The following is a 72,089-nucleotide window of genomic DNA, read 5'->3' on the forward strand; positions in this document are numbered from 1 at the left end:
TAGCTCGTTTTTGCTGTCATAAAAAATCTGAACAAAGAATGATTGAGATTGAAAATTTGTCATTTATTACAATATCAAATGACGAAAGAAATCTTCAACATAAGATTTTGGGGGAAATCAGATAATACATTCTACATGAAAGTACCTGCAAAGCTAAATTACTCAAAGTCTGATTTCCCCCAAAGAAGACAAAATAACTTAAATAATGCTACGCTATAAGATGACAAATAAAAATTCATCAAAACAAACCCAGAGCAAAAAGATGGCGAACAAATAAGGCCAACCCAAATGATTAAAAGCCTATATAAAAAGATTGCATAGCACCGGAGTAAACCTCCATATTGAGGACGGAAAGTTGGGGTGGTGGAGGGTTGAATAAAATGAAAAAACTTTGATCCGCTTTACAATTTGTATTCACTGAATCCCATGTATATGAAAAGGCTAACGTGTGCAAAACACAAGCTATCGCGTGCCTATCCAAGCCATTGATTGGCTAACAAACTTGAGGCCCCCAACGGGGTAAAGTTATACGAGGTCCCCAATAGGGCAAATGACACATATATACGCTTTAAACATAAATGCTATTATGTTCCATAATATTGATTTTATGTTTATCAGCTTCTATTACCCAAACTCTGCTCACCGTAGCTCGTTTTTGCTGTCATAAAAAATCTGAACAAAGAATGATTGAGATTGAAAATTTGTCATTTATTACAATATCAAATGACGAAAGAAATCTTCAACATAAGATTTTGGGGGAAATCAGATAATACATTCTACATGAAAGTACCTGCAAAGCTAAATTACTCAAAGTCTGATTTCCCCCAAAGAAGACAAAATAACTTAAATAATGCTACGCTATAAGATGACAAATAAAAATTCATCAAAACAAACCCAGAGCAAAAAGATGGCGAACAAATAAGGCCAACCCAAATGATTAAAAGCCTATATAAAAAGATTGCATAGCACCGGAGTAAACCTCCATATTGAGGACGGAAAGTTGGGGTGGTGGAGGGTTGAATAAAATGAAAAAACTTTGATCCGCTTTACAATTTGTATTCACTGAATCCCATGTATATGAAAAGGCTAACGTGTGCAAAACACAAGCTATCGCGTGCCTATCCAAGCCATTGATTGGCTAACAAACTTGAGGCCCCCAACGGGGTAAAGTTATACGAGGTCCCCAATAGGGCAAATGACACATATATACGCTTTAAACATAAATGCTATTATGTTCCATAATATTGATTTTATGTTTATCAGCTTCTATTACCCAAACTCTGCTCACCGTAGCTCGTTTTTGCTGTCATAAAAAATCTGAACAAAGAATGATTGAGATTGAAAATTTGTCATTTATTACAATATCAAATGACGAAAGAAATCTTCAACATAAGATTTTGGGGGAAATCAGATAATACATTCTACATGAAAGTACCTGCAAAGCTAAATTACTCAAAGTCTGATTTCCCCCAAAGAAGACAAAATAACTTAAATAATGCTACGCTATAAGATGACAAATAAAAATTCATCAAAACAAACCCAGAGCAAAAAGATGGCGAACAAATAAGGCCAACCCAAATGATTAAAAGCCTATATAAAAAGATTGCATAGCACCGGAGTAAACCTCCATATTGAGGACGGAAAGTTGGGGTGGTGGAGGGTTGAATAAAATGAAAAAACTTTGATCCGCTTTACAATTTGTATTCACTGAATCCCATGTATATGAAAAGGCTAACGTGTGCAAAACACAAGCTATCGCGTGCCTATCCAAGCCATTGATTGGCTAACAAACTTGAGGCCCCCAACGGGGTAAAGTTATACGAGGTCCCCAATAGGGCAAATGACACATATATACGCTTTAAACATAAATGCTATTATGTTCCATAATATTGATTTTATGTTTATCAGCTTCTATTACCCAAACTCTGCTCACCGTAGCTCGTTTTTGCTGTCATAAAAAATCTGAACAAAGAATGATTGAGATTGAAAATTTGTCATTTATTACAATATCAAATGACGAAAGAAATCTTCAACATAAGATTTTGGGGGAAATCAGATAATACATTCTACATGAAAGTACCTGCAAAGCTAAATTACTCAAAGTCTGATTTCCCCCAAAGAAGACAAAATAACTTAAATAATGCTACGCTATAAGATGACAAATAAAAATTCATCAAAACAAACCCAGAGCAAAAAGATGGCGAACAAATAAGGCCACAAGATATGAAACACAGTATCATATCGGCGCCATCATGTGTCAAGTTTCAGCAAAATTATACTGAAAATTACCACAGAGGGAATAATATCCTTAACCATTGACCTGCCTTTTAAATGTGTAATAGTTCATGACAAGTAGTCTGGTATCCTAGAACATTAAAGCCTTAATGTTTCTAAACACTACGAAATATCCATCATGTAATGTATTCACCAGCATTAATGCACACTTTGTATGTTAGCTGTCTGCTACAGAATTTGTACAGGATTTTAAGGCAAGCATGCAGTATATATTTAGGGAAACATTATATTGAATGTTTACCAGCTAAAATGCAATGCTAGTAGAAGGATAGCAACAGAGCAAGGGAGATGAGAATAATTATAGATGTATACATTATACTCGATGTTTCAAATGACCTTCAAGTACACATGTACTGACTATTCACAAAGCAGTATATCTCAGTGATACACATGACATGTAAACATACTTAATGTTTAATAGGTGATGTAAGTACACATACTAAATGTCTAACACTTAAATGCACTGCTCGGTTGAGGATAGCACCAGGGTAACATATATCAACAGTATAATGCATTTACTAGTAAACATGACACTGAATGTTTACAAACTTAGTATGATTGCCAGGGGTAATGCAGCAACAGACGATAGACTAATAATCATATATGAATGCTTCAATGTGAGATTTAAGACAACATTATACCGAATGCCTCCAATGAGATTTAGGTGAACAACTGAAGATATACTGAATGTTTCAATAATATATGAGATTCAAGTGAACATTATACTGAATACTTCAATATAGGATTTAAGTGAGCATTATACTGAATGCTTCAAATTAGATTCCCCTGAACATTATACTGAATGTTTCAATAATCTATGAGATTCAAGTGAACATTGTACTGATACTTCAATATAGGATTTAAGTGAGCATTTATACTGAATGCTTCAAAATGAGATCCCGATGAACATTATACTGAAAGTTTCAATAATCTATGAGATTCAAGTGAACATTATACTGAATACTTCAATATAGGATTTAAGTGAGCATTATACTGAATGCTTCAAATTAGATTCCCCTGAACATTATACTGAATGTTTCAATAATCTATGAGATTCAAGTGAACATTATACTGAATACTTCAATATAGGATTTAAGTGAGCATTATACTGGATGCTTCAAAATGAGATCCCGATGTACATTATACTGAATGTTTAAATAATATAAAATTCTGAGATTCAAGTGAACATTATACTGAATGCTTCACCATGAGATTTAAGTGAACATTATACTGAATGTTTCAATACTCTATGAGATTTAAGTGAACATTATACTGAATGTTTCAATACTCTATGAGATTCCAGTGAACATTATACTGAATGGTTAAGTATGAGATTTAAGTCAAACATTACATGAATGTATCAGATATATATCATCAGCTGATATATTGAAATAGGTCTTTTTTTTTTTCTTTTTTTTTTTTTTAGCTGTTATTATAACAGCATTCCTGATGCTTCTCAAGGAACTTTCTCATAGGTTGGCAATTGGAGGGCGTTGATAATAAGTGAACTCCGTCAGGTCCGAGGAAAGACAGATACTGCCAAAATCTTCGATGGGGCCAAAATATCAACCCCTGTAAATTATCTGTCATTACCCGTAGATGGTTATTAATGGCGATGACTTGGGAATTGAAACGCTGACCCGCAACGTATGGTAAATGACGCAGCAGTTGACCAATTAACACATGTTTAACCCCAACTCCTTCGTGTAAAAATTTTGCAACAGCGACAATGTCCGTGGCAATCTTAAGAGGGTCTGAATTCACTTTAATGTCATTTTCCCCGATTTGAATAAGCAAATATCTGGGATGGCGGAGGGGAAACTAAATATTGTAGCATCCTGGGATAGATGCGATAAACGTAGACCTCCTTTACCCCTCATTGTTACGGAATATGCATCCGCATCCAAATTCAGATTAGAATTTTTATTTCTGATTGTGAATTCATCCAATCGCCTGATGAAGGAATGTCCCAAAATCACAACATCCATGATATGACCATTAGCCATTGTTTACAAAACGCACACCACTCCAACGCCAACACTGTAGGAAAGTTCACCGAAAATACCAGCTCAAACCGAGCGAATAGATACGTAACTGAAGTTAACGAATCCGCACAGTCATTCAACTTACTTGTTGTTATAGAAATTAAATTTGGATCGTTCGATTTGAATAAAATGAAAAAACTTTGATCCGCTTTACAATTTGTATTCACTGAATCCCATGTATATGAAAAGGCTAACGTGTGCAAAACACAAGCTATCGCGTGCCTATCCAAGCCATTGATTGGCTAACAAACTTGAGGCCCCCAACGGGGTAAAGTTATACGAGGTCCCCAATAGGGCAAATGACACATATATACGCTTTAAACATAAATGCTATTATGTTCCATAATATTGATTTGTTTTGTTGCATTTGTTTCTGTGCAAGTGGATAGAGCTGTAATATTTCATTAGTTATACAAGGATATCGAGAAAACTACATGCATTGTGATTATGATAAGTAAAAACTAAAATGAATTGATCCCCATATAGTTTAGCAATGGTAATGATTTTCATGCATATTTTGTGAATTTGGAAACATATTTCAGATCCACTTTAGAACATGCGTTTTGATTTAAATCATGCCTGATTAATAAATATAAAAATCAATTGACCATTTTGAGAAAATTTAAGTATAACTCCCACGACCTGGCCCCAAGACCATAAACTGAGAATAGACTTACCCGGTAAGTAAGTCTTAAAGCCAGCTAACTTTGAAAATAATTTTCATAAACAAATAAAATTTTCAGTATATGTTTGCAATTGATTTTATTTTATAAACCTGCAGTTTTTCAAGCATCTGTGCTAGATAAATCTTCAAATATAAGTAGATCAATATTTTTACTTAAGTCTATTCTCAGTTTATGGTCTTGGGGCTTGTTGCAGACACCGATCGTCATTTTACTGCGGTCCATCATTTTAATGTTGTCTTTTGCGATATGATAGTTCATGTATGCAAGTAACAAAAGAGTCCAGGGTTACATGCATGCATTGAAACTAGCAAATCAGCTAAAGTTTTATGGGGGGGGGGGGGGGGGGTATGTAGAGCACTATATATATGCAGAGTATTATAAATCAACAGAGTCAAATATTAAGATGATTTAGAAATTTGCATTAAAAGCGGTCATTGGAAAAAAACACTTGCATTGTACAAGAAGTTTTTAAAAGAGTCAGGGAAAGTAAATTTTTTTTAAAAAGTGGGTTTTTAACAGATTTTTTAAAAACGTTTTTGTCAACTTTATAGATATATAAATATCACCAGCTTTAGGGAATGGTAGATGAATTACATCCTGTCACCTTAGTCAAAGTCCGAATAAAATATATTCCAGGCACACCAATATTTTCCCCGACGAAGAAAAAGACTAAGGTTTCAAGCATGTCAAAGGAGTCGAGCCGCGTGACATCATTTAAAGAGGACTTGTATCAAATGTACATCGAAAGGGTGGATAATTACAAAAGGTGGTTGGCTTTAGAAGAAAGGAGAGTTGTTGCTCTTGAGAAACTGACTGCACCCTTACCAAAATGCAAAGTTTGCTGAAAATGTGCATCTAGTTTGCGGCAAACAAATCAGTGTGCTAGAGCTGTTTGCCAGAAGTGTGCAGCTAATGCCGCTAGCGACACACAGTGTGCGACTAGTGGCATGGTGTCCCAAAACTGCATCACAACTTTTTCTGTAAGATTTAGAATGAAACAGAACGTCAGAAGTTCATCACAACTTTTTTAGTATCTGGAATTGAAATACTTTGCTAGAAGTTTACCACATCATTTTCTTGAAATTTTAGAGATGAAACAGTGCACCGATAGTTTACAACCTTTCCTTGAATATTTAGAATCATAACAGCTATCCCACCAGGATGTTAAATCCATTACCATTTTTTATTTGACATGTTCTTGAATAATTTTGGGAAAAGAATTCAAATTGTTCTCGATGAATTATTTTTTTTAATAATATCTCAATTGAACTTAATAAAATAGATCTACAAAATTTTTAATTCTTGAAATGTTCACGAGATGCTCCTCAAATTGGGTTTTGAATCAAAGAAGAATTTTGCAGGACTTTGATTTTTATTTCTTTATGAATTCTGAATATTTCAAATTTAGAACTGATTAAGAACCAATCAAAATCTTCTATCTTACGTGTAAAGAGGATGTTTTATCTCTTGCTGTGGCCTTCAATTCGACATTTAGATATATCGACGACGTTTTGTCTATTAACAATAATAACTTTCATTCATAATGTCAATTCGATATTTCCCTGTGAGCTCGAAATAAAAGACACTACAGAGTCGTCCACTTCTGCTTCACTTAGATATTTTATTAAAAGTAGACATTAACGGCAAACTGACAACTCAGCTGTATGACAAACGGGATGATTTCAGCTTCTCCATCGTCAACTTCTCATATCTATATAGCAATATTCCAATTTCACCTGCATATGGTGTTTATATATCTCAACTGATTCGATACGCAAGAGCTTGTTGTGCGTATAGTGAGTTTTTAAATCGAGGCAAGCTACTGACAAACAAGTTAATGGTACAGGGGTTTCAACAGTCTCGATTGAAGTCAGCATTTCGCAAATTCTATGGTCGTTATAACGATCTAGTTTGTCTATACAATCTATCATTGGGTCAAATGCTGTCTGACGTGTTTCATACCGAATATGTCAGGCCGTTCTTGGCACACTGATTTTGACTACGAATAACTCCGTTTACCTGATCAGGATATAGGGCTCACGGCGGGTGTGACCGGTCGACAGGGGATACTTACTCCTCCTAGGCGCCTGATCCCACCTCTAGTGTGTCCAGGCGTTCGTGTTTGCCCAACTATCTATTTTGTATTGCTTATAGGAGTTATGAGATGATCACTGTTCATTATCTTTACCTTTCACACTACCAACCTTATGTTGGTGCGACTTTGGCCTTGGAATTTGAGATATTCAATATCTCCTAAACTATTTAAGGCAGAGATTTCATATTTTATAGATAGATTTCATATGGCAAGGTCTTTCATTTCATACCGTTATCTATGACCTTGGCCTCTTCCAGAATAACAAAGCCATGTTAGTCGTTGATGTGAGGGCATCTCCATGTGTGAATTCATGTTCGGTTATGTTGTGACCCTTTGGTTCTAGGTTGGGGGTACACTATGGGGTCAGGTAGTCTGTTTCATTCTTCTCTCCATCACAATTTGGATAATAATAAATCTGAAAGATAGATATTCATTCATTGCTTTATCAGCAATCCTCACGATGTATGGTAAGATGGGGTTAGGATCCTTTAACACAGAGAGAGAGATAGAGAGAGAATGTGCGTGTTAAACTAGAAATAGTGTGAAGATAGGGGACTGCCCTGTCTGACTGGAAACCTGTGCAATATCTTCAAAACTGCGGGTCATAATTTATGACTTTCATATTTTCAAGTCAACACAAAAAATTTTGATTTTTAAAACTACATTTTCTCTAAAACAACCTAGCGCAGTCATGGTAACTCCCGTGCAAATCAGCTGTTCAATAGTTAAATAAAATGAAAAGAAAACCAAGCTCAATCTAATTAAAAGTACATATTTTGATCCACTCACTTTTGTATAGCGATTGTATTGATAGCAATCTTTCAAAAATTCCCTGGGGTGCCATTTCATAGAATCCTTGATATAAACCACTGGTGTATAAAATAATGGGATAAATATTGACATCTCCCTTTTCTTTAGAATGTTCAGTACGGTGGGTTTTCATAGAATCCTTGATATAAACCACTGGTGTATAAAATAATGGGATAAATATTGACATCTCCCTTTTCTTTAGAATGTTCAGTACGGTGGGTTTTCATAGAATCCTTGATATAAACTACTGGTGTATAAAATAATGGGATAAATATTGACATCTCCCTTTTCTTTAGAATGTTCAGTACGGTGGGTTTTCATGATAAATATTGACATCTCCCTTTTCTTTAGAATGTTCAGTACGGTGGGTTTTCATGATTGTATCGTTCTTATGGCACTTCTACTAGTTTAATCACCAGTGGAACATGAAAAAGAAAATTCAAACGAAGTGTTCACAATACATGAAATACACGTAGAGATATTCATCATCATATTCAAGATTTATTTTTTACTTCCAGATTTACATGCTTTAAATACATGAAAATTTTCAGGGAAATCATTTTTCAATACTACATAATGTAAATAAAACAGCTAGTCTATTCGTTTTTATTTTGGTTTATAATTAACACCTTTTGTACATATGATCTTAGGTATACGGACAGAGTCACAGGACAAAAAGTCACAAAATCTGTAGGACGAAAAGTCACAGTACAAAAAGTCACAATGATGACTTTTGATTGGATAGGATATTAAGTCACAGGACAGAAAGTCACAGGATAAAACGGCACTGGACAAAAAGTCACAAAATCGGTAGGAAAAGTCACAAAAATGACTTAGCAAATGAGACCCCATATATACTTTTAAGTTAACAATAACAGGTCTTTGTCTGTGACTTTTTGTCCTGTGACTTTCTCTCCTACATTCATGATCTTATTAGTAATTGGAATCCGATCTGAGGCCGAACTAAAAGAAGCCATTCTTATTGATGAAAGCAGACCATAAAGAAATATGACAGACGAACCACTTATTTATAACTATATGGATTCTAAAAACGTTATACATAGGCAACAAATGGTATGGGAGACAAATCACTAACAACTTTACTGTTTTTAAAGTCCTTGACTTTTCCTGTCAACTGTAAGACGGAAATAAAGTTCAAAACTATTCAAATTGAGCATTCCGGAATATACAAAAGCTGTTAACGGACAGCTTTCGTAAAAATTAAGTTGAAAGATCTACTGATCAACACATTCGACGCCATGTTTGATTTGAAGGCGAACTACATAGGGCTACACAGTGTTAGGCGAGACTTCGTGAGATTTCGTTTCTGGAGATAAACAATCATGTCGAGTGTCACACGATACCTTGTAAAGTGTACGATGACGTTTTCGATCTTGCACTGTGTATATTACATATTTGGAACAAGAACTGTTCATGAAGACCTGTTGTTAAAGATTACTTACGTGCAAGTGGTGTACGATGTCTGTAGTAAGGCATGAAGCCCACGGTTCCATGCGAAACTGAAGCTACAAAGTCAGCTGTTACGGTATGTTGCATTTTAGTCCTTTGAGACGTAGAATATAGTTTTTAAATAATGAGAAACTTATTTTTGATTTCTCATTATTCAGAATACATGTATCTGTGATGAAGTTTTAAAGGGAATGAAAACCACGTATACTACATCTCCCCTCACACCCAATTTTAACATGAATTGAAATTATCCGCGGCTAGCAGGTTACAGTTATTGTCAAACCCTGAGTATGCCTATCAGTATTCAGTTTCTACAATAAAGGTGACTGACCCGCACTAACTTTCTAAATGTTTAGATCAAAATTGATTGCATTAATAATCATGGAAAACAGCACAACCCATTAAACTTTGTGAATGGGCATGAGAAAGAACAAACCACTGCCCAGCTTACATCATTCTCTATGGTTGTTGTATTCACACAAAAAATAGATAAATGATAACAAATATCAGAAAAAATATATTTTGTTGAAGATCATTTGATAATTAAGGGAAATGTATATATATTAGGTATTTGTATCATAAAACTGTCTTGATCCCAGTACGTTTGTTAGATCCTTGTTTGTTTATAAATGTTTATCAAATAAAAACAAACTAGTGATTTATGTTAGTGAAAGTGTGCATTTATTTCCTTCTGTAAATGTTATATTTAAATTATATCATCATTGAAAACCTCATAATAATTATAGAACTTTTTTAAGTTCTACTTTTCAAAATGTATTCTTTTCCAATGATTATTTAGATGTAGGAATGTCTTGAAAACAGATGTCAGACAATCATCAATGTAAGATCTTAAGTCTATCCCACTTCAGGCTCAACAAACCGAAAAAGAGAGAATAATTATTCCTTGTCCACAAAAGGCTAGTACATTTTGATAGGTTACTCCTATGCTTTGAGAATGTATCTTATTCGTTTTAATTTTGAAGTACAAGTAAATGAGATGCCGTCAACATAAGCAACATTCTTCCTCATAAAAGAGTTCATTCTTGTATTCCAACTTATTTCAAGTTCAAGTTTCCACCCTGTATTTCCTACAAATATACTTCTACTGTTGCATTCAAATTTTTTTTAATCCTAAACAAACTTTGCAGTGCCTAGATATAGACCATCTTATACTTAATCCACTTGCATGTTTTTGTTCTTCGTCTTCTTTCAACTATAGTCCAGCAGGACATATCATTACTGGTGATGTTGATATAGTTGAAAATGAGGACCTCAAATCACTTATTCTAAAAGGTCCTAAATACAGAGAACCTCTGTCTTTTAATTGGCGACAGAACTTCATCTTTATTATGAATTCTGTCGAAGATTATCCCAGACTATGGGCCAAATATGAAAAAGAACTTGATACCTTGTCAGAATGAATTAAAAGTGTAAGAGAAATATTAAAATCATCAAAACAAAAGTACGTACCATCTATTCTGTGGTTAGTAAACCAGAGGTGATAATAGAATTAGATAGGTTACGTGAGGAATATGTTTTGATTCCAGCTGACAAAGCTTGTGACAACATTGTCTTTGTTTGTAAGGCTCATTATTACAACTGTATTTTAAACGAACTTGGCATTAATTCCACTTTTGGTATTCGTACTTATACTCTAACTGCCCTTTCGAAAAATGAAATTCTTCAAAAGCATGCTTCAGATTTAGACACATTTAATATCCCAGTCAATCTGTCGGATGAATGAGTTACCGTACCTGAACTTGATTCTCAAATTTCATAAAAACCCTTACAAACAAATATACATTGCTCGATCCAGTAAGTGTTCTACCAAGCTTTGCTCCTTAGGAAAGTATTAAAAGCGGTGAAGGAGAAACTTCAAACGTACTTTATTACTACATTTGCCAGAAGCGGAGTAAATCAAATGTGGATTCTAAAAAATTCTAAAATAAAAAAAATTCTAAAGAACTTTTAGTAAACTTGAAATTGTAAAACTTTTCTCAAATCAATAACATCAAAACGTATGACTTTCCAACACTTCACACGACCATTCCTCATGATAAATTAAAGACTAAACTTTTGGACATCATAGACAGTTGCTTCTTCAACAAAAATGGAAAACGGAAATATTCCTATCTAGTGATCAGTCATCCAAAAAAATTACTTTGTTAAACGTCACTCTGATTCCGCGCACAGGTACTCTGAAGTTGAAATAAAAAATATACTGTAGTTCATCACTGACAATATCTTCGGGGTCTTTGGTGATCAGGTCTTCTAACAGTCTGTTGGAATCCCCATGGGCACGAATTGTGCTCCTTTGTTAGGTGACCTGTTTTTATATTCATATCAAGTAGAATTTATTTAAAAACTCGAAATAAAAGACACCACAGAGTCGGCCATTATTGTGGGGTTTTGTGAAGTTTTGGAATCCAGTATTGGTTCGATAATCCCATTGACTGGGATATTTCTAATGTCATTCTTTACAGTTAATGGGTGCAAAAATTTTAAGATAAATATATCTTTCCATGCAGAGGTATCACCAGAATTTCTTGCCAAATTTACTTTTTGAAATTGGTAGACATAAAGAGTTTTATTGTTGAAAGGCAAGAGCTGTTGCTATTAGTAAATGATGAATGTGTTACTTTTCAAAATTGATGAATACTGAAAATCTCAGACTTCTATTGTATGTTTCCACATCCATCTGTTTGTTTGACTTTTCTAACACGTATAAATATTTTTGAACCTCAACTTCTGGTACTAGGATAAACATACTTGTTCACTAGAAGTAAAAGAAATATGTGAGACGTGTTCAAATTTGAATTGTTCTTTATGCATCTCCCTTGGTGCATTTAGTAGCTGCTCAATTATGCTGTATAAATTCCAACTGTATAGTTGATTTGTCTGTTTCATAGTATATTATCAGAGCCTGTTATTTGCCAGTAAAACATTTTTATTGAATGAAAGGCTAAGATAACGAACAGTGATCAATCTCATAACCCCGACAAGGAATACAAAATAAAGAGCTGGGCAAACACGGACCCCTGGATAACCAGATGTGTGATCAGGTGCCTAGGAAGAGTAAGCATCCCCTCTTGACTGGTCACACCCGCCGTGACCCTATGTCTTGATCAGGTAAACGGAGTAATCGGTATTCGGTATTGTTTTTGAATAGTATATCTAATTTGTCAATAAGCAGATATGGTTTAAGTAGTTCTCGGTGTTCGTGGTAGTGCGTTTTATAGTTGTTGTGTTTCAATAAAAATGAATTTTCATCAAATTGCATTAACTGGTAGACAGCGTTGAATGTATATTAATTTAATTCAATCTCATGGCGGTAAGTTTTCCACAGAAATGGCTTAGTCCATGGCTCATGGCGGTAAGATCCATGGCGGTGGTAACGGTGTTGGCGTCAATGAGATCAATTATATTCTTCTACAAACAACAAAAGGAACAAACTGATGCTTTGATTTATACCAGTAATATGCTCCTTTTAACTAAATATGTGGAATTTAAAATCACGCATACTACACGATATTACCATGCTCATGACGAACAGAATCCAACGGCTGTGACTTTACATGCTTTATGTGTTTTGTATCACATTTGTACATTTCAGTAACATTTAATAATCACCAACTCCCATGTGTCTTACCTCGATAGCATGAAGTCCTGTTGATGAGTGTACACTGGTTTGTTCATCTGCAGACAACATGTAGAGACAGCATTGCTTGCTGGTCTTCACCGCCATTGTGTGCTGCAAAAGATCCATGTCATTTTAAAATATGGAGACATCCGCCAAAGTTTGAATGATATAATTTTGAAATATTCAAGAAAATGAAAGATCATCAAAATTAGAGCTAAGAGGTAGAAATGCAGTGTAGGAAAGTAACTGAATTAGCAACATTGGAAATGATGATTTGTATATCTTACCGAGTGAGCATCGTAGTGAAACATAAAATTCTCGTTGATGTTAGGTTCATGTGTAGGATGGGTGCCATGGTGGCCATGGTTGGCGGGATGTGTGTGATGGCCGTGGTGCCCATGCTGTGTTGTCATACCCACTGCCTAATTATAAAAATAGTTTCAAGTCAATGGTTAAAAAAGGATGTTAAACAACGGTATCCAACCATTTGAAATCTTACAGTAGTACCAGGTGTTGTAGTGCTTCAAGATACAGCAGTTGTGATTGGTTGGTTGTATAATGTTTAACGTCACGCTCAAGAGTTTTTCACTCATATGGAGACGTCACCATTGCCGGTGAAAGGATGCAAAATTTAGGCTTATGCTCGGCGCTAACGACCTTTGAGCAGTGAGGGATATTTATCGTGTCACACCTGCTGTGACACGGGGCCTCGGTTTTTGCGATCTCATACGAAGGACCGCCCCATTTAGTCACCTCTTACGACAAGCAAGGGTGTTGAGGACCTATTCTAACCAGGATCCCACAGGATACAGCAGTTGTATCTGTTGTTCTGATCTCATGATACAGTAAAAAACAAAACAAAAACGCTCCCCATTCATTCGTTTTGGAAAACTAGCTATAGAAATTATTTACAGGAAGGATGGGTAAAAACATTGACAATTCCAATCCTGGGCAGGTATGGGCTTATCATTGGGTTACTATATACTAATGTTCTAAACGAATATGTGTATAGGTGTCATCACCTTTGGTTCACTGGTCTCAGAATATACATGTATACAGGGATCCAATGTGAAATAAAAAATGGTCTCCTAAATAATCGTTATATAAGTCCGATTTAATACAGTGGTTCAGAGTATTTTTGTTTCTCACTTCTTTTACCAATTTAGTACAATCATGGTTACATTGTAACGCTGTATTAGCTGAATGTTCAATTTTCAGGGTAGAGAGAAACATTAGAATTACAATAACATAGACTTTACATCAAAGTATCTATTTATACCTAATTAATCAAAGTGACCACTGTTCTAGTCACAATTATGATGAGGAGTGAGGGCCAAGAGCGACTCGGTCTTTTGAAGGAACATGTTATAATTGCAGAATTAAATCTTTTTTGATTTACTCTATAATTTTAAAATTCAAATGAATGCACTATGTTGCATATATATATATATATATATATATATATATATATATATATATATATATATTCTTACAATACTAATATACAGTGATACTCTAAAAGTAAATTCTAAAAATGACAATGTGACAGAACACTTTGATCCTTGTTTTTTATTGTTGTTTTTAATGTAATTAAACTGTTTGTCGTTCATATATATATAATATATATATATATATATATATATATATATATATATATATATATAGCATACGCGTTTATTAAAATGTTATGTCAAGTCAAAGTGATCACATGGATTGGCAGGTCGCGGAGTCTGATCGTGGTTTGGTATCGTGTTAGGTACTGTGATCTGCATTGACATATGAACTAGAAACTCTACAACGAACTTGATAAGGGGAAACTCTTCAATGTCCATGTCAGTTGATCTGTACTGATTTAGCAGTTGAGAGAGATACAAGTGGAGAAATAATATCACATGCATTACATCCTGTATTAATTACAATGTTCAGTGCGATTCTGTACAGCATAAGAAGCGAGGAGTCAACTCAAGAGTGAGAAGCTCTGGAAAGCATATCATATCCTCACTTGCATTAAATAACATATAGTTATCCCCGAAGACGTGATGTAAAGTTTGACTCGGGAGAATTGCCTGTGGTAAACCTTTATGATATCGAACACATTTGTGTGATGGTGATATAGTTTTGAAACTACGACACATTAGACCAAGGAGAAACCATCATTGCAGTCGAAATTACAACAACAACAAAATAAGAAAAACAAACACCCAGCAAAAGAATTTTCTAAATTTCTGTTCACATTGCAATATCAGTTGCATAGTCATTTGATGAGTCTATGGATCCTTAAAGCAAAGAAATGAAGGGGTAGCACTATAATAAAGCCATCTGTGTCAGATCCAACTGCTGCTAAAGTGCGGTCAAAAAAGCAGAGCACATCTACTGTCAGAGCAAACATGACACTAAATGAGCAAATACGAGCACTTTTAAAATAGAAAATGACTGTTTTGTTACTTATTATATAGGACTTTAAAGAAATCAAATGTAACATGGAATCTTACCACGGAGACAAGACAGGCAACGATAGCTACAGAGAACATCTTGTGTGCGAGCTCAGTGAATCTGTCACTTTGTAAAACTAGATATTGTTGGATTCGTAGGCTACTTATATGCATTTGGCATCGTCTTATCTTTCTAATATCACGGTTTACAGAAATAGGACACATGGAAGGACTGGTTTGAGCCGGTCAGATCTCACATACTAAAGTACATGAATTTATGTGAAGAAAAATGATACTATATAATAGAGTCAGTAATTCACATTACATTCATGGTGTACATAAAAAGTTTTAAAAGATATTTGGTAATATTTTAACTTAATCACTCCAAATCATTATCTTCCTATCATTTCATTTCAAAATCACGTTGTTTTGGAAGTTTTCTCTCTAGTTATTTCTAATTTCTATAATGTTTGGGAAAAAAAATATTTCTATTCTCATCCCGACCCGATGATGGTACAAACTCTCTACACCATTGTCTGTAGACACGCTTGCAACGAAGAAAACCATTTTTCTCAATTCAGTATTATATTATTCTTGTTAACAATATAACTATCAATATTTGTCGTTTTTTCGTAGTGTGTAGTATATGATATTTATTTGATGTAATACTAGTATATGTCTTGTGAGCTATAAATAACCGACAGTGTTGTGGTCTTTTCGGTGCTTTTATAAATTTCTTTTCGACCTTGTATCTTTAGATCCGACACTATAGGAAAGTAGGGTGTTGTTGGATTTTTGTGCATGTGTAAGAATTTATCGATGTGTAAACTCTGGATATTTTACTCGCAAACTGAATAAAAAGTAAAAATGCGAAGCACTATTATGTAAAGTTTGTGTGTAAAATGTCCGAAGTTTACACATCGATAAATTCTTCAAAAAGAATGAGAATGTTTTATTCTTATAATTCCAATTTGCTCACTGTGTTAAAAATTTGAATAGTGTCCTCGCTGAGTCTCTGTACATTAAGTTATTTGTTTTGTAGCATAAGAATCCTGAAGGTGATATTCAATACATATGCTGGATTTCATCATCAACAATTCCTACGTAGTCTTTGCAGATCAAGTTTAAGTCTTCCAACAGTCTGTTGGAATTCTCACGGGCACGAATTGTGCTTCTTAACTGGCGTCGTGTTTTTAAATTCTTATGAGGTAGAATTTATTCAAAACCTTCTACATGAGAATAATAACCGTCTTGTAGCCTTCGACTCAATATTTATATATATTGACGAATCTTTATCTATTAACAATGTTCATTTTCATTCATATATGTATGTTGATTCGATATATGCCAGGTAACTCAAAATAAAAAACACCACAAAGTCTTGTATATCTGTTTCATGTTTGACTATTTTATAGAACATAGATGTTAACGGTAAACTGATAACTCAACTTTATCATAAATATGGTGACTTCAGCTTCTCCATCATCACCTGGATATGGTGTTTATGTGTTTCTACTGATTCGATATGCGAGAATATGTTCTGCGTATGATCAATATCTAACTCGAGGCAACATACTGACAAATAAGTTGATGTTTCAAGGGTTTCAACAACCTCATTTAAAGTCAGCATTTCTCAAATTCTGATGTAATTTTTAAATACAACCTCTTATCAGATTGAATACTGCCTGACATGTTTCAAATCAATTGTTAGTCCGTTCTTTCCATACTGATTTTGACTCAAGATTACTCTGTTTACTTGATCAAAATAGAGGACTCACGGTGGATGCGACCGGTCAGCAGGGAATACTTACTCGTCCTAAACATCTGATCCCACCTCTGGTGTGTCCAGGGGTCTGTGTTTGCCCTACTCATAATATTTTGTATTATCTACAATATTCTTTGGGATTTATAAGATTGATCATTGTTTGTTATCTTTACTTCTTATATAGCTATATGAATTAAAGTGAATAGCTTCATGTCCCTAAGAATCGAATTGAAGGCCATATCAAGATATTTTTACTCGTGTATAATTTTTTTAATACATTCTGCCTCATCAGAATACAACAGGTCAGTTAATAAAGGAACACAGTTGTTACTCATGGTAATTCCAATAGACTGTAGGAAAACCTGGTCATCAAAGACCACGTAGATATTGTGAATGAGGAACTCTACATCTAGCATCAACTTCAGAGTATTTTTACGTAGAATTAGGGTGGTAACAAAGTAATTTGTTAATGAATGATCACAAGATGTGAGTATTTCCGAGTTCCATTTCTATTAAGGAAGCAACTGACTAAGCCGTCAAACAGTCAAATCTTTAGTCTGTCGTGAGGAATTGTTGTCTTAAGTGTTGAGAAGTCGTACGTTTTGATGCTAAAGTTTTGTGATTTTATATAAACTGAAAGTGTTGGTTTTTTTTAATTGTTTAGAATCCACATTTGATTTACATCACTTCTCGAATCTGTTGTGACACAATACGTCTGAAGTTTTTCCTTCACAGCAGTTAATGTTTCTGTGAGGAGTAAACATATGTCCCTGTGAAACATTTTGATACTGGGTCCTGCAATGTATCTGTTTGTAAGAGTTTTTGTGAAATTTTGGAATCCAGCATAGGAACGGTAACTCAAATTCAAATGCATTGAAAACTGAAACGTGATTTTGAAGAATTTTGTCTTTTGTATGGAATTTGGGGTATAAAATGTAGGTTATACTACCAATGTGGAATTAAAGTTCTTTTGAAATGCAGTTGCAATTATGAACCTTACAAGCAACAAGACAGTATTGTTACAGGATAGTTTAGCTGGAAACAGTACATATTACTCATGTAACCTATGTAATTTTTCCATCACTTCTGGTTTACAAAACACAGAAGCATGTATGATATACATTTTTGTCCTTGTGTATCCAATACGATGTATTAATATTTCTCTCTTAGTTTTGATATTCTGACAAAAATTATTCCTTTTCATTGTCACCCCCATCATCTGGTATAATCTTTAACAGAATTCATAATAGAGATGAAGATTTTTCGCCAATTGAAACATGCGGGCAGGTTCTCTGTCAAAGCTAGAGAAAAAATATCAAGAAATTTTGATAAAATGTCACAGCACACAGAAGGTATAGACTTGCACTAAACACATATCAAATACGGCTGTATATAAATACATGATGTTATGTACAGTCCTTTGCTCTCACATAAACATCTTTTAGCTAGATTAATTACCATGCATTAAAACTGAACAAAGGGAGTACCTTGAGAATAACGTCATATGCACTTGTCACGAGACATAAATGTACATGTACTGCTGAATGACCTTCTAATCGCTGATTATGTCATTACTTGCAGCCAGATGTCGGGCCGCTGTACGATATTACAAACATTGGATGCATTTTTGTAGAGTGGATATCATATTTTTGAATATCTAGAGAGATCTGCTTATATATTTCCAAACGTGAGTTTAACGTTGCATGGCCGTAGGAACCAGGGGGGGGGGGGGGGGGGTGCCCCCCCCCAATATTTTTCAAAAAAAAATTCATATAGTAAAATTCACATATAGTGTAATGTATAATTATTTTTAAGCAGAAAGTTCATTTAATTCAATGAGACTCAGAGTCAGTCAGTGTGACTGTCCTTTAGCTTAAATAAAAAGGTATTATGAAAAGCACTTAATGCCTTAACATTTCTAAGGGCATCATCCAAAAGGTCGTAATCATGAGGTAATGGTTCGGTTCTCGTTCCCAGCTCCGCATCTGGCGTCAAACCTATGATATGTAGTGACTGTTTCTTTGCCAAGTGCCCGGCACTAGTGTCGTTTAAAGTCCTTTACCGGTATTTGACGACGACTCATACGAGTGAAAAAATCTCGCAAGGGAAGACTGATCAAAAGGTATCTAATATGTGTGACCTTGACTAACTTTCAAGGTCTAATAATTCATTAGATAGCTTGTTCATAGAAACTTCGTCTTGATACAAAAATGGCTATGCCCAACTGCCCTAATACCAGTTCAACGTTTGTATATATTTAAAATCTTTTTGTAAAGCTAATATGATGAATTGTTGACATTTTATCATCACAGTTTTTATGGTAAAGGTAAACCCGACAATGTGTGAAGTACTATTTATCAGTGACGTAACACCCCCAATGTGACGTAGGTCATGACGTGTAACAACTTTTTCAAAGCTTGTAAAGTCTCAGGCTGTCAAGACCTGTTTCATTCTTGGTCCAAGAGTAGACACTATCGTATCAGTGTAAGATCAACCTTCCGCACAGTTTTAACTTTGATTATATTTCACAATGTATGCTAAGACGGACGAAAGAAAGACATTTTTCGAAAAAGTGCACGAAGAAGCAAGGAATGCAGGAAAAAGGATGGGGAGCACTAAGTTTTCTTGTTAGACTCAAAGGGCAAATTTTTAAGAAATATCCTCTTCCAACAAGCATACCTAATATCCCAACTTCGAATATTCGAAAAGATGCTGTTTCCTCAGAGCTTTATCCAAATGATGCTCCTTCTGAGCTTATCCCGATTCAGATATATGGTGATGGGAATTGTCTATTCAGAACTCTCTTTTTTGTGTTTGGAGATGAGGACAATTTTAAGGAAATGAGGGTACGAATTGTGTTTGAACTTGTTTCAAACCTGAAGCGCTACACGAATGAAAACACTTTTGTGACCATGTCCACAAACAAAAGTTCACTTCAATATGTCTTTGAAAGTTCCCTGTCAGAAGAGTGTTTAATTACTGGTTATTTGATTGCTTCGTTACAAAGGGAAACAATAAAAACAACCCAGAACGGTTACTATTCAAGCCTTTTACATATGTTCGTAGCTTCTAACGTTTTGCAGAAACCAATCATGTCGATTTTCCCCGAGGTGCAAAACCCTGGTGTAAACAGACAAGATCATAATCAGCTTATTGTTCCTCTTGACCGTGCTGATGCTAAAGAATATCAGGATACTATCCACATCATGTGGACTCAAACAATTGCTACAAAAATAGATGGTTGGACACCTAATCATTTTGTTGCCTGTATTCACATGCATGAAAAACCTCTTTCAAAGCGTTCGATGCTATCCTTTGGGGATTCTGAACCTCATCGCTCATTTGAACCAAAACAATCACAAGATAGTCCTTCCCCACTCTTGGAGTGACTCATCTTCACAAGTCAAGGGTTATTGATTCGTTACCTCGCACTAACCCTTGACATCAGTCGCTATTTAAAAGTTGGGCTCGAGAAAAAGGATGACGCATTACGCTAAAATAAATCAGCCAATGGGATTTCTTGTTTCAGATGAAAGTTTGGTAAGGGAATAAAACAGAAAGTAAAAAATGGCGTCCGTTGGCGAAAAGATAGGTGAAAAACATCAAATCGATCATTTGACTTAAAACCAAAAGCTTTCGATATCATGTATCAGAGAAGAAAAAGATGTTTTTATTGGGACTAAAACCGGCAGTGGTAAATCGATATCTTACGAAGTTGTTCCCATTATTTTGGGGGGAAATGCAGTGACGCTGATAGTCGCCCCACTTTTCAACATCATTGCGTGTTAAATTATTTCGTAACGCAATTAATAATTCACATTTTCGTCCTTTAATTGTTGTAGTTTATTACTTAGTTCATAGTCAATTTTAGACAACTTGTTTAATTTGTTTAAACATAGTCGACAAACGTACTTCCACAATCCATCATTTTCATTCGGCTCATACCCCAAAACCTCGTCTAATTGTTTCTTCAAACAAAACGAACTCCCGAAAATCAATCGATGGTATCTGTCTTGTACTAATTGGCCACAAATTCTACACCATAATGCCGTCGCCATGCGTGTTTACTGTTTAGTTTTGTTTTCGACCGATTATAAAAGCCGTTGTCTGATTGGTTTGCAGCTTCAGGCTGCAAGCCAATCATATGCTTCTTCTCGAGCCCAACTTTTAAATAGCGACTGATGTCAAGGGTTAGTGCGAGGTAACGAATCAATAACCCTTGACTTGTGAAGATGGGAGTGACTCAGTCTAACACAAATGAGGAGTCTATTGAAACAGGTAAATTGGGGGAAACTGCAAACAAAGAAACAGACAAACATGTTAAGGTTGCTTCCTTTATTGATTCTTCTTCAGAAGATGATATCTCAGAAATACCAGTTCAAAAGGCCCGGGTTGTACATGAAAAATGACATACACCAGAGATCGGTAGTACCCCAAATCAGGTACGGAATATTTTCTTTCCAGCAAAAAGGTTTGGTAAAAAGATGAGATCTTGCAATGCCTCCTGGTTTGATCGGTGGTCTTGGTTACATTATGTAGAAATCAAAGATGTTGTATTCTGTTTTCCTTGCATAAAATCATTTCAGAAGAAGACTCAGTTGTCACAAGAAAGAAAAAGCTTTCATATCAAGTGGTTTTAAAAACTGGAAAAAAAGCAACCACAAAATTCGCCGCACACGAGAAAAGTGATTGCCATAAAGAGGCAATGGAAAGGGAGTTTACGATAAAGGAGGAGGTTGGAGAATGTCTTTCAAAGACGCACGAAGTCGAGAAGAAGTCTAACAGAGAGAATTTACTTCAAATCACAAACATTTTAAAGTTTCTTGCTCGACAAGGAATTGCTCTTCGGGGTGACAAAGACGAGAAAAACTCGAACTTCAATCAACTTCTCATGCTAGAGGCTAAACGCGATTCCCAGCTTCGGGAATGGCTACAATGCAAGACAAATAAGTATGTTGCTCCAGATATACAAAATGAAATTTTGCAGGTGATGGGGTTGCAGATTTTGCGACAAATTGTTGCTTTCATCAAATCGTCTGAATTCTTTTCAATAATGGCAGACGAAACACGAGATATTTCCAACAAAGAGCAACTTGTTTTATGCATTCGATGGGTTGATCAAAATTTTACCGCTCATGAAGATTTATTAGGGATGTACTGTCTTTCTGGGCTAATTCAATAACCCTAGCAATGACAAATAAAACTTCAAATTACTCGCCCTTGATTACAGGTGGCGCACGATCCGTTAACGTCCAAGGCGTTTCTAACCTCAAGTTTAAGAGCGTCGGAAGGACATGTTTAGATTAGAAAGTTGTTGAATATTTAGTAACAATGGCGGATTACGGTTGGTAGGACCTCACTGCGCTTAGAGACGAACTTAGAAAACGCATTACAAGACTCTCTGGGCGGAAAGGAAAGCACGTTGAGAGTTTCAGCTGTAACCGAATTTTCTCTGTCATATCGATTAAATAAAGACATTCAATACACATTGAACGTTTTTCATTATAAACTACTTCGTGGTGAAGCTTACATGCTTAAACAGTAGTTTAGGTTGAATATATAATATACAATACATCATAATTCTTTATAAGTTGTTGAATTGCATATGTTTAAAACAATAAGATGCGGACACCCCACCTCTCTCTCTCGATCGAGGATTAAGAATATCAATTATTAAATATATCCATATATATATGAATTTATATCATTAAGCTGTTATGTGTAGTAATAGTGAATGTATATGTATAACTTCTCTTTATGAAATAAAATCCACGATAGAGAAGGCACATGTATACAGAGTACATTATATATCATACCCCTTAACTTCACATTTTTAAAACAGTTTATTTGCGTGTTTTAACTTATATCACTTACGTGATGACGTCACGGTAGGTAAACAGTCTTTGCGATTTACTTTTTTATTAGTCCATAGGGCAAGCGAGAGCATAAAAATTGGCAGGTCAAATAAATTTTACTACCCCATATGCTAGCTGTACAATAATGATTCAAAATTTCGAGTTTCTACATTTTAATTGAATATTACAATTTGGATTGTAAGTTTAAGACGGAAGTTCAAGCTTTCTTTCAACTTCTAAATTCACGTCTCCATCCATATACTATGATTGATATACTATGAGTTGGTTGTACTCTGCGTGAAAAGCACGACTGTATCCTACGTATAGGAATGGTTGTATCCAAATGACGTTTCTCCATGGTGTTGCAGGAAACTGATGTAGGCCTACATAATTTGACCCGTGTTTACTTTCATGTATAAGGATTTATCATGTTTATATGTATCATGACAGTTCATGATATGAATGATTTAATACTAAAATACATCACTTAACAAATGTAGTACACTTTTCAATTTGAAGGTCAATTTGAATGTTCATACTTCAGATTGAAATCGAAGTTACAAGTGAATATTGAAAAACGTAATGCAATGATTTTAAAAAATAAAAACCACAATGAACAATAGGCCTATGTGTGGCTTTTATTATAAACACAACATTGTATATATGACAGTGAAATTTGTAATTTACTTCACTTGGATTTTATAGCTTTATGAATTTGCATTTAATTTTGATAAAAGTAGATATGATTCAAATTTTATTTCTAAAAAATTCAGAAATATCTTAATCTCTTGAGATGCATTTTTCTTCTGGTTTGCGTCAACAGTTAAAATAGGCTAGGACTGGTATTCGTTTCTTTGACGTATTGGACTGTACTTCCGTGGGTCAGTTGATAAACATGACATAACAACATAACTATGATAATGCAAACTTTGATAAGTATGAAAGTTTGACAATTTCATCCCATATTTTCATTAATTTCATACGTATTGACTATTGAAGAATCCAGACTCGTTTTCCCTGAAATTCCAACAATATTTTACAACAGTTTTTGAATTATAACAAAATTAACAATAAAAGTAAAGTGTTGAAATTAATTTACAATCCAGTCATCAAAAACGAAAACAAGACCTAAGAATATTCACTGCCTTACAGTTACAGTCTGATTATAGCCACCCCGCCATTACACATTACAGTCGCGTCGTCGTACCGAGTGACGGCGAGGGGGGGGGGGGGGGTGCTGTTCATTCATATTTTGACGACCTTGGTTAACTTTAAAATTAATTTTTAAATGACATCTGAAATGTATTTTTGTACCATACTTCGTTTATATATTGATGACTCAAATTTCCCGTTCGATTATAGATCTAGTCTAGAAGGGGGGGGGGGGGGGGGGTGAGTCATAGAATTATAAGATCATTGATGACTGTATCACTAAGGATAGATAAAATTTCAGCATAAAACATTCATGCAGAATATTACGATCTACAGAGCAAGTGTTTAACCCCCCGTAAATACTTTCTGCAACAAAGTCGTCATCTGATATCTGTAAAGTCAGACTGAACTGAAGACTGAAGTTTATAGCGCACGACGCTTAGTGGAACTTAAAACGATCGTTGTCGCTGTCACATTTGATTACAATGAACTAATTGAATTTTTTAAAAGCTTCATATCTCGGGAATTATACCCCTGCTGCACAACAAAAACCTTACACTCTCTCATAAATCTTATGTACACCGGAAGTCAACAAGGACGTAAACGAGTCTTGCGCCACCTATGTTTGAAATAGGGGAAACAACTGACAAATATTCGCAATTAAAGATGCCCTTTTGAGGTTCGATCTGCCTATCAACAAAGTACGAGGCCAGTGTTATGACATGGCTGCTTCTATGGCTGGTTCAAAGACAGGTGTTGCAACACAAATTCATGCACTTGAACCCAGAGCCCTTTACATACACTGTTATGGTCATGCTCTTAACCTAGCTTGCAGTGATTATATTAAGGGGTGTAAGTTGCTTAGAGACACCCTGGACATTGCAAAGGATATAACAAAGTTGATTAAAGAATCTCCAAGAAGGGAAATGATTTTCAATACATTAAAAATGCCCAAAATCTAGAGAAAACGTCATCGGGAATAAGGGTTTTGTGTCCCACAAGATGGACAATAAAAGCCGACACATTTTTGAGCATTTTGTCAAACTATGAAATTCTAAGAAATGTTTGGGATGAAGCCTCCAATACGTGCGTGAGGTAGAAATGATAAACAGAATTAGGGGAGTGGCTGCTTATATGTGCAGGTTTGATTTCTTCTTTGGGTGTTTACTGAGTGAAAAACTTTTACGTTATAGTGATAATTTGGCAAGGGCTCTGCAGGCTCCATATCTCTCGGCGAGTGATGGTCAAAAAATGGCATCAACGACAATGAGTGCTTTGCAAAGTCTCCGAGATGAGACAATCTTCACTCAGTTTTACGAGGAAGTTGTTAAAAAAGCAAACCAGATGAACATCGATGATCCTGTTCTTCCTAGAAAACGCAAAATTCCTCTTAAACTTGATGATGGGACAGCAGCACATACCTTTTCATCGTGTGCAGATATGTATAGGAAAGATTTCTACGAGGCATTAGATCTGCTTTTAGCTGGCATAAAATCTAGATTTGACCAACCAGGTTACAAAGCTTATGTTAATCTTGAAAACCTCGTAATTAAGGCTTGCACAGGTCAAACGTTTGAAGAAGAATTCAATTTTGTCACGACCCAAAATGATACAGATTTGAAGCCAAAGGATCTTCACTACCAGCTTATAATGTTAAAGACTGTTTTGCCAAAAGACTTTACGCCAGATATACCAAGTGTGGTTGAATTTTTCAGACATTCAAATGAAAAAAGTCTGTTTGCCGAGATCCTCAACGTTCTCAAACTAATTTTGGTACTTCCTGCAACTAACGCTACCAGTGAGCGCTCATTCAGCGCCCCGAAAAGACTGAAAACATCACTGAGATCAACAATGAGCCAAATACGAACAAACAATTTGCTTTTATTGCATGTTCATAAAAATGAGACTGGTGAACTGAATCCAGAAAAAATAGTTGAGGAGTTCGTAAGTGAAAGTGAACACAGACTGGCAATTTTTGGAAAGTTTACCGAGTACTAAATACCTTATGATTCAGAAATGATTGATAACAAAATGATAAAGATATAAACAAAAACAAAAAGATTTTTAAAAATCCTTAACACCCCCCCCCCCTCCAAAAAAAACCAAACAAAACTTAAAATTAAAGTTGAGGGGTTTTCTGGGAAACTAATTAGATTCTATGTACATAATTAGATTTATGTACATGACGTACACCTCAATGCTTGCACATATTTATGCAGTTATCTTTTTACTAATGGTTTTGTCGATATCACTTTTTTGTCGTAAATTACTTTGGTGTGGTCCCCCCCCCCCCCCCCCAAAGTGAAATTGCTTCCTACGGGCCTACGTTGTTTTATAATTCAAATTTTTAAACTTTTTAACGTTTTGAATATTGCGTAGTAGGCCTATAGTATTTGGATAATATATGTCATTAATCAACTGTACATTTAAGAATCGGTTACTTTTGCAGCAAGTGAAGTACATGTACACTAAACCAACAGGCCTAATTGTCTACGATGTAACATATGATAATTTATCTAATCCAAAATTAAATAATAATTGCACTGTTTATTTAAAAAAAAACACACAACAAAAAAAACAACAACGCTATTAACACATACATCACCAAATAATGTTTAGACAACGATTCTTTATGATTTCTTCTATTTTTTCCTAATTTCTGATAATTAATGATACATCCATAAATATATGTTCAAGCGGTGAGGAAAATGATCAGAATGATGAAAATGGATACTAAATCTATGTTTTAATACGAAAAAGAATACATTTCACCTCATGTTCAATACAGTGTGAATTATTTGAGATATAAGGGATGAACAATATATCAAATTTTTAGCATCATAGACAATATGCAAGTACATGTACCTAATATTTTATAAATTTAGTATTTACAGATAACGAACAGTGATCAATCTCATAACCTTTAAGGTATACAAAATAAAGAGTTGGGCAAACTGTACGTGTGTGTGTGTGTGTGTGTGTGTGTGTGTGTGTGTGTGTGTGTGTGTGTGTATATATATATAACCATGCATCTAATTTCTGTTTGTTGCAATTGTCCTTAAACATATCAAATATAAAAAAAAAAAACATTTATGACCATAATTTTATCTCTTCATTTCATTTGATGCGCAACGTTAGAACGACATGTCATCTCTACATTTTTGAATGTCTGTTTTTTCTGGATTTTTCCCGTCCCATGACAAATACAGCTTTATTGATAACTTTTCCATGTCTCTTTGTCTCGAAATAAAGATGTAGGGCATTTTCGCCCTGCCATGTAAGAATGTCGATGACCTCTCCTGCCGCTGCGTCACCAAGATATTCAATGTCCACTTCAAGGGTGGGGTACCAGCAAATATCATCGACAAAATGGCGATAGAAGCCAGTCTTGATGGCGTTGGTGGCACAATCCATGTAGTATTTACTGTACATGACGTGTGTGATGTGCTGTAATCTATCCGTATCGCTATATGGAACACGAATAGAAAACAAACAGGAAGTAATGTCATTCCTTTTGTCAGGAAATACTTCTTTGGTCTGCCATATTTCAGAAGGATGGCGGTATAAATCCGAGAACTCTTGTTTGGTTTCGATGGCTAATGGTGTCGACTGCTTAATGTTCATGTTAATTTTCACAATTCTAGTAAAACTTTCAGCAAGGACTTCGTCTGAGCCAGAGAAGTTATCGGTAAGCTCGCTGTGTGCAGTAAAGGAGGAGTTGCCCACCTCTACTAATTTATTTGTAATCTTAGGAAGGAAATGAGAAAACAAGCTTATGTTGTCGTGTAGCTTTTGATGTAGTTTAAATCTTTGTCTTCGAACAACATACGCACACACATATCCTTTGCTTTGTTTTATGTCATTCAAGAAGAAACCATTTTGTTGAAAAATTATTTGTCTGCAAGCTTCGAACATGCGTGCAATATTCCATATACCCCAATGGCCTAAAATGAATACAGTTTTACTTGTAAAACTTGAAAGATCGTGTATTCCACTTACTGTAAATCATTTTCTATTAGTACCTACTGTGGAATCTTCATTGTTCGTGGGGGGGTGATGTTCGAGGATTTTGTGGGTCATTCATACCCACGAATTTACGTGTCCTCGAACTTTTTTAAACCAAGTAGAATCATCTCTCCTAGTGATATTATATCGCTTAACCATGAAATTACGTCCCCACAAACCAGCAAAATTTTGCTTACCCACGAACATTAGCCCCCACGAATTAAAATGATTCCACAGTACTTGCATCTTCAATTTACTTGAAACAAATTTTACTTTTGACGAATTTAGACATACCAAATATTTCTAAGGCGAGTATCGGAGATAATTTACCTATGTAAGAAATCTTGTATCAACCATACAGTACCTGTTCGATCAAAATCTGCGTAAGGAATCCCCTTGCAATAAAACTCGCCATCCTTCTTCGTTATGTTCTTCAGAGTAATAAACGACATGTCAAAGATATTCTGTGAAAAATAATGGAAAGTTCAAGTTCACTTGTAGCCCTAAACAAACTGGCAAATGATCACTAAGCTAATTATCATGAAAGACACTTCCGTTGGTTTCCAAAATAAGACAAGCATTATGTTTTGAACATTGATATGAAATCAAAGAGATCGGTAGGTATCATAGACTATAATGAATAAAATGAAATATCTTCATTCCATGTTTATTACATACACGTGTATTGTTGTAACACCCCGCCCATACGTCGTCATATATACCGACATACTTACTCCAGACACATTTTGCTTTTATCGAAATTAAAGCATAGCTTCCACATTTTACTGCACTTTACCCACATTTTACTAGATATCTACTTCATGTAGAAAATTGTAGTTTTATATATGTAAATACCCAGGTAAATAAAACCTACCTTTTCCGATTAGGCTATCAAAATATTTACTTTTGATCTACAATAGAACAAAAGTGTAATAATTATACTTTTACAGTCGTTCATTAGTTTTATGGCACAGAACATAGATGAACATGTTTACAGATACTTGCTTGATATTTTGTACATACTTTCTGCTGAGGTGTTGTCTTCGACTTACTTTCAGTTGTTTTGGATTTTGATTTACTAGAACTTTGTTGTACTAATTATAATAAAAAGAATTCAGAACAGTAAATCAGCCGCTATTGGCGGAGAAGCCATGTTAATATTTCCGAGACACTTCGTGTATGTGCAACAAGAATAACTCACCTCGATGCTGTATATCAGAAACAAGACAGATAATGCCATACGAAGGACACAATAGGCACAATAGCCACCAAAATGCATTTCATTTGGTCTCTTAAATATGTAGCTGTCATGATACATATGTCATTAATCATATGTCGATTTGATATATCCCTGTGAGCTCGAAATGAAGGACACCACAGAGTCGTCCACTTCTGCTTCATACTTAGATATTTTATTGAAAGTAGACATTAACGGCAAACTGACAACTCAACTGTAGGACAAACGGGATGATTTCAGCTTCTCCATCGTCAACTTCCCATATTTATGTAGCAATATTCCATTATCACCTGCATATGGTGTTTATGTATCTCAACTGATTCGATATGCAAGAGCTTGTTCTGGGTATAGTCAGTTTTTGAATCGAGGTAAGCTACTGACAAACAAGTTGATGGTACAGGGATTTCAACAGTCTCGATTGAAGTCAGCATTTCGCAAATTCTGTGGTCGTTATAACGATCTAGTTCGTTAATACAACCTCGCATTGGGTCAAATGCTGTCTGACGTGTTTCATACCGATTGTTAAGCCGTTCTTGGCACACTGATTTGACTGCGGATAACTCCGTTTACCTGATCAGAATATGGGGCTCACGGCGGGTGTGACCGGTCAACCGGGGATGCTTACTCCTCCTAGGCACCTGATCCCACCTCTGGTGTGTCCAGGGGTCCGTGTTTGCCCAACTATCTATTTTGTATTCCTTGTAGGAGTTATGAGATTGATCACTGTTCGTTATCTTCGCCTTACATATGGAATATCGGATGGAACAAAAACTAAATCAAGTGCTTTAAACTTTTGATCAAGCTCCGGTTACGAAGCGAACGCTCTACCACTGAGCTACCGCGACCGGTCTTCATTCAGTGGTAGGGCGTTTGCTTCTCAACAAGGACATTCATGAGTTCGAGCTCCGCTTGTGCCATGGCCTTGTCAAACCTACTTTAGACGTGAATATAGGTAGTGGTTGTTTTTTCGCCAAATGCTCGGCATTTAGAAGTGATAATCAAGAGTCTTTCTGATATTACATGTACCGTAAAAAAAAAAAAAGGTCTAAAATTTGTGGTTATTCGCCTACAGCTGGTGACGGCTTAATAATATGAAAGAATGTTTCGCGACGGAACGTAAAACAATGTAAACCAAAAAAAAAAAAGAATCATTATTTTCTCGTTTTGCCCGTAACACCACGCCATACGTTCTTATAACACACATTGTGACCCTGTGAAACCTCCTTTGTTTACAAGTAGGCCAAGTCGCGTCTTGAGGTTTTGGAAATATAGGCCTATATTATGTTCAATATGTTGGCAGTAGTCATGTAGCTCCCAGGTCGTAAAAATCGGGACGTCAAGCCGGCTACAGATCTGCTAGCTGCATATATTTTCTATATTTACTTCAAAATGATATATTTTTTTTAAAATAGAGTGTTTTTTTGCAGAACAGGAAGCGCTTAACATCGTTAAGATTGTTGCCTGTCTGAACGATAACGACAAAGGAGATTTAGTTAGCAGCAATTACACATTTCACATAAGACTATGTAATCGTATAATTTAGAAACAAAAATATAACCTACCTATTCAATTTCTGACCTAAATCTACGATGGATCATACGTGTTATAAATGTATGTACAATCGCTTAGACTGGATCATTGATAGCACATGACAAATGAAATTGCTTTCGACCATTTATTATCGTACAGAATTTCCAGTTTTCCTTAATGATATCCTAATCTCAAAATGCATGATATAATAGACTCACCTGAAGTGAGCCCTGTATGGGTAAACGGAGCAAACTGTAGTAAAAAATAAAATCAGTGTGTTAAGAACGGTCTGACGGTATGAAACATGTCAGACAGTATTTTACCCAATGACAGGCTGAGATCATAATGGTCAGTAATAGCACCATATAAATATTTATAGAATGTATATGGAACTCTCCAATTTAATTGGTTGTTTAAATTCCATCTCTGTACTATTGTCCATATTGGAATTGGTCATACAAGAGTATAGAAATGTTTTCTAGAAGACCGACTATTTCCAAAGTACATCTTGACTGGACTGTAAGTAATTATCATTTTCTTTGAGTTTTTAATGATCATATACAATTTAAAGTACACGTGTTTATTATGAAATAATATATTTGCTGAATATTTAGATTTTATGCATTATGTATGATAATGGTTGAGTAAGAGTAGTCATATACATTTCTACAATCTTTAAGTTAAAATCACAACCAGAGAGTAAAATGTCTATCAGTATAAATGTATATCAAAACTATAAACTATAGATTATGATAGATTCAAATGCTGTAGTTTAAAAATGTTGTGTTTGAATGTCGGAGTGTTCGAGTAGTATTCAGCTATTGTTATTTTTATGATTTCCTTATGTGGATAAGTAATGTCACATTAGTTTCACACAAGTATTTGATATTATGATTATTCGTACACATATATGAATTAATACGAGCATATATTCTGGACCTGATCAGAAATGTCTGTGTCACACATAGGTATGCATTGCACTTTTTTTCTTTCCTTTTTTGTGCATTGTGATAAGTTTTTAAATATTCTTATCAAGTTAAGTTATCCAGTATATGATTATTAAAGTAATAGTCGAGTGAAACACATCTGTTTATCAATAATACCATATAGTAAATCAACTGACCTTCAAGTATTTTAGACTTCTTATATTCCATACTACATCAGGGAATATTCTAGAATTGGTCTAATAAACGAAACAGGAATTATAATCGGAGCGTTTCTAATGATTTTCTTCTTTACTGTTTTAATATTGAAACGTTTGGAAGCATCTGCAAAGAATTTTACTTATTTACATGGCCCTCTGATCAATAAATATACAAAAGAAATGAAACAGACCAAACACAGAACGCTGTGGAACACCAGCCTAGATATCTGATAGGGACACCAGCCTAGATATCTAATAGAAACACCAGTCTAGATATCTGATAGGAACATCAGCCTAGATATCTGTTAGGAACACCAGCCTAGATATCTGATAGGAACACCAGCCTAGATATCTGATAGGAACATCATCCTTGATATCTGATAGGAACATCAGCCTAGATATATGATAGGAACATCAGTCTAGATATCTGATAGGAACACCAGCCTAGATATCTGATAGGAAAATCAGCCTAGATATCTGATAGGAACACCAGCCTAGATATCTGATAGGAACATCAGCCTAGATATCTGATAGGAACACCAGCCTAGATATCTGATAGGAACATCATCCTTGATATCTGATAGGAACATCAGCCTAGATATATGATAGGAACATCAGTCTAGATATCTGATAGGAACACCAGCCTAGATATCTGATAGGAAAATCAGCCTAGATATCTGATAGGAACACCAGCCTAGATATCTGATAGGAACATCAGCCTAGATATCTGATAGGAACACCAGCCTAGATATCTGATAGGAACATCAGCCTAGATATCTGATAGGAACATCAGCCTAGATATCTGATAGGAACACCAGCCTAGATATCTGATAGGAACATCAGCCTAGATATCTGATAGGAACACCAGCCTAGATATCTGATAGGAACATCAGCCTAGATATCTGATAGGAACATCAGCCTAGATATCTGATAGGAACATCAGTCTAGATATCTGATAGGAACATCAGCCTAGATATCTGATAGGAACATCAGCCTAGATATCTAATAGGAACATCAGCCTAGATATCTGATAGGAACATCAGCCTAGATATCTGATAGGAACATCAGCCTAGATATCAGATAGGAACATCAGCCTAGATATCTGATAGGAACATCAGCCTAGATATCTGATAATGATAATTACACTGTTATATTATGCATTGTAAGAAAAAATATCAATATCAGTAATGGATGACAAACATTTTTAACCTCTCTTAAACACACGCATTCAAAATAAGAAATACCATGTAAGAGCAATAACTCTATTGGAAAATTATGTTAACTGCTTCCTCTATAAGAGTTCGTACAAAGTTCCAGCCTAATTTCCTCCTCACTCTGTGTAAATCAAGTAAAATAAATAGAAGTGGTACGGTCATGCCTTGATGAATATCAATCAGGAATGATACAACATTCTAAATATGAAAATTGTCCAAATAAAACCAAGTAAAATTATTGCATTTTTACTTGGTAGTTAGGTGTTGGTTGTTGGGTTTTTTTGTGTATATTTCCTTTTTATTTTTTTTTAATCTACAATGTGTAAAGAAATGTTGAAAATGGTAATTTTTCTCTTTCTATTAGAATATCAGAATGATTTTCTAAGCACCAATATAGGTCTTTTTTATCATTTTATGAAATTGCAAAGTGGATAAAAATGTTTATACTTTTTTCAAGAAAAAAAGCATATTAGGAATAAATATTTGAGATACTAATTACTTTCATTGTAAACATGACAGTACAATCTTGCCCACACTAAACCCACAGTGTCACTTAAATGTACCATAAAAAGTTATTTCAACAGTTTTTTAAAATTGAAGTTATGGATTGGTACAAGTGATGTTAATGTCTTATTACCGTTAACATCTGCCAAAGTATGAGTTGTTGGTTGTTGTTTTTTAATCCTACTCTGTTCACTTTCAAGAATAACTATATTTTTCAGGGGAGATCATTACGCAACTTTGCTTAGCAACAATTTATCAGATATTTCGTGATGATCTCCCTTTTTACATAGTCATCTCAATAAATGACAATTCACTCAGCTGTTAATGATGTTTGTGATATTTTTCCAGTTAATCAACATCCAGCTTGTATTACGTTGCTCGCGGGTGTTCTGGAAAAGTTTGAAACTACCCCGACGATATTAAAGAAAGGTTTAAATAGGCTGTCGGGAAAATCCGGGATGTCATGGGGATGTATATAAAACTCTGTGAATTTTGTATGTACGTGGATCTTCGTGGAGTGCGTTCACTATGAAAAAAAATTCTCAGTTTAGGATAAAAGTGTAATAAAAACAGCATTATTGCTACTCAATTTTCTCACAGAATCTACTTAAAATTGCATACAAGTTATTGACTACACTTTATCATGGTACTCGGTAGATTCACTGACAACAGTCAGGTTTTGGCTGTGAAATGAAAACAAGGGTTTAGGAAAAAATACAACAGTGAATGTGCAGCAATGATCATGCGATTAGGAATTACTGAATGACAGTACCTTGTGGTAGTGTGGGGAAAAATCACGTGGAACTAAAATTGACTATCCAGTTATGAAATGGCAATATTTTGCAAAGGTGGAAGGGGGTCCATTTTTATATTTACTAGATAAATTATTTTACTCAAATAAAATTACAAGATTGCATTATTGTGTATACTCAAACTTGAGAAATATATTGTATTTATGCTACATGTATTGTGTACATGTGTATATACAAATTCAAACTTCGATGATGAAAAGAGGTGTAGGTGGGCGAGTTAATTCAAAATGCATTTATGGTTTGTGGGATGCTCATCTAAATGCTAATTCGTGTCGTTAGTGGTTGTAACGCACTGACAAAGCTCCTCCGATGCACTATTCTCTTCATTAGAGTAGGCGAAAAATTCTTCGATGAAGTCATATTCATCAAAGTGTTTTAGACACCCTCCCTACATACCAAACTCTCTTTGTTTAAATAACTCCGTAGACATTACAGATGTACAAATAAATTTCATATACATGTAGCGGCAGATTTACCCCCCCCCCCCCACCCACCCCCACCCCCCAGAAAATTATATTTTCCATTATCTTCAGTAAATACAAAATAAATCAATATTTCATAGTCTCCATCGTACATCTATGAAAGAAAAAAAAAGTTCCCTTTCTTTATCTAATCCTAGAAATGATTTGTTTAAGAATATTTTTGAAAATGAAGAGAAATCTACTTATCGTCAATACAGACATCACACTGTGATATTCAATTCAGCATTCTGAAAAGGATAACCCTTTCTCTGCGTGTTTTAATTCAAAATTGTTAACTTTTTTTTTATTTACAGGTAAATCTGTGGTCATAACAAATGTATACATACGTGTATATACAATTTGGTAGTTATCAGTACAAAGTATATCAGTTTATGATTTATTTATGAATTCTTAATTTATGTGAATTGTGTTATGCAGCTCGTTTTCAATCTCAGTTATTTATAGCTGACAATAGAGGTTTCCATGACCATTCATGTAAAATAAGAGACCGTTTCTTAAATTCCTTAATTGTTCATTAAAAACATTTAATAAAATATTTACAATTATACATATCAAATGTCATTGTGCTTCACATCATTGTATACCAGATAAATTGAGAACATTAAGATAGTTGATATATTTGCTAAGATATATAATTTTATTACGTATCTAAATGCTGAAAGAGTTGGTCTCCAATACAGATTGTTGTATGAGAATCATTTCATTAGTTTTTATTTAGAGAGACGCTAAAGCTTTTCGCCGGATTGTAATTAAAAGAGGTTTCAATTTATCCTGATGAAAAATGTCAGCTTGCCAATTCCCACATACTCGTATCTACCAATACTTGTCTGATAAATCTGATACTCCTGGAATATATCGAATGTTATAAATTTATCCAATAGGTTTTTCTTAACAACGAGCAAGTAGGTATCAGGTTAAGGTATATCAAATTAATTAAAGCGGCTTCTTCCTCGACTTTGCCAAATTGTGGACAAATTGACATGGCAAATATTTAGCCCTCCTCGCGACTGCCTGATAAAACGGCGAGATGAAAGATTAAAACGAAGTGGCTGGCGAAGGTGTCGCTACCCGACTTGTGTAAACCATCCAGGGATGTTCAAAGGGTCCAAAGTAAATACTGCGATCCTTAGCTCCAAAAATCCTGACAGGGCATGGAGTATCTGTGTTTGGGATTTAGGCACTTCAAGACCACACAAGTGCTTGTTTAGCCAATTCAACTAGCATGTAATCATATTAAATCCTAAAATCGAATTAAAAGTGAAAAAAGACGGAGTAAAAATCTGAATTATAAAGCCAAGTCAACGACCAAACCTTCTACACTATCAATTTTAAACAAACATTTCATCGTATAACTGATATTTTTGTAGCACAGTATGTTCGTTGACACTTCACCCACCCACCTCTTACAATAAACATGAGCAACGTAGCTTGATTTTAAAGTTTATTAGTGTTGTTTTATCAGGTGTTTCCAATATTCCGAAAATATACATGTAAATAAATGGGGAAATTTTTTTAAAAAAAATTAAAAAAAAGAAGGAAAATTCTATATCATTTTATATTAGTATAGCTAGATGCATATATATTAAAAAGGAATACAAAATTTAGGATCGTCAAATCGTATGACTTTAAAAGACAAAACTTAGACATTTCGCATTTTTCTAGTCCACTGAAAACAATCAAGATGAAATGTAAATCTTTGTCAAAGTCCACTTGACGTGATTGTATCAGTGTTCTGTTCTGTCCTTAATGTAGCGTGGGTAACTTTCACACACCGAGCTGAAGAATGTCTAATAACTCGAGTAAATTAACCGCGAAGCTGTAATGGTTAGTTATGTGAAATGCCCGGGTGCTTTCAATTAAAGTGGCTTTAAAGGAACTGGACTGTTTTGTTGTAATCCACTGTATCCCCTCTCCTTGTTAATGGGGACAGTAAAGATAGCGGGGGATAAGATCCCCCAGGAAAAATTAGAATCAACACGCTCCCCAAAGTATTCTCTAAATTCAGCACATAAACAAAACTAAAAAAAGAAGACATTTTTTTTCTTTCGTGACAATGGCGAAATTACGGAAGCGTACTACCGCCAAATGAAAGAACAATTTTGGTGATGTCGTATGTACAAGACACAAAGTAAGTCGTACTTACGAGATATTAAGTTCGAGATAACCCAGTCGTACATGTACGCACGAGATAACTAAATCCTTCGGACTATTTTTAGTCGTATGAAGGAGATAAACCATACATAAGAGATACTGACTTATTACGACTTATCTTAGTTAAGTCGTACGAACAACTTGATTTGTCGTATGGTCGACTTGGTATTTCGTACGTACGACTCAGCACTTGGTATTTCGAATGTACGATTTAGTATCTCTTACTTGCGACATAGTAAACAAATTTATTTGGTAGTAGACAGCTTCCGTACACAATTTTTAGACTAATTAAAGTTTTATTCCAAAACAAAACTTTCATTTTTTTTTCAATACGATCATACTTTTTATAGTTTGACTCAATCTTGATATAGTTTATTTTTTCACTATTTTTACCACGCGTTTATGACTGAGACTTATTAATCATTTAAACCTGAATGCCTTTTCGCATATTTATCGAAAGCAAGCATCCATAAGCTTTTTAAAGTAAATGTACACATGCCATATGTGTTCAGTTTTGCGACAACAAAAATTTGTATAATGGAAAAGAAAGGAAAGCGTTTCATATTATTTGAATATTCAGCATGTTGATGATGCAAGCAAACATCAAATCGATAAAAGCATTATCTTAGGAATCCGATTTTGAATTGATCATATGAAATTATCAAAAATGTTTACTGGCATATCAATAGCCGGTATGTTTCTATGTCCTAGCGCTGACTTGTATACTGGTGGTATCAATAGCCGGTGTTTCTGACTTGTGGTGATATAATGGTGTGCTAGTGGACTTTTCAAACAAATTTTAACATTTTTATAACAATTTACAATGCATCACAAAATAGTTTCCAGGTAACAGGTTTGGGGGGGATATCACCAATACTTGTTATGCAACAATGTTTTGTTGCATTAATATTGTTGTATCATTTAAAGGCGGCGTAGCTATTGACCTACATGTAGCTATTCTACAAATGTTTTCAAAACACGGATCATAAGTTAGTATATACCACAACCAGCTTTATTGACCAAGGGAAAAAATCTCTGGAGGTTGCTGGGAGGTTGTATACAACAAGACACATCCATTGAAACGTCATCAAAGCTGGTCCCATTCTAGGGTTTGTGTGAATTTGAATTGTCTCTGTATCAGATGATCCGCTTTGTGGCCCATAGAAGTGGTTGTCCACGTCTTTGTTCCATTCGATTCTTGATCCCAGCACCGAGTCAAACCTATGAGTCTACCATAAGTGTGTGACTGTTTCTTCTTCAAGCGACAGGACTTACGGGTCTTTCGAATGATACCTAAAAATGGAGATATCGTGATATGGTAGGCGCTGGCACTGCTACGACTTTGAGCGCCATACAGCGGTTAAAATTCGTGGCACTACCCCTTAAGACACCGGAACAAGAGTGAAAAATTCCCAAATGAGGCGTGAAAACAACATACAGACAATTCAACAGTGCTCCAATTCTGTACCAGTTACTAGTAGGTGTAGGATTTGTCACATCTTGTTCAATTATACGTTAATCAGCTTCTAAATAATGAATATTGAAGACAGCCTTACTTTCGCTAAATGTTTTTCCACGCCATTTTCACTGACCGTGAAAATAAAACACCAGAAAAAATAACCTAACTATAAGATTTATATATAAAGTACACTAAAACCGTGAATTTACAGTAAAAGTACGGGAAATGGATTTAAATAATTTAAAAAAGTGAAAATAAAGTGGAAAGTATTTACAGCTGTACTTGCACACGATATTTTACTTAAGATGTATCCCAGAGAAGATGAAAGATGAAGACTTTAGCTTAAAACTTGTACACTGTGTCCAGACACAGGACGGGAGACACATACTTATGAATGAGTTAGACTGATCGGCAATGGCGGGACCACATAATCGCCGAAAATTCCGGGATGTCAGCAAATATCACCGAGATAAACCGACATCACAGAACCTGTACGGCTAACCATAGCGATAACCCGCTATAATGGGACTTCTTTATCATAACATCAGAATTATTGGTCGCATCGCATTATTATATTGGGTGTTGACAACTTGAAGTGACTGCCCTGTTTGCGTTGCTTTGATATTTCGACAAGATACACACGTTATCATCACAACCAAATTACACCGAGTTGAAATGCCAGCGTTTTACTTATATAGACGTGTTAGAAGTCCCCTCATGCTACGTAGAGACATATTACATGTTATTGATACGGATTAGCATTCCACGCGAGTCTGGAACACACGATATGTCTTGCTCAAATGCCATCTGGAAAGATTTCTGTTCAGAATTTCAAAGCGAACAGAGGGGACCCTCTTCAGAATGACCAATCTGATTTAGTGATATGCGCTATATACTCCTTATAGTTATCCCAATTTTTTTTTTAAAGATGTTCAAGTTTAAATTTTGACATCTTGTGAGGTCTTTTACGGGAATAAACCGTCTTGAATAATTGGCGTATTGTCACCAAACCAGAAAGTAAATGTTGCCATTTTCTTTCACTAATTTACTAGCAGCAAAAAAAGATATATCTGAGATACTTTGTGCTCACAAATGGAACCGCTGCCTTTGATTATCCCACAATCGGTATCCATTTGAAACACTTAGCTACCTGAAGGGGAAACTTGTAGTAACTTAATCCAATAATTCACGCAGAAAGTGATCGGGACTCCGCCTTCGCTGACTATGGGTATGATGCGGCGAATGAAGTTTTAAAAGTTGAAAACTTTTAATTAGGACAATCAGCGCCATATTGTAAAATGTTCCTTATCGCGTCAGCAATCATGTGATGATATAGCTTGCACTCATTGGCTTGATCTTTTTTCGGATAGATCAGTGGAATGATAAGAAAGAATGGAAAAGAATTAACTTAATTTATACGGAAAGAAGCAATGGATCCATCGGTAATATTCAGAAAGATTCTAATTTTCATGTGTTTAGAATTTATATGTGACAAAGTAAATGGGAATACTCCGGATCACTCTTCGTGTGCAGGTAAACTTTTACTTTCATTGCATATTTTTGCTGTCTCCAATCTCCGCGAGACTGTTAATGATAAAGAGAACATCAAACATTATACCTGTTGAAAAATGCAAATTTATATCAAATAGGGAGAATATTTGCTATCAACAAACAACAAAATGTTTAGTTGCCCTCCAAATAAAGCAAAGACTGGTGTAATTTTTAACATAACACAAGTTTTAAGATTTTAAACAACATTCGAAAATAATTTTTTCAAAAGCATATTTTTATAATTAGATTTTAAGTATGTCAAAAATAAGTGGCTTTGTGAATATTATTTTGCTGGTTTTCTTCAGGTTAATAGAGGATAATTTTTTTTTTTTTTTTGGAAAAAAGTGTTTTATATTCTTCATTCAAACCTTACCAGGTAAAGACATTACACTTCAAGACTAAAATATCTTTAGTGTTTTTCATTATTTCACCCGGACCTCTTTGGGCAAAAATTCAACAATACCTTTAACGAGTCATCTTTAGACACGGAGAAAGTTTCTAAGCCAATCTGTCTCAGGCACCTCTATTGAAAAGTTATTATTTTGCACTTAGGCAGGTGAAATTTACAAGGATTTTCTTAACAATATCATAAATATTTATTCGCCCGGGATCGATGGCAAACCATTCACATAAAATAAGATTATTTACTTTCACGGGCGAACGGCAATTTCCTTTGCTACATTCAAGATTGTTTACATGCAAATCACATATACATGGTGATTCATTAAATTATTCACGCACACATACTATCTATAATGAATTCCAATAAAGACCCGGTGTAAAATCCCGCGTGAAATGGCTAAACACCTTGTAACTTCTCATTTGTCTTGAAATCGATCATTAGCCTTATATTTTGATAGGTTTTCGAAATGTATAATGAATGTGTATTGTCACAATACTTATTAGTAAGGATCATTTATATTTCAATTACATTTCATGCGATTTGCATATGTTACAATCGAAATGGTTTTACAAATGTCAAAGAATAAAATAGAATCCATGATATTTCGCCTTGGCATATAAAGCAAAGTATAGACGGAAAAAGTAGTATACATTTTGTAGTTCTGTGTTATTTGTAAACAGATTAGAATCCTCTCAAGAAATCAAAACGAACACTGCTCATGCAACAATAACACGATATTATTTTACAAATATATATATATATATATATATATATATATATATATATATATATATATATATATATATATATATTTCACTCATGAAACAGTTAGAAAGCGCGTGTAGTCTGTCGTCCATCAATGGGAACCCTGTATGTACTAAAGCTATTCCTGTCGATACTGTGTTAGGATCACACCTGTCCCTTATCATTATCATACAAAAATAGAAGTTTCCAATAAAGAGATAACTAGATTGATAGTCATAAAATTTGATTTGCTATAGAAAATGAGACAAGAATCACCTGTATTCATTGGAAAATTTATCCAATCATATTTCTGGTTATCCCTCATTTACTTTTTTCATCGACTAAAAACTTCAAATATGAGAGGTTTTTATTTCTAACATCTTAATAAAGTTAATTTTTAGATAATTTTGCGTGTAATACTTTGATCTGACACAAATCAAGTAAGACATCAAATTTTCTGTATTTCTACAACATGTAATTTCACAATTACTCGCCATTTCCGTGGTTTTTAATGTTTTCTGGCTTGATAGTGACACGCCATTAGTTGTCGCAATTGTGCTTTTAAGAGCACAGGTGTTTATTGCGAGCATTTTATAATGAAGTCACACTAAGCGAGGGGATGCGGTTCACACACATTTCTTCCGTTTATTTAAAGAAGACTATGAATTTACATGTCATATATTAAAAAAAAACAAGTTTCAAAAGTATTTGAAACCATTAAGTAGCAATTTAGTGGCCGTCATTTATAATCCCTCTCTTAAGCAAAATAGCCATTCCCCATATCTTTGAATTTCAAGTCATTTTAAGATATCAAACGACTTTGTTCTTCCATCCAAATTATGAGCATTCAATTTTTCAAATATTTCATAAAAATTAATTGAGTTGACACATTACCTAAATTCCTTTTGGTCTATTACAGAATGATCAGTGGTTAATTTTGACATTTAAAATCGAAAAACAAGTTTAACCTCAAAGAATCAGTGGAAGAATTCAATTACGAAAATGTTAGCAATGCAAGGACCTACAGAAAGTTTATGGTACCTCTTGTACGACTTATGGCATACATTAGGCTTGAAGCAAGTTTCTTGGGCTAAAACATAATGAATTGCGATCAAAGAAAACGAATAACTTTACCAAATCAATCTGTGTTTAAAGCCATATTTGCGCTGTCATCGAGAGACAGGGATGACTTTTAAATATCATTTGGCAGTCTATAGAGTGTGCTTATCCAAAGGGGCGTGTCAAAAGTGTCTGACGACCCGAAAAAACACGTGTTCAAATTGATTTAATTGAATTAGACAGCTTGTGTTTAAATTCAACACGTTTTATCAACTCATTATTTTGAAAATCGGACTGAGATACCCCTATAGCATAACATTATGACAAACAAAACTTAACACTGCGTGTCGTGAGTTTGACCACCCCCTTACCACCGCAAGACTCCCCCAAGTGATTCTTAGTAAGGTGCAAACGAGAAAACGGATCATTTGACACCAAAGAATTCTGCTTCTCGGGATAGTGACCAAAGGGTAAACATTCACAATAGCATTTTCATCCGAGCACACGAACCAACAACGATTTAAAAGTCACTGACTCCTTTTTAAAATATATATATATATATTTTTTTAATAAATTCTTTTTTCTTGGTATCAGGGTGCAATAAAGTCAAAAAATAAAATCCAATACTCAAACTTTTATCTATAGCGCTTTCGCCCTGCGGGCTCGTCAGTAGATTTTTAAACAATGTCATTATATATATCAAATATCACAATGTCATATATATATATATAATTACGCTATCATACAAATATTGGCATTTTTTAAATCATGAAATCAATATGGTGCTTTAGCTACCTAAATGTACGATATTCACGGTTACCAGACTGAGGGGTGAATATCGTAGTTTGAGAGTGGCTAAAGCACCGTATTGAGAAAATGTCAATAATTGTTTTATTAAATGATTGAGTAATCTAAAACATCAGAAACGGCTCCTAGAGCTTACGAAACGATGCCGGTTTGGTCATCTTTGTTCACAGCTAGAGTGCAAAACCTATTATTCAAATATGTTAGAGGCGCGAGTTTTCATTAGACAGTCAAAAATAATAACCATTCTTATCAATTTTGAAATTCCAAATTCAATTTTAGTCCGATATTGGAAAAATCAAATGTTATGTTCGACACGAAGGCACATGGAGGTAAATATTTTCTAGTTTGTTGAATCTCAGCCATTCAGAAAGCTCGGAATCATTAAATCAGATAGGAAAGGTCAATGAGCGTTGTTAGGTGGTTAATATTACATGTACAATTCCTAGTGTTAAAAATAGCCTACCGGTTTATAATACCTCTTAGAGATAATGCTACGTAATTTTGTCATTTTTTAAGGAGAATTGATGCATTGACTCTTTCACATTTTGGGAGCTTAACAGAATAAATTTGAATGCATTTGGTTTAGTGTATAAATCAAACCTTTTGATAGATAAATTTCTCACATCATTGCTATATAAGGACATTTTAAGATAAAATGGTATTCCTCCTCAGCTTCATAATAAGAGCAGCCCAAGCACAGTCTTTGAGACCTTGCAGTATCATTACGCCACGCAGTCTTTTGTTCTGACACATTTGAAATGTTACATGTAATTAACTACATGTACATGTATAACACAGAAGTACATTATTAAATTAGATTAAAAAAAGAGCAGACAAAATGAAAATAAATTGTGGTATTCCATTATCTAAAAGTATATGACGTCTATCTTTCTTCAGGTATTTTACCGGCGGATCTTCTTGGGGAGAGTATTCCAAAGTATGGAATTTTACCTAATGGAGTGAGTGTTCTGTACGACACCAATAGTCACGCGCATGCCTACAAGTTCTCTAGAAATACTGTTGATTTACAAATTCCTGTCTCCAAGATATTCAAAAAATGTCTATATTTCCCTGATGAATTTTCAATATTCTTTGTGATAAAGCATGAGAGAGTATATGATAAAAGAGAATGTATATTGCATATAGGACAATCAAACTCAACGTTGGTGTCAATACAATATTCAAGGAAATACATTATATTCACATACAACAACAGAAAAGTACAGTATAGGAATTTCGCATTGAAAGACAAAAAGTGGCATTCCATAGGATTTAGTGTATCTTCGAGTGATATCACAATGACAACAGACTGCATCAATAAAAGAAGAAAACGACTGAAAAGGAGATGGCCATCGAATCTTCTACTAAACAATTCTACTTTTCAAATTGCGAGCTGCGCACCTGGACAAGGAGTTACTCTGGTAATGTGATAAAATTTACTCAATATGGCTAAAATACGCATTCTTCGCCGATCATATATACGGACCTGCATTAAGAATGAAATTGTTTCACTCAAACCAGTTTTAGTTTGAACTGGTTCGGTAAACGTTGCATTAGTTTTTCAAACCAGTTTTAAAATGGGTTTTTAACTAAAACTGGTTTATTGTTGGTTTCATCCTAAACCAGAAATGGTTCATCATCTAGAAGTAGCGCGCCCAGTGTTGTAATGTGCAACATGAAATATGGAAACCATCAACATTAAGTCATCACCGCACATGTTGCAAAAGCAGTTGTCTTGAAGATAGCTTAGAATGTTTAATTTGAAATAATAATGCACTCATTGATATTGAAAATTGTTAGTAAGTGAAAGACACAGTCATAAGATAGAATTTTAAGTTTTAAACCGTGTCACTGTTGCACTGCAGCGAAACAGGGTTATTTTCAGAACTGTTTTGCAAACTAGTTTAAAACCATAAACTTAAACCTAAATTCATTTATTTGCAACAAATTCGCACTCGGGTTGTTATTTCTTCTCGTATATTATCAAACTTCTTAAAACTCGGTATTACAAAAATTACAGTAGTATCACATTGCTCATAGAATTTTAAATTCTCTCTTCACTGAACAGAATACATTTCTATCCTGCCATTCTGACACAACAGTCACTGTGTTAGAAATAGAAAAGTATAATTACAAATTGATGACATATCTTTGTTGAACAAACCTTAACATGTAAATAATATAACTGAAGATAAATATTTTAAAAGTCAGTTAAACAATTAGCGCTTGTAGACACTCTAGAGAAACTTTTCTTTGCTTTTTAGCTGTGGAAGTAAACCGTGGTCTAAAATCAATATCGGTTCTATGCTCATGGAATGGTTCCTCACGCCTTGAATATTCATTTAGTTTTAAGTTAGTATGCATCATTTGACGAACGCGTTGCGTGTTGTTTTAGTTTATTGATCAATAAACAGTCAGCAAGTTTTAAATTCAACAAATTGATGATTTTTCACAATTTTACCAACTTTCACGATTTTCAATAATAGTTGTCACAGGTTGACCATCAGCCACCATACCTAGCCCCTAGACTTAATCACTACGATCTTGAACACAGTCCTGTGCACGATGTTTCTAGTAGAAAAACTATGAAAACAGCCGTAGCCCAAATAGCAAAAAAAAAACAAAAAAAAAAAACAAAAACAAAAAAAAACCACGTCATGATCAGAATGTCATAATTCCGGTTCCGGTTCTACGTCATTTTGATCAGACTGAAAATAACAACGGAGTTAAATCGGGATTCTTGTACAAAATAGCACCTAAGTTTGAAACAAAAGCCCCAATGTCGATTGGTGGACAAATAGAGCCGATATCATATACTAGTATGGTCCTTTCTGTAAAAATTGGCGAAGTTTTCGCCTGGTATAATAATATCGACCTTTAACAAAACATATTCTTTTCTCAGTCTACAAGCAATAAGCTTACAAGTGTCCAATAAAACGCACTAAAAACTAATAAAGTGTTCTGTAATAGAAATATACCCCAACATAATGTTGTAAATACATGTAGCTATTATAACGCAAAATGAAAGAAAGTTTGTTCTTTTCTGATAATGTTGTAAATACATGTAGCTATCATAACGCAAAATGTAAGAAAGTTTGTTCTTTTCCGAAGAACATCAAGAATACAAAATTATATTAAAGATGGCAAAAATATCCTCCCTAAAATAATGTAGCTCATGTGTACGCGTATCACAGTGTTTTCACTTCGTTGTTTCAGGAGATCCAACACATGTTGGTGTATATTTCACTCCCGATAAGTTTGTTTGTCCGGCTTATCTGAGTAAATAATTACATAATGTATCCACCGCCAAGTCTCCTCAGAAGACGAAACGAACACAAATTTAGAACATAAAATTCTCATTTTGACAAGATTTTGGCAAAATGTATACAAAAGGTAAGATAGATATAAGGTAAATTGCTGTAAAGAAAAAAAAACATGCACCAGTATACTGCTCGTTTTTGGTACCTCTGAATCACAAAGCATTTAACTTTTACCCCCAGTATTTTAACTTCTCATAGCTTACTGTGTTTGTACTCTAACTCGAGATTCCAATAGCATTATGCAATCAATGGTTTAAGTTACTTTTGCTCTTAATGATATCATATACACTTTTCAAATCAGAGGATGAAAGAGAATTCTCCAAATATAAATACTATAGAAAGTATAAGCCTTCCTGACAAAAGCTAATTCGTTATCAGTTTACGTTTTATCTATCCAAGACGAGTAGACTATCTCAAATATATATCAACACGTGCAAGCTAGTTGTCAGATCATCGCCATAATTCTACAATACCAGGAATTCAAATAAAACACTATTTCATTGTCAGAACCCGTCATTTTACCTCCTAATGGACGTGTGTTAATTTATCGCTTTTACCATTACCGGGGTATCTTTCTTATCGCTTGTTTAATTACACAATGCGGAGTACCACAAATAAATTGTCTACTGACAGGCGAGAAAACGGTGGACGTCTAACTTACAGACGTCTTAGCTTTTTGTGGATATCCTTCACTTATTTTCAGTGCAAGTTTATTCAAATGTATTTTTTAAACAATCCGTTAATTGCTGGGTATTAGTAAACGTATATTGTAATTTGTATCTAATTGATTTCAAAAAGGTACCTTTAAACTAAGTAAAGGTAATGTCAAACTGATACGGCCACCCGAAAATCACAGGTAACCCTCCCTGTCTAGCATCTTTTTTGAATTCTATTAACTGAGGATAAACACATATTCACATCATAATTAATATGTACAGGGCTCGGTCATTGATGTATGGTGGCCATAAGATAATGATATATGCGGTCCTGTCTAATGATAGCTTAGGTCGTGAAACTGATAGCTTTGGTAACACGTCTGACCGCGGTTAACCCAGAGTCATTCACCAAAAATTTAATCCAAATAGATGCTCTCGGCTGCATGACGGTTTTATCTGTCTTGTTGAAATATTTTGAAAACGGAGACATCTTGTATTGGATAGGTTTACCAAGATTTCAAATACTTCTAACATGGTAAAGCAGACGTAAATCAGCCTTTCAATAAATCTGTATGATAGCCTTTCATACTTTGGGTGGAATCAATTAACTTTACACATGTTGTAATAATGATAAAGTGAAAGTGGTTCTTTATTAGCATTGTCAATATAAAGGTTGTTAATAACGAATTCCTTGTCACGGTCCTTATTCATATTAAGTTATTAAATGAAGTGATCAACGAATCTTCAAACGAATGTTTAAAAGATAGTGTAGTTTCTAATCTAATACACAAATGTGTTCTGAAAACTTCTTTAAGGCATTTTGAATCTTGTATTATTTTGTTTCAAAATGCGTCTTTTACAAGGAAGGTGTCATGTGAGACTGCCATCATGTAGAATTAAATACATTTGTGTCATTGAATATTGAGACAGGAACGTGTAAATTCTAGAAATAGTTAGTCAAGGGACAAGGGATTCGACGTAACCCCCTTTTGGGGGGGGGGCGGGGTCTTGAGGACATTGTTTACTGTAGATTCCGAAAAGTAGGTCCCGTGGGTATCCGGGTTAGAATAGGTCCCCCTTGCTTGTTGTAGGAGGCGACTCTTCGGATGAGACCGTATAAACCGAGGTTCCGTGCCACGGCAGGTGTGGCACGATAAAGATCCCTCCCTGTTCAAAGGCCGTAAGGGCCGAGCATATGCCTAAATTTGGCAGGCCTTCGCCGGCAGTGGTGACGTCTCAATATGAGCGAAAGTTCTCGACTGGGACGTTAAACAATATGCAACCAACCAACCTAAATATAGGCAACAAATTCATTATCATGTATTTTAGCGAGAAGCACCACTCGCTTTTAATATTATATTACTGAAATGCATGTACGAACGCTTGATGAACAGTAAAATCGCGAATTCAGTCTCGTGATTTGACGTATACGAATCATTTCGCGATTATTAAGTACTCGCGTAAAATAAAGAATCTACAGTCGTTATGGTCGTGTTAAACGTTCAGAATCTACAGTCGTTATGGTAGTGTTAAATGTTCACTCGCTTGGATACATTCTAATGGAATATTTACATGTCCAATGTTTTTGCCTATGATGTATGCACAAATTGTAATGATAGGCATTTCCTGGTGAATACGCTGCAGTTGTGAACAGTCCGCGTATCAATCTTGATAAATATAGTACGTCTATTTTAACGGCTAGGAATTTTAACAAATAAAAGTATACTGTAAATATTTAAAAAAAAAAAATCAGTTTCGAAAATACACGACGTTATGGACTTCAACGCTTCACGCCGACATACTTTTCATGAAGCGTTAATGTGCATCGTGAAGTATGTCGGTGGGAATTAAGTGTGCATCAAGAGGTATGTCAGTGGGAATTAAGCGTCGCAATTCATACCCTCATGTATTTTCAAAAATGAAACTTATTTTTTAAATCTCCCCCCAAGAATTCATGATATGAAAGTTAATGTCATGTGGAATGATTTTGTCCAGGGACAGATTAAAGACTTGATCTTCATCCCTGGAGCTGACGCCGCCGTGAGAGCGTGTCCTCCCAAAACTCCACAGCACCGTCATCTAGATAACAGACTACCAGCCTTACCAGGTATCTCATCCGGTACAATTATCAAAACAGGTCTTTTTTAGTCTGACAAAGATTATTCTAAAAAGAAAGGTTAACCAATAACGGAAATATAACTATCTATGATAATTTCAGGACGATTAATTGGTATGTATATTGCATGATATCCGCACATTTGCTTTTTTTTCAATAAAACGCATCCAAGTTTGTTTTTATAATTTATATACATGTATGATGAATGCACTTAATATTGTAATATCTTAATGATATATTTATACACCCTATAAAACATTAATTGCCTATTTCACCTCATTGTTATATAATAACCAGAGACATGTGTATACTTGTCTCTGATAATAAGTATTTATTTTGCTTACAACTCATGACTATGTATATTTGATATTTTGAATGCTAATCCGTAGTGAAGAGGTTTTTTTTTTTATAAGGAATGTACTGTTTCAGATATATATCGTATCGGGTCTCCGGGGCCCCGCTGGGATGACTGCACGTGGACAGACGTAGGGAACATCGCCTATGACCTCCACGCCAAATCTCTGAAGGTCTGCGTCAATGGAATCTGGCAGCATGTCACCGTAAATATACAAGGTACACATGTGTATAAATACTCTGAACAAGGTAAGGTATGTCTCTTGAGGCAAACAAAATCTTACTAACAACGTCAACTAATTATCAAAGCCTTAAAATCCTTACTGAAAGTAATTGTGTTATTAAATCACATTGTATGATAGGTTGTAGTATTTATTTTTACCTTTCCAAGCTCCATCCAAAGACCATAAGTTGCCAAGGAGATTGGACTATATAGATTATCATCAAGACATCCGCACCCCGGGGCCCTCTATTGATGTGGAAGTCTTCACTATTGATGGGGAGGGAACATTTGCCGTCTTTGCGTCTAGCAGACCTAGAAAATCCAAAAAAGATACCTCTATTATATACAAATGGAGGAAAAAGAAATTCATTTTCTATCAGCGAATGGAAACAGATGCTGCGCAATGTTGGAAATTTTTCACCATCAACAACAACGTAAGGAAATTTTAAATCATTGGGCAGCACTAAAGAAATAACCAGCATGTCTTGTATCCACTCAGATCTATATATGCGACTTATTTAAACGTCTTTTTCAAACACAATCCAACAACGTTCAACGCTTTCAATTTCAGTTTTTCCTTGCAGTTGCAAACTATGGAAAAACTCCCGATGTTCAAGCCAATTCTACTATATTCAAATGGCATAAACGAAGGAGAAAGTTCAAAGAGTTTCAGATCATACCCACATGGACCGCACGTGACTTTGAGCATTTTGTCATGAATGGTGTACATTATTTAGCTGTGGCAAATCATGCTAAAGGTTAAAAGGATATGATAGTTTACAATTAAATTCTTTCTATTAGAGGTGATTACTCCATTATCTAAACGTTTAAGCCAGTCTGACGTACATGTTGCAATTTATTAGTTGGTGAATCCTCGCTTTTTTCTTAAAGGTACCAGCCAAAAAGTTGACTCTGAAATTTACAAGTGGAGTACAAAACTTCGGCGCTTTGAGCTCTTCCAGAGTATATTGACAACCGGTGCCTACGATTGGACCCACTTCCTGGTCAACGGATACCATTTCCTGGCGGTGGCACAGGCATTTGACGGGTTCAGCACTCTCACCGACTCCAGTATCTTTGTCCTGCAGGACAAGAAGTTTGTTCTCTTTCAAACAATGGAGGTTATTTTCTTTAGATTGGAACTTTATTCAACTAATGAATGAAAACAGTAGTATCTTTAAAAAAAAACACCCATAAATTTCAAACTCAATTTTACATATTTATCACTTAAATCCATTTTTCACTAGTATATAGTAATTGCGTACAAGTCGTTTAGAATTTTGCGAAGGCATGAAAATAGAATTTATCTTCTGATTAAAATTTGCTGTCTAAATATCCATAAAATCTCGCATGTTTGCAAAGTTCTTCTAGAGGAAAAATAATATATGGACAATTATATAGTTATTAAATGGAAATGAGGGCAACACATTATTTAATGGACTTGAGGGACCTGTAAACAAAATATTGCCCGAGGTAGAGGAAAACATTTGGCTGAAGGTCTAACAATTTTACCGGTATCCGAGTCCCAATCAACAACTGCTTTTTATGTTCTCGACTTAAATCAAAACGTTTTTAACCATCAAACTTTAGTCCTACCTTTAAACACCTGAAGTCAACAGAATAAAACAAAACAATAATATTCACCATAGTGCATGGCATTTTTAATTTAAATGTGTTAAATCACATGAGCGGAGATAACTCAAACACCATCAGTGTTAAACACGTCATCAGTAATTTTAAAAAAATGAAGATGTTGATTGGTTTGTTCAACATTTATAAAGCATATTATGATATTGAACTGGCCGGTTTAACATCGGTAAAACGATATAAAGTTTACCGATACATCTAAATATTTTTTTTCTATGGATTTTGATTTATCATAGTGTTTTTATATAGGGTAATTAAAAATCAAGAACAGAAACTCCAGTTCTACGATATAAACGAAAATCTATGCATCATAATGCGAAATTATTTTGATGTCTTAAAATGAATATAACGCCTCCGTCTAATTATGAGAAACTTCACATTAACAGTATCTATAAATATTTACCCGTGAGTTATAGCAATCGAAAGAACTTCTAATTATGAAACACACTATATCCAATTTTCATTTTCATGACTTCTGTTTAAGCCATCAATATAATTTAGAAAACAGGGCTGGTGCACACCTCTTAAATGTTTCATGTGCAAGAACTTCATAAACATACCGGATGTGTTGGAGACTAGTTAAGGCATTGCGTGTGTTTTTAGAAAACGGTGCAACAAATTTTGATTTAACCTGTTTATGTAACTTTCCCACTCCTTTAAGAAATAAAAAGAAAACATTTTGACGTATAATACAACCAATAGAATAAATAAAAGGCGATGGAATCTATCTATGTAAATGGTTTGCAAAACAGGAACCCTACAAATGTCAGACAATATGACTTTGTACCTGTATATGTAAAATGACAAACAGAAAGTACAAATATTTGAATTATCTTTCATTTTCTTGTGATGTTTATCCCTTTCAATGTTGACACTTTTTTGGGGGGAAAATTCCAAAAAAAAAAAAAGGAAAAAAAAAAAAGAATAGATTTTTTTAATGCAAGTGATATCCATTGTAGACAAATGGCGCCACAGATATCGAGGTCTTCCAGATCGGCGACTCCGTGTTTCTTGCGGTGGCGAATGCTTACAACTACGGACCTCAAAACATCAACAAAAAGCAGGAATATTTCACGAACTCCACAATATATCAACTGGATAAAGGGAGAAGAGTCTTTAAAACATTTCAAACGATTGAAACGTTCAGGTATGGTTACAATGATACATTTCAGATTTCATAAGTATATATTTATTGAGTGAGGGGATGAATTAATGAAGAAGACAAATAAGAGGAAGACATTATGAACCACGTTTTGAAGAACCACGTTTGGTAGAGTTTAGACATTTCTTAATTTATAGGGGCAATTCCAGAATCATTGTAAGATATGGAATTGGGTCCAAGAGAGATAACTGATGGGTTGCCTGAAAAATACTGTACTTCAATGATTTATATAATTAAAAGTGTGAAATTCTTTTGGAAAAAATAAAATAAAAATATGAGTAAATTAATGTTTTCTAAAGCATCTTAAGGTACTAGTATTTGTTATCTTATCGCTTGGAGAACAATATTCAGATAAATGGGTTTAGGGGTTATTCATTTTCACCCATGACAGCTGGATCTTGTTTGATGTCAAATCGCTTCGCTGATCAAAAAATTCTGTTTTGTTTTACAGTGCGGTGGACTGGGAGTTCGTAACTATTGGTGACGAACATTTTCTTATAGTTTCTAATGCGCAGAATCGCGCATTGGAAGGTGATCACCTGACCAATATCTACAAATGGCGAGGAGTAGAGAAGTTCGTCCGAGTTCACCAAATGGACGTTTTACCAAACACTGACTGGGAAGTTTTCAAAGACAAAAAAGACATGTATTTTGTTTACTCTAATGCCAAAGGGAAAACGTCACAGGTTTTGAAAGCATATTTCATGCCCCCCTGATTAATAACACTTAACTTGTATTAGCATTCGATCATTTTCTGCATTATTTTGAATTGATATTTTTGTTAAATGCATTTCCGTGGAAGAAGACTATTGTGCAATTTCTGATAAAATACCTCAGTACAAAATGAAATCACTATACCGGTATTACCATCTTACATTATTGTTCATTCGAGCAATATGTGACTACATTTTCTTGAGTATTAAATATACGTTTTCTTTATATATAAAAACTACCTTCTTCCTTGCATCTCGTTTTACGTGCATCTTAACTGCAGGTATTAAATGCGCTAACAGTTGATAGTTATTTATTTTCCATTCATAGGTATTATAATTTTATATACATTTGTTGTTTATACTTTTGCATGCTTAATACTCATGTAATAAAGACTTTGACTTAAACGTTACTTTATTTTATCATATGTCAGTTAACAGGTACATGAAATTATGTCCACTTCAGACAATCATATTCACGATATGAATCGGTGGCATCGCAAGAATGTCAGATATTTTTTGCAATAAATTTTCGGCTGGACACCTTGTCATTTGTGGACATTTTCTAATGATTAAAATAAACAAACGGCGTGTTAAAGGTCACTAGAACGAACATTACGATCAGGTTGTTTGTCACCTGTATCCAGGGGACTCTCGCTTTGTTGAACGGATGCCTCTTTAGAAAAGACACCTAAAAGGAATACCAACAGGTCCTACGGGAAATCGTGACAGTTATCCAGCCGTTCTTTCTCATCCCTGACTCTTTGTAATATTTTGTGTGAAAAGGTTTTACAAAGGTTGGACCTTTCATGTCCATCATCTATCCATTGAACGTACGAATTTCTGTAGTTTCATCCGCAGTTATTTTTCTAAAGTTTGGTTAATTTCAGTCGAGACACATAAGAAAAGTCTGATTTTATCATCTCGTTCTATGATCTCTTTAATTCAAAATCCATGAACAGCTGTTCGACTTATTTTCGGAAAAAATATTGTTCAGCAAGAAGCTGAATTCCAATTAATTAGCTACATTTATATACCTTGTGAAATAAAGAATGGGTGGGGGGGATCTATTAATCTGACATGACTTCATAGTCTCACAAACTTTCATTAAATTTTCGATCAATGAAACATTATTTCTACAATAGAACGAAATTTAGGTCAAGTTTATACATCAATTCACTTACTGAGATCTCGTCCCGTATTGTGCGTCCTTCTTTATCATATGTTGCTCATGGACTTCTTATGTTACAATATGTTCTTTGAAATCACTCTTTAAATATACTCATTTTTAGGTATCTGGTATGGGGTTTTTTTTTTCTAATGGGAAGCAAAATATGAAATGTAAGGTTCAAATCCTATAGACATCACAATATCGTATATTTATTCATTCTCTTCTTTCTCCTATTCTTCGTGACTGACATATCACCAGAGTACATACGTGTAATAAAATGAACAATAAACACTCGATATTATTTGAAAAATTCAGGTTCCTGTTTAAGATATTTGGAACAAGGTAATCATACATTGAATTCCTCTAAATCCACCAAGCGGTATGTGTGAACATTATAAATGAGTTATAACCCCCAATGATCAAGCTTCAAAGAGAGTACCATCCTAAAGTACATCATGAACTTGAACCCGAGGTCTTTTGTACAAGGTTAAGGTCATGGACAGAAGAAAAAAAAACTAATTTCTTTTGGGTTGTACCTATATAACAAATTGTTTCAACTTTAGACTTAATCCCAGGTGGACAAGGTCAATAGGAGAAAAGGTATGAAATATCAAGCACGTGGCAATAGTTCTATACAGACAGTAGAAACTTATACTTGATACAATGATTAGGACCAATACGTGGGTCTTGTCCCAAGGCCATCATGGTCAAAGTACTGGGAGGATAAATATAATATTTCATCAAAGCCATATTTTCTCCAATGCCTAAAGGATAAGCGTTAGAAGCTTAGACTTAACACAGAATTTGCTTAATTATGACCAGAGGGTGGGTCATGGTTTTAAGAAATTGACAGAGCCATGATGGATGGATGTAGGATTTTCCGTTTCCATACGATATGTTTTTCATCATAAAAGTGTATATGTTTATTTCTTAGGGACTCTGATCTTTAATAATGAAAAATTAAAAATGTGTATAAGTGTATGCTATATAAATATTGACATTCTAAGTGTGCCAATTTCTGATTGGATCATGAGAATAATTTCTCTTCCTTTGAAAGTTTTTTTTAAATATTAGAATTCCTTTTCAGTACTTATTACACCGGTCGCGATACACAAATGGTTGAGGTGTTCGCTTAGCCTGATTCCCGAGGCCTTCCGATGTGCAAGCATGAAGGGCCTTCGTTCTTGTACACCGGAAGGCCTCGGGAAACAGGCTTCCTTCTCCAAGCGCCCTTTAGTAGAAGTGATAGTCACGGATCTTTCGAATACTACTTTAACAGTGTCACGGTGGACGTTTGCACGATACAGATCCCTCACTGCTACAGCCTTGAGCATCACACATAAATCAAAACTGTGTGACACTTTACCTAAAATTTGATTAATCAATTAATTTTTTTGGCAATTTACGCGTTACATGGATCCTATACAAAAACATTCATTTCTTTAAAGAGATAAGTGCTACCTTCAGCACCCGATGAGACAACAAAAAAGACATTTTATTGTTTATATTTATTATTTTTTTATGTATTGATTAAAAATATAAACTAGAATTAAGATCTAAAATATCATATGATTGACCACTTTGTTACGTTAAATGGAACAGCCATTGCACCCTTTGGCCTTGATGAGTTTCCATATTCGGTTTTGCAAATATTTTGATTTTGTAAACAGGTGGTACTAGAAAACCGAATCGAACTAGTTTGCCCCAAAAAAACATGCATTTATTGCACGATGAAAGCAATGTCAATTTCAAAAGAATTATAAGAGAAAAGATTCAGTGAATGTAAATATTGCGCGTATGAATCTTGATAAATATAGTAAATCTGTTCTAACTGATGGGAATTCCCACTGTCAAAAGAATATAAAAATGAATTTCATATTTGACGTCGCAGATCATACATGTACATTCATGTATTTTTTTTTTAATTCTTAAAAAGATTAGCCACAGGTTTATTGCATCAAATAAAAAAAAACTATATTCAAAGGGAAAATATCCGCATGGCAACTGTAATAGTTATGTGTATACAGGGGGGAAACTCGGAAGAAGTACAATCATTTGTCTTTATTTATACACGTGGCAAAAATGTCTCAACACCAACTTCTTTATGCTAGCCTAGAAGTATGGTTAATTTCACCTTATAAGATGAATAACAGTTTCATGTTTGATGTTATCTTTAATAGCGTCATCTGATTTTTACAAACGTAAAATTACCATGCATCAGTAAATGTTTTTGTTTTTCAAAAATTAAGGTGGGTCCTTAGTCCTGGATTTTTGGGGTTTAGGTAGCATTTTTTTCTTTGGAATCAATAAATTAACATTTAGAGTAATGAAAAAAGGCAAAACAGTTGAGGATTTCCATATCAATTTTTATTACATACACCACTAAAGTCATGTACCCCGATCTAGATTTTTATGAAATTCATTGGAAACAGTTATTTGTTGTTATTTTAATATAAAAACAACAAAATATTTTTTGAATTGCATTTATTTATCGGGAAACATGTCAATAACTAAAACACATGTCATTTTCAATATGTTCATAAAGTTTTAGAATAATATGTGCAAAATTATTGAATTAGCGTTATTCTCCAAAATGTTAAAAAACAAACAAATGTGGGCGCATTTTCCTTATAGCATGGTTTACATATCATTTTTTCTGTTTATATTAGTAAGGTTACATCTGTTATAGTTATTTATGGGGGAAAATCCATACCTTTCCTTAATAATTTCAAATCTATAGCTTCCAGACTATGTATACTCCCATAAAAACTGAAGTCTGGCACCATACAGCTGAACTATTTAAAAAATCACTCGGGATTAAATTTTATGTAATTTCATGAAAAGACACAGATAATGATTCCTTATAACCTTGGTAAAATGTTTGTCAAAAATAAAGGAAATCTATCGCATTATGGACTTGATAAATAATTTAATGAAAACAGAGTTAATGTCCTTGAATTCAATATTTTGAAACATATCATTGACTATTCAAATATAACTAAGACTTTTGAAATATTTTATGGCTAACAAGATTATTTACAATTACTATTGAAAAAGATTCCAAAATTTTTTATGTTCCTGTCATTAAATCATTGACTTTGCAAAATCCTATGACGTCACAGGAGTGTGGAACTACGTTAAGACACTAAAAGAATAAAATGAAACCTTTAGAATTACACTCTGACCACGTCTTTCAGTTTCAATAACGAAAGATGAATTTAGTATAATTTGTGTATACTACACCCTTCCAACCTCTTGGTTGCATGATTCTTTGATAGTTACTCTCATTTTCTGTAATAAAATCAACAACTAATGAAAGAAAAAGTGAGCAAGCTCACATACCCCACGCCCACACAATGAACGGCAATGCTACACATAATGAATGACAATACTATGCAAATTATTATGTTTCTGTATTATACTGTACTGTTTTCACCTAAATAAGTAAACAGCACCACTGAAGTTAAATGTAATATTGTAAATGGGAATTGTGTAAAATATTAAAACAGAAATATGAAGTTGGTATCAATCTCATAACTCCTATAAAGAATACGAAATTAAGAGTAATGAACCCCTGGACATACCAAAGGTGGGATCAGGTGCCTAGAAGGAGTAAGCATCCCCTTTGATCGGTCACACCCGCCGTTAGCTCTATATTTTGATCAGCTAAACGGAGTAATCCGTGGTCAAAATCAGTGTGAAAAGAACGGCCAAACAAATGGTATGTAACACGCCAGACAGCATTTGACCCAATGATACGTGGTATTGGTAAATTAGACCGTTATATGACCACCATAAAATTTGCGAAATGCCGACCTTAAACGAGACTGTTCAAACCTCTGTATCATCAACTTATCTGTCAGAAACCTGCCGCAATTTAAAAACTGATCATACTCAGAACAAGCTCTTGCGTATCGAATCAGTTGAGAGACAAACACCATATGTAGGTGATAATGGAATATTGCTACATAAATATAGGAACTTGATGATGGGGAAGGTGGGGTCATCCCCTGTGGTTTGAAAACCAATCTCACGCAAGTACTTGATCCACCTACGTGTTCTTCGTCTTTTTTCAACTATATAGTCAAGCTGGACATGTCATTACTGGTGATGTTGATATATAGTTCAGCTGGACATGTCATTACTGGGGATCTTGATATAGCTGAAAATGAGAGTCTGAAATCACTCATTTTAAAAGGCCCTAGATTCAGAGAGCCTCGGTTTTTAAATTGACGATATGACTTCATCTCTATTATGAATTGTGTCGATTATTATGCCAGACGATGGACTAAATATTTGATACCTTGTCAGAATGGATTAAAAATATGAGAGGAATATTAAAATCCCGTATTAGACGCATCAAAACAAAAGTACGTACCATCTTTAAAGAATTAGATAGGTTACATGAGGAATATGTTTTGGTTCCAGCTGACAGAGCTTGTAACAACATTGTCTTTGTTTGTAAGGCTCATTATTACAACGGTATTTTAAACGAGCTTGGCACTAATTCCACTTTTGGTAATCGTAGTCATTCTCCAACTCCATTTTCGACAGATGAAATACTTCAAAATCATGCTTTAGTTTTAGACACAAATATCCCAGTCAATGGATCGGATGAATATGAGTTACCGTACCTATACTGGATTCCTAAACTTCACAAAAACCCTTACAAACAAAGATACATTGCTGGATCGAGTAAATGTTCTACCAAGCCCCTGTCTTTGCTCCCACGGAAATATTAACAGCTGTGAAGGAGAAACTTCAAACGCACTATGCCACAACATATGTCAGGAGTGGTGTAAATCAAATGTGGATTTTAAAATTTCTAAAGAACTTTTAGTATTTGAAATCGCAAAACTTTTCTCATATCAACAACATCAAAACGTATAACATTTTAACACTTTATACGACCATTCCTCACGATAAATTAAAAACGAGACTTTTTGACATCATATAAGACAGTTGCTTCTTTAACAAAAATGGAAAAAGGAACTATTCGTATCTAGCGATCAGTCATCCAAAAAATTTATTTGTTAAACACCACTCAGATTCCATGCACATGTACTCTGAAGTTGAAATAAAAATATATGCTGGAGAACTCATTAACAATATTTTCGTAGTCTTTGGTGATCAGGTCTTCTAACAGTCTGTTGGAATTCCCATGGGCATGAATTGTGCTCCTTTGTTAGCTGACCTGTTTTTATATTCTTATGAAGCAGAGTTTATTCAAAAACTTCTACACGAGAAGAAAAAATATCTTGCTGTGGCCTTCAACTCGAAATTTAGATACATGTACTAATATATCGACGACGTTTCATCTATTAACAATACTCATTTTCATTCACATGTCAATTCGATATATCCTTGTGAACTCGGGATAAAGGACACCACAGAGTCCTCCACATCTGCTTCATACTTACTAACTTAGATATTTGGGGGGGGGGGGGGGAATTGGATATTAACGGCAAACTAACGACTCAACTTTTTATGTAGCAATATTCCATTATCACCTGCATATGGTGTTGATATCTCTAACTGATTCGATCCGCAGATGCCTGAGAAAAGGCGTAAAAATTAAGTCTGGGGCTGAAGTAGATTTCGAAATTCGAATGTTGAGTGAGCCTCTGGGCTTTTTGTAGACTGTTGCTATGGAAGATGGATAATTTCTTATGGTCAGTTTGTATAATAAAGATAATACATGTATATACTGATTATGGTGTCCGGGTAGCATAGTGTTTAACGCACTTGCTTCTCCGCGATGCGACCGGAGTCCGATTCTCAGGATCGGCAGTGGCCATATTGAGGTCACCCATTCGGTCACGTAGGTATCCTCCAGGTACTCCGGATTCATCCCAAATCAAAGACCCCTTCGCGTTCAATCTCCGAGCCGACAAGAAAGTTTAATATAAGCTGTACAACTTGTTTATTAGTCGTCGTAAATAAGTCAAACTTAAACTGATCATTCTTAGAATTGTATCTCTTTCAGTACGACAATAATAATAATAGATCAAAATATAGTTGAAAATCATTCATCATGACACCAAATTGCAAAGATTTTGCTTGGCCCAAAGATGTTTCTTTTCTAAAATTAAGTTTGTAATTAGAGTTTATAATAGTTGGAAATTCCAATTAAGTCTTGCGAAATAAATGTGGGGGTTATAACTTTGTGCACTGTGCTTTATCTTATTGTATATCCATTAATGGTCTTCACTACAGCTAAAAGTATTCAATGCCGAGTTATATCCAATGAAATGAATCATTATAATACCAAACTCAATCATTTGAGGGGGGAAAACACCACTGAAATTTTTATTGTGCAAATATGTGGTTTACTTTTATCTCTCTGTCAATTTCTCTCTTCTTTGGTGAGTTTTTTTTCTTTAAAGTACACAATCTATTATGAACATTTGTTTTCAGAACATGTAAGTATTAGAATGTAAAGTGACGTACAATCGTTTTGTATCTCCCTGTAGCGGGTTTCAATATAGTTCAATGTTTCTTTTACTGTGTATCCTCTGGTAAAAGAGAGAACACAACACGTTCTTAATATACGAGATTTTAAGCAGCATTTGCAGAACAACACGAATATCTTTGTTCTTTATGAACTCCTTCAACAGGACGACGGCCGATAAACATTCTTAAAATAAGGGTAAAAGTTAATGATCGCAAACAGTAATTAATTAATCCTGCTAATTCCTTTGAAATACATCCGCAACTATCATGTCAAAACAGGAACTCACGCGTACAAAATATGAACGGAAACAGAGAGAAAATGAATCTAGATATATGCGGTGGACAGTTAAATCTTTACAATAAAATGTACAATAATATATATTTGAATAGTCTGAAATAAACTTAACAATAATAATAATTCATGGTATCTCTTTTTGTGTCAGTTGTAAACTTTTGCGCTTCAAATCTTGATAAATCTTAAGCATCAAATTCCTGACTTTCTATTAAAATTTCCGAAATCTTAAAACTTTTGAAACTCGTGAGAGAGAAAAATCATCTTTATATCCTAACATTTAAAATTCATAAAGAAATTATGGGGATTCAATTGAAGATTATTGCGACAGAGAGCTTCAAGCAAGTGCAGTTTGGATTTTTATTTTTTTTTGGGGGGGGGGGGGGTTGGCGTTAAGCTTATATGATAGTTTGTGGGGGGATGACTATTCATATGTATAAATTTTATAGTTTGGTTGTTCCGAAACGTTTGAGTTTGGTTTTTGTGTATTTCTGTGGGTGTGGTAATCAAGTAATGGACTATGTTATGAAAAAAGAAAATTCTGATTTTAGACGTCACTCAGTTAGGTAGGCCATGGACGGGTTTTATCATCTCTACAACATTATATGTATTGCGATAATTATTATATACATTAATACATTATTACATACATAGCTGCATTGTAGAGAAAAGGATTGGATCAAGCACTCTACCCTGAAGTACACCAGGTGAAACTTCTAATTAAATGGAGGATATACCATTGATTATAACCGAGTCGTATTTGATAAGAATGTCTGTACCCATTTCAGAGTGTTTTTTAATATTTCATAATGTATAATTTACATAATAGGCAATGATATTAGATCTTGACGAAAGCTTTAGCAAAGTTCATGTTAATGAGACCAGTATGTTACTGTAAAACTTATACGGTACCAATTTTGATGCACCAGATGCGCATTTCGACAAATAATGTCTCTTCAGTGATGCTCAACCAAAATGTTTGAAATCCGAAATAACTATGAAGTTTTAGATCTAAATATAGCCAAAAACAGCGTGCCAAACAATTGGAGCCAAATTCGTCCAAGGATAAGAGCTATGCATGAGGGAGATAATCCTTAATTTTGAAATGAATTTCTAAATTTTATAACAGCAATTAAATATACATCCGTATTTTCAAGCTAGTAACGAAGTACTTAGCTACTGGGCTGTAAAGACCCTCGGGGACTAACAGTCCACCAGCAGAGGCCTCGACCCAGGGGTCATAATGTAAAACTTATACGGTACCAATTTTGATGCACCAGATGCGCATTTCGACAAATAATGTCTCTTCAGTGATGCTCAACTGTCTGATTTTGTAAGCAATATATTTTATGAAGTCAATAAGTATTTTTCCACATACTTATTTACAAATTAGATGTACTGCGATCTCTGTTTCTATGCAACGAATCTGGACCGCATTCTACAAGTTGACATAATGTATATTCCGACAAACTACTCTGGACATAAAAAATATTGTCCGCTCAATATCTTGTGAACCATTCGACTTCAAACTTGGTTCAGTGATATCCCCAATTTTCAATATCATTATTTAAAGTTAAAAGTTAAAAATTTAAAGTTGACACTTTTTGTGTTTCTAAAATATATGTCTGATCTGGAAATAGTGTAACGCCAGTACAATATTGGTGACTAGGAACTGTTTCTGAATGAAAACAACAATTTCCGCAAAACTGACGTCATATGGAAAACGCGTGCGGAAACCTGATGTTGAGGTTTCTTGTATAGTTTCCTTAGTTCGTAAACAATTATATTGTTTCTGCAAGTTTTAATCAAGTTTCAAACTGTGATTCCTAATGGTTTCCGCAGTGCTGAAATTAACCTGAAGCCTAACTAAAAATTCGGTAAGTTTGTGCGTATGTGTGTGTTTATAATTATATACAATTCAAAACATTCAAATACGAATGAAAAAAATCTGTATTTTAGGTGAGAAAATAAAAGAAAGTGCCTTTTACCATACCATTAGAATTCATTCAATTGAACAAAACTAAAGTGAAATAAAATATTTGTAGGTTGTATTGCATGTGTTCATGTCAGGAATCACTAGGGAGGATTAGTGTACCTGTGTACTTCAGGTAATTCATTCGTTTATTTTTGTTAATTCAAAGTTAATCAAAAGTTTTTTTCCTCAGTAATGTGAGCAATAGAGGGCTTGAACTTATGGCCTCAAAATTAATAGGAATAGATAAAACGTCGTCGGTATATCTATATGTCGAGATGAAGGGTAGAGCAAGAAATTTTCTCTTCTCAAGTAGAAGCTTTTCAATAAATTCGGCTTCATAAGAGTACAACTGGTCAGCCAATAATGGAACACAATTTGTACCCATGGGAATTCCAACAGACTTATCACCAAATACTATGTAAATCTTGTTAATGAGGATCCCCAGCATCTTTATGATATCAACTTCAGAGTACTTGTACATAGAATTAAAGTGGTGTTTAACAGAGTAAGTTTTGAATGACAGAGAATGAGATGTGAATAGTTTTATGTTCCAATTTTGTGAAGTGACTTGTATATTTGTGGCATAGACATTCAATAAATATACCTTGGTTAAAAAGTAAGGTATACATCGTTCTTTAAATCAGTTAAAACAATCATGGTATGGTGAATTACAAACTGTTTACAACTATTTTTTTAAAAAGTCATTAAAATTTTAAAAAATTTTTTTTTTATTAAATATGCCAACTAAAGTATCCAAGAAATATAGCAAAAATGAGACAGGAAGATGGTTTAGTATTGCGAGACAGAATAGAATTTGTAAATTTTGATTTATTCAAATGTACCGATATATCTATTAAGAATTCAAGAATTGTGTATTTACCAAAATATTATCAAGTTTTGTGGACACTATTTTCAATGTAACAAACAAGAATCAACTTATTAAAATTTGCAAATTGTTACATGTAGATACTATCATTGGTGAGAGAGTAAGCCTTCTTGGTTGTCAACACTGTTATTCCTTTTTCAGGCATGTAATACTTTCCATTTGCATGCATTATATATTTTGTACATATATATCTTCTCTACACTGCAAAGGGGTTGTGAAAATATAAACTTCTTTGTCATTGCTACATCTTTCGAAAGCAATTACAGAAATTTTTCACAAGCATACTATAATCATTATAGAAGTTGCTATCACAGAGGGGGGAAAAAAGATACCTCTATACAAATACATTTCATTTTTAAAATCATTTAAATAATCAAATAATATTTAGAAATATAGAGAGGGGGAGAAAAGGGGAGAATGAATGAGCGTTTTTGTTGAGTAGCTGATTTTTTTTTTTCATTTTAAAACTATTTCTGAAAGTAAACATCCAAAATAAACACACTTTAAGCAAACGTCACGTGACCAAAATGTTACATAACACGTAATTGATATATATTTTTTCTGTAAACACATTTGAAGCAAACGTCACGTGACCAAAATGTTACATATTGATATATATTTTTTCTGTAAATACACTCGAAGCAAACGTCACGTGACCAAAATGTTACATAACAAGTGATTGATAAATATTTTTTCTGTAAACACACTCGAAGCAAACGTCATGTGACCAAAATGTTACATAAGAAGTGATTGATACATTTTTCTGTACACCTATTAAATGATGCTGACTATCAGTCAACTTAACATGCATTTCCGGATATCCTCTGACAAACGGCCATGAATACTTTGTAAATTCCTAGGTGTTGATCATTTGTTAAATGTATCAAGTGTGAGCATAGTTTGCCAAGACGTGACTATATTTAATCATATACATATACAGATCGACTAATATAGCAATCAGCCTGCTGTTGTCACCTGACCTCTGTGTAGGCGTTAACATAGACCAGTATATCATATGGAGATATTTTAGCCCGCTGACTGGACGACAGAAGACATTCATTAGTGCGGGTGTAGAGTCACCATAATGGGTAGGCGCCGTACCATACACCATAACTGTCGGTCAAAGGTCGTGCTTCCCAGTGATCAAGTTCACATACGTGAATTCAGGTTCTTCTTAAACGTTTTCTTCTCATCTAAGTTATTGCTGTGTCTATTTCAGTCTCATGCATTAGTATTTTAGACGTCACTCAGTTAGGTAGGCACTCATTAAGGAAGTAGAAAATGAATCCGCTATATATTCATGATTAGCTTTGCTTACTCTGCAAAATAAACGTACTTATTGCTCTGTTGGAGTAGTTTGTTATGTCTCAATCACTATGATTTTATGTTTGACTTTGTGTAATGGAAAGGTGAAGATAACGAACAGTAATCAATCTCATAACTCCCACAAGGAATACAAAATTAAGAGTTGGGCAAATACTGACCCCCGGATATATCAGAGGTGGGATTGGGTGACTAGGAAGAGTAAGCATCCTCTGTTGACTGGTCACATCCGCCGTGATCACTATACCTTAATCAGGTAAACGGAGTAAGCCGTAGTCAAAATCAGTGTGTAGAGAACAATTGGTATGAAACGCGTAATCCGTAGTCAAAATCTGTATGTAGAGAACAATTGGTATGAAACGCTTCAGACAGCATTTGCAAAATGCTGATCGTAAACAAGACTGCTGAAACGGGCTTAGTTAAGCTTATTCTCTCATGCCCAATCCTTCCCTTTGTATATATTAGTATATTTCGAATAAAATTGAGGAATTTTATTTTTGAAAATGCACGAGGGTATGAACTGCGATGCTTCACGCCGGTGTAGAGGCAAATTTTGACTCCCATAGAATAATGACCGGGGGTCATTTTTCGACGTCGAAAAGTGACCCCCGGTCATTATTCGACGTAGAATAATGACCCCTTTTGCCCGTAGAAAAAATGTCTTTTTCAAAAAATCAGTCCATTTCACGTTTAGAAAAATGACCCCCGTAGAATAATGACCCCCTTGTAAATTTTATTAAGGATTATTTCTCTGGTAATACCTAAGGGAGACAGTCCAACATTGTCATATTATAAGTAAATCTATCATTCATATGAAACGTAACCAGATTAAAACATATTAGGAATTGTAATTTTGTTTCAAAAATAAGAATTTACTTGTTTTAACAAAATAGTGATTCGTACCAAATAAGTGTCTAGTCACAACGAGTTATATTCGTTATTACGAGTAAATACATGCATAGTTATATCGAGATACATGCAATCGTCTTGCCATAAAGGGGATATGGGTTCAGGTGTGGAAGGGGGCTCTATAGTTACATTTGTAAACATGCATTAGTTTATTCTACACTAAGGACCATAACATGGAAACAGAGTGCGTAATTGATTTGATATACACAGAGTAGCTACTGCCATACTTGTGAAATCCTTGTCCCCATGTGTTATTAAGGTTAGAGTGTTATGCTAACCCATTCAGAATTACATATAGTCAATGTAGCTATAAATGTTTACAAAGAATATGGAGTATGATATCAAATGTCAGACTTTGCTTAAGAATGCAGACAAATACTCGTCAAGACTTTGCTTTAGAATGCAGACAAATACTCGTCAAGACTTTGCTTAAGAATGCAGACAAATACTCGTCAAGACTTTGCTTAAGAATGCAGACAAATACTCGTCAAGAACATTTCTCATCAGACTTGAATTGTCAATAATGTTATGAATGTACATGCATAGCATAAAGCTACATGTAGCCTGTTTTGGATTTTCTCCGAGACTATTCTTAGCGGTTTATACATATGGAAGATCTACTGATCCTATCTCATTCACACTTGCTTGGCTGATGTGATTTTGGATATATGGCACATCTTATGATACCATTATGGCATGAAATTATGTAATGTTATTTATTTAATAAATATAAAATATACAGAATAGTAGGTTATCATATGATTTTGTATCGCACAATAGCGTATCATATCACATTGTAAACCTATATTCTGATGGTATATTGATACAAATGATGCTATTCCCATTTAATCATATTATGATATTGAATCATATGCTGTGATATAGTACTATGATATGAATCGAAAAGCAAAATGTCTATCATATAAGAAATGAAGAATGAAGTGCATTTGCTCTGATGGTATATTCTACGATGCACTTAACACGCATGATAGGAAATTGGTTTGCAGAGCAATCGCACTTCATAATGTCATGCTCAACGATAAAACACTTATTGATTTGACATATTTGCTTCGTGGACCATTGTATGGATCGGTTATGATAAATATTGAAGGGAACATTTTTAAATCACATTTTGAACGTAATTTTATGAAGAAATCTGTCTACATATTTGTTTTATAATTTAAGTATATAGTTTTGTAACTTCCTCAAAGGCCTCTATCACGTTCCACCTTAGATGTGTCTATGAGCAAGGGGGGGGGGGGGGGGCACAACCATACTTCTTCCCCTTTGAAAAGTGTGGAGGCATGTGCCCCAGCTGTACCTTCCCCTACTCCCCTGTACTGTGTACGACATACTGCATTTTTGAACATTGCAATGGGGGGATCCCCTTCTAACATAAATGAGATATAACTATTTTCACCGTGAGAACATTTTTCTTGTAACTAACAATTTTATGACGGTTTAAAACGTAACTCGGTCAAAAAAATGTAGTACAGAGAGAATAGGTTTTGTACATGCAAGAAATAATGCTTTGAGTGCTGAGAACCTGCATATTAGAATTGAGTATTTTTTTTAACCGTGGTATATTCTCATCTAATCAATCTATGTTAATTTTGTGTTAAAAAAGTGAGGGGGCACAAACCCACTTGTGCCCCCCCCCCCCCCCCCCCCCCCATCTTCCAAAAGTGAGTGGGCACGTGCCACCGTCCCCTTGTCCTACACCTCTGATAGGCATAAATTATCCAGTGAAATGCTATAGTCTACCCAAAGTTATCGTTCGCATACTCACTAATACCTCTATCAACACTTACTCATTTTTCAAAATTCTTGAAAAACGATAATGATGCGTAAATAAAATAAGCTATTGACTTCAGTTGCAAAAAATGTATGTCAATTCATCCGTTTTAAGAAGGTTTCACGCCTCTCTGTGACACAAGAAGTATTGTATTTAGACGCAGTTCTTGTTTATGTGTGTTTGATTACACAAGATCTATACATGTAAATAGATAGCATAGATACATTGGTAGATTCAGAGGGAGGTGTGGAGGTTTTATAGGTTGTACCTCTGCCTATCGTTACAAAATGTTGCTTAATGGGGTAAAAATAACACATTTTGAGAATGGAACTCCCCTTTTGAAAACTAAAATTTATGGTAGAACCCCTTTTTGAAAATTCCCTGGATCCGTCCATGAAATATGCGGGGTTTTTTTCCAGTTGTAATTGGTCATAGAACCTATAGTGGGTTTTCCTCAAATTTAATGGACTATAGTTCTTACTTTTATTTTATTAACCGTGAAAAAAAATTTACACATGGAATAAATTTGATAAGAGGAGCAGTAGGAACGATAACCCTAGGCAAATAATGACCTGAAAACCCGTATCAACTTTAGAATAAATCAATCTGCTAAGAAAGGGAGGGGGGTCATTTTTCTACGGCGGGGGGGGGGAGGCATTCTTTTTCAGGTATGACACGCAAAATAATGACCCCTGGGTCTTCTTTCTACAAAATTATCCAATTTTTCTACGGCTAGGGGGTCATTTTTCGACGACGAAAAATGACCCCCGGTCATTATTCTATGGGAGTCAAAATTTGCCTGTACACCAGCATACTTCATGAAGCGTCATGAAAAGTATGTCGGAGTGAAGCGTTGCAGTTCATACCCTCATGTAATTTCAAAAATAAAATCCATTTCTTATAACTATATACATCCTACTTTCATTTCTGTCGAAATTTCTAGCCGTTGAAGTAGACATATTATTTTTTATCAAGTAGATATGATAAACACTTTTTGAACTTTATATCCGACCAGATTTAAAGAGATTGATTGATTCTCGAGAATGTTTTACTCACATGGAGACGTCACCATTGCCGGTGAAGAGCTGCAAAATTTAGGCCTATGCGCGGCCCTTACGGCATTTGAGTAGAGAGAGAGTTCTTTATCGTGTCACACCTGCTGTGACACGGGACTTCGGTTTTTGCGATCTCATCCGAAGGACCGTCCCATTCATTCGCCTCTTACGACAAGATAGGGGTATTGAGGACCTATTCTAACCCGGATCCCCACAGGAGATTTAAAGAGAAAATACAGATATTTGGGTATAAGAATGGATATGATATTCTTGAAACATTCTCTATTTTTGGTATAAAAATGGAGAAAATGCTTCATGCATGTTCTTGAAACGTTTTACCAGGTAGGGGGAGTGGGTAAGAGTTGATGAAGCACACAGAACATAATTATATTCTCTGGTTTTGATTTCATTTGAATAGCATTCATATCTACATACATGTAAGTGGGTCTAGAACTAGCATAATGTTTAATTGAACACTTCTTTAAAACCTTTTCCATAACCGATTTTATGGACACACTGCTTAAGAAGCAATATGTACAAATATGGTGTTATTTCTGCCTGATCAAATTGTACAAAAATAGGATGAAGTACATATATATATTCAAACTAGAACTACCAGCAGAAGATCATTTTCGGCCGCAGAGTACTGGACCCGAATACCACTTCTTTAAAAATAATCTATGGCAAGTTTCAAATCTAATTAATGCCTGTATTAGTTTGTGTAAGTTTCAGTTCTAACCAATGCCTACAGAATATTTCTCTTCAGATTGCCCGGAGACCTAGAACAAAGCAAAATAGACTTTCGAGACACAAAATGGAAATGGTGAGGCTATTTACATATGTACGTACTTGTGATTCTATCTTCCTTTACTGACTAGGTATTGAGAAAGTCAATTTGAACACGACACCTGGTTGACAAATAAACTCCTTGAACTCCCAAAATCTAAAATTAGTAAGGTACACTAAGTAGATTTATTGAAAGGTTAATTTTGAGCCTCGTCTGGACTCTGTGGTATATAGAGACCCTTTGTTTATTTGTCTTGCGTCCCTTCGGGAATTTCTTACTCATACTGAGACGTCACAAAGTATGCATGACGAGCCGTAGCGGTGAGGTTTTTTTTTTTTATCGTGCCAGCGTCTGCGGCGACACGGGACCTAGGTTTTTAAGGTCTCACCCGAAGACCCGGACCCCTGGACACACCAGAGGTGGGCTCAGGTGTCTAGGAGGAGTAAGCATGTCCTGTTGACCATATGTCTCATTCGAAAGACTTGCAACTCTCACTTCTAAATACCGAAGGCTATGGAGAAGAAGCAACCACTTTAGGCCTGCCTAATTTTACGTTCTACGTTGAATGCGGTCAAAGTAATAACAATACTCGAATCCACGACCTCTGGAACACGAAACGAACGCTTTAACCACTGAGCCATGGCGCCTGGTCAGATATATAGAAATGTTAATGTGAACTAAAAGATGATTCAAGACTCTTTATTTTGAACAAATTTACTTCAGGTGTTCTAACTATCTATGGGACTGTCTTTAAAGTATTTACTGTACAAGAACAATACTGCACAATGTCTTAAGTCTACCTATATGTAAATACAGTATATTCAGTCTGTAATGTTGATTTTGAACTCAAGGTTGCCATAGTCCACATCGAAACAAGAATACCAACTCCGAGAGAAAACCGAATGAGTGACAACGTCCACTATAACACGGCAACATTGCAGCAGAGCGCGGTGGACAATGATGTTTTAAATTTATAACGGTCATAAATCATAACATATGTAATCAATTAATAACACAAAACTTGTCAGTTGACATCAGTAAAAGTGACGAGCATCATTAATCACCTCCACTGTCCGGAGAGTTCTTTTTCAATTGATTCCGTCTTACCTCACGCGAACCTCTTCAGTACGGACCACGAGCAGCATCCAGTCGCTCATTTATTAAACTCCTCTGGTGTGAGACGCAGTGCACCTATACAGGACACGACTGGCTGCTCCCGGCGATGCTGAATCTGTCAGCATAAATAATTTGCTGCCCCCAAAGCCAAAAACTTATCATCAAAGTAAAAACTTTCTTTCTCTGAACATTGGGCTTTGTATAAGCCCATACCGTAGATTGCTCGACATTACAAAGGAAGTGCTGCGCAGACCAACAGGTTTCATGTCGTGTTAAACAGCTTATTGACACACAGGTAGGGGCTTTCATTTGTTTTAAGTTTGTTGTGTTTTTATTATGGCGGAGAAGTGTGTGTGTTTCTGTGTTTTGTGGAATGGATTTAAGCAATGCTACAGGTATTTTCCAGAATTTCGGAAAACCTAATATTGGAATTCTTGGTTACTGTTGTTAAGCTAAATAAGTTGTCTTTCTTTCACAAAACGTCCTTTTATCATCATGTGCAAGTGGATATGGAGAAAAAGGTAAAGATGATTTGCGATTCTAATTTCGACAGATTCTTCTTGAGAGTTTACGTAATCATTTTAATAGACAGCTAAGTATAATGATCTTATTTTGTAAATTATGTATTTACCAACACTCAGTGATTTAAAAAAAAAATATCTACGATATCTAGCGTTGAAAATTCAAAACAATTCAGTTATCAGAGGAATTGGCATGAAGGCCAATGAGATCGATGATGTTGAATTAACTGTAGCCGTAAAAGATGACACACCCATATTACATGTACATACT

General features: G+C 34.7%; 4 protein-coding genes across 6 annotated transcripts in view; 2 read left to right on the plus strand and 2 right to left on the minus strand.

Annotated features, from left to right (window-relative positions):
* Positions 1 to 12,692: 12,692 nt before the first annotated feature.
* On the minus strand, positions 12,693 to 15,675 carry LOC125680795 (uncharacterized). The gene is made up of 4 exons (XM_048920568.2): positions 15,534 to 15,675; positions 13,329 to 13,463; positions 13,051 to 13,152; positions 12,693 to 12,830 (listed from the first exon to the last, which is right to left on the minus strand). Exons 1-4 carry the CDS (start codon positions 15,645 to 15,647, stop codon positions 12,714 to 12,716), a joined length of 468 nt encoding a protein of 155 aa, XP_048776525.2. The 5' UTR covers positions 15,648 to 15,675; the 3' UTR covers positions 12,693 to 12,713.
* A 10,438-nt stretch (positions 15,676 to 26,113) lies between these two features.
* Positions 26,114 to 31,089, minus strand: LOC125680790 (uncharacterized). Of its 2 annotated transcripts, XM_048920559.2 has the most exons (4): positions 31,050 to 31,089; positions 29,125 to 29,161; positions 28,615 to 28,714; positions 26,114 to 28,189 (listed from the first exon to the last, which is right to left on the minus strand). In XM_048920559.2, the coding sequence occupies exons 3-4, from the start codon at positions 28,700 to 28,702 to the stop codon at positions 27,399 to 27,401; spliced, it is 879 nt and encodes a 292-aa protein (XP_048776516.1). In that variant the 5' UTR covers positions 28,703 to 28,714; positions 29,125 to 29,161; positions 31,050 to 31,089; the 3' UTR covers positions 26,114 to 27,398. The 2 variants fall into 2 exon arrangements, with proteins under 2 accessions (XP_048776516.1, XP_056011690.1); XM_056155715.1 differs by lacking the exon at positions 31,050 to 31,089 and having other exon boundaries at positions 29,125 to 29,570.
* An 8,345-nt stretch (positions 31,090 to 39,434) lies between these two features.
* Positions 39,435 to 53,943, plus strand: LOC125680786 (thrombospondin-type laminin G domain and EAR repeat-containing protein-like). Of its 2 annotated transcripts, none has more exons than XM_048920554.2 (9): positions 39,435 to 40,316; positions 44,245 to 44,768; positions 49,319 to 49,430; positions 49,869 to 50,012; positions 50,185 to 50,450; positions 50,588 to 50,774; positions 50,908 to 51,137; positions 52,623 to 52,810; positions 53,277 to 53,943. In XM_048920554.2, exons 1-9 carry the CDS (start codon positions 40,214 to 40,216, stop codon positions 53,539 to 53,541), a joined length of 2,019 nt encoding a protein of 672 aa, XP_048776511.2. In that variant the 5' UTR covers positions 39,435 to 40,213; the 3' UTR covers positions 53,542 to 53,943. The 2 variants fall into 2 exon arrangements, with proteins under 2 accessions (XP_048776511.2, XP_048776512.2); XM_048920555.2 differs by having other exon boundaries at positions 50,908 to 51,112; positions 53,277 to 53,451.
* A 17,572-nt stretch (positions 53,944 to 71,515) lies between these two features.
* The window catches only part of LOC125680784 (uncharacterized), a 23,091-nt gene continuing 22,517 nt past the window's right edge, over positions 71,516 to 72,089 (plus strand). The window contains exon 1 of the mRNA XM_056155716.1: positions 71,516 to 71,592. The gene's annotated coding sequence lies outside the window, so the exon portion shown is untranslated. The remainder of the gene's footprint in view (positions 71,593 to 72,089) is intronic.

The sequence above is a fragment of the Ostrea edulis genome, chromosome 2 (genome assembly GCF_947568905.1).
Source record: "Ostrea edulis chromosome 2, xbOstEdul1.1, whole genome shotgun sequence".
Taxonomy (NCBI): domain Eukaryota; kingdom Metazoa; phylum Mollusca; class Bivalvia; order Ostreida; family Ostreidae; genus Ostrea; species Ostrea edulis.

Bases quoted from the DNA above. Each gene is read 5' to 3' on its own strand.
- LOC125680795 (XM_048920568.2), bottom strand. From the start codon at position 15,647: ATGCATATAAGTAGCCTACGAATCCAACAATATCTAGTTTTACAAAGT. The intron at 13,464-15,533 runs GTAAGATTCCAT...TTTTATAATTAG, and splicing joins TTGCCTGTCTTGTCTCCGTG to GCAGTGGGTATGACAACACA. The intron at 12,831-13,050 runs GTAAGACACATG...TGTTGTTTGTAG, and splicing joins CAGGACTTCATGCTATCGAG to AAGAATATAATTGATCTCAT.
- LOC125680790 (XM_048920559.2), bottom strand. From the start codon at position 28,702: ATGTCGTTTATTACTCTGAAGAACATAACGAAGAAGGATGGCGAGTTT. The intron at 28,190-28,614 runs GTACTGTATGGT...TATTCATTTTAG, and splicing joins CGCAGATTTTGATCGAACAG to GCCATTGGGGTATATGGAAT.
- LOC125680786 (XM_048920554.2), top strand. From the start codon at position 40,214: ATGGATCCATCGGTAATATTCAGAAAGATTCTAATTTTCATGTGTTTA. The intron at 40,317-44,244 runs GTAAACTTTTAC...ATCTTTCTTCAG, and splicing joins GGATCACTCTTCGTGTGCAG to GTATTTTACCGGCGGATCTT. The intron at 52,811-53,276 runs GTATGGTTACAA...TTTGTTTTACAG, and splicing joins CAAACGATTGAAACGTTCAG to TGCGGTGGACTGGGAGTTCG.